We start from the raw sequence: 72,089 nt of genomic DNA, 5'->3' as shown, positions 1-72,089 counted from the left end.
TTTTTGCTCATATCAAACACACACACACACACACACACACACACACACAGCTGTCTCCACTTTCTGCGGTTAAGCTGTGCTGCACTTTGCACTTTCTGGGCTTCTTGTCCCTCCAGAAGTCAGGGTCAACCTGTGCTCACCCAGCTGTCCTCAGTGTCAGTCTCCAGGAATCAGAATCCCTATCAGAGGAAGCCCCCAGAACATCAAGTGTGACTGGGGTCCTGTCACCAGGGCGGCCAGATGTGCCCTAACACCTGCAGTCCTGGGATGAGGCTGATGCTCAAGATTCCCAGGAGGAGTCTCTGTCCCCATGGGCAACTCAGTCCCAACCATCTCTGGTCCCCAGTCACTGCCTGAGGCTGATCAGTACATTGACTCTGGGACCCCAGCCTCAGCGCTGCTCCACCGAAGCTCAAGGCTCCTGGGGATGTAGGACACCCCCTCCCTGTGCTCTCAGGGCTGCCTATCACTCCTTCAGTCACCCCAAGGACACCTCCATCCAGGCTGGACCTTGCTAAATCTTCTGTCCCAAATTAGGACCAAAGGGTCTGTGAATTCAGGGACACAGTCCCCTCATCTCCACCTCTCCACCACTCAAAGGGGACTTTTGATAGAAACTCTGGGTCCAGATGGATTTTGCCAATAGAACCTCATTGTCCTACTCATGGATGGCTGAATGAGCAATTGCTCTGTCCTGAAGATGTTGGACCCAGTCCCCTGCTGTACCCCACCCCAGGTATGAGAGGGACCCTGAATTGTTCATCCTGGAAGCTCGTCTATATTTGGGAATCCAGCATGCAGATGGCTGTGAAGTTCATACAGCAGGGTCCTCATGGGGGCTCATGGGCACCACTTCAGGCTTTCCTTCCTGCAAAACCAGACCCATGATACAGTCTTAGGAAAAACAGATAAGAAGTGATTTTATAAAATGTTCATAGGGATGCCAGGATGCCTCAGCGGTTGAGCTCTGCTTTAGGCTCAAGGCCTGATTCTGGAGTTCAGGGATTGAGGCCCATATTGAGATCACTGAGGGGAGCCTGCTTCTCCCTCTGCCCATGTCTCTGCCTCTCTCGTTTTCCTTCTCTGTCATGAATAAATAGATAAACTCTTTTAAAAATGTTTATAGATGTCTATTCAAATAATAACCAAATATGTTCTCATTCATTTGGGGGATATAAATAATAGTGAAAGGGAATATAAGGGAAGGGAGAAGAAATGTGTGGGAAATATCAGAAAGGGACACAGAACATAAAGACTCCTAACTCTGGGAAACGAACTAGGGGTAGTGGAAGGGGAGGAGGGCGGGGGGTGGGGGGGAATGGGTGACGGGCACTGAGGGGGGCACTTGACGGGATGAGCACTGGGTGTTATTCTGTATGTTGGCAAATTGAACACCAATAAAAAATAAATTTATTATAAAAAAAATAAAACCAAAGTCTTTCAATTTTCTTTGTTCTGTGCTGATGATTTTAACCACAATTTCCATGCACATTCTCCCTTCAATAGACATAGATCTGGGAACAATATACTAGTGATCCACCTGCATCTTCGCTGTGACATCATCACTGAGTGTCAATCACTGTTATTGAGAAGAGTTTCTAAAAAAAACCATTAATCCAATTTATGTGCACGGTTGGTTGGTCAAGGGGGTGATCAAATGCAATCTCTTCCTCTGGATTCTTGTCAGAAATTCTCCAGCTGTCACATCTTCCCTGCTAAAATATCCTGACATGTCTGTCCCTTGTGCTCTGAGGTCAGTGCCAACCTTACTTGGCAATGCACCTGCAAACTTGTGTCCAGGTGCTGGGAGGACAAATCCTAGGAGGGAGTCACTGCCCACAGGGTAGGGAGAACTAATATTTAAAACAGGTGAAAACAGTGAGAGATGACAACGATTTTCTGTGTGTAACCTTTCCAAGAACGCACATGAGGGCTTCCATCCACAACCTGGAGAAGCTCCCTCCATGTGTCCTCAGTATTTCAGGAAACTCAAAGATGGTGAGGGCTGCAACCAGGGGGATCATATAGGAGGAAGGTCTCAGCATAATGTATAGAAAAGGCCACGTGTAAAGGGGGACCCGTTACTCCTCTGGATGAGACAGTGATGTCAGAGGTTTTGGTGTAGAGACACAACCTCAGTCCTGAATGGCCCATGAACAGCCAACAGAGCCGTGGATATTTTCACACAGAGCAATGAGTGAAGCCTAAAATATACACTGTGTGATGGGTGGCCATTTAAAGGGACACATGTCATGCATGGTGTGGTAGTTTCTGGATATCAGAAGGAGCTTGAGGCTTATTTCTGAAGGATCAGGCTTGATTAGAGCTGAGAACACATCCTGACCCTGCCTGTGCCCTCTGATCAGGGCTCACAGTTGGGACCTCCCCACCACAGCCCCAAACAGCTCATCCCCTGCCCACCCTCCTGACATCCTCAGGCAGAGGGACCTGACCCAGAGCCAGGGAGGGTCAGAGAACTGGGGTCTCATTTGCATGGATGGCCCCTCCCTCTCTCAGAGGATGAAGAGAGGAAGGGAGAGATGAGGGAAGGTTCTGTTCAACTGTGGGACCACAGAGGCAGGATCAGTGATGACCTCCACCATGGCCTGGTCCTCTCTCCTCCTTACCCTCCTCGCTCACTTCACAGGTGACTGTATGTGGGGACAGTGAAGGGAACCTGGGAGGACACGTGCTTCCCTGCTTCCTTCTCTTATCTCCAGACCCCAGCATCACCCTCTCTGTGTCTTTCTCCCTTGCAGGTTCCTGGGCCCAGTCTGTGCTGACTCAGCCGGCCTCAGTGTCCGGGGCCCTGGGCCAGAGGGTCACCATCTCCTGCACTGGAAGCAGCTCCAACATTGGTAGAGATTATGTGGGCTGGTACCAACAGCTCCCGGGAACACACCCCAGAACCCTCATCTATGGTAAGAGTAACCGACCCTCGGGGGTCCCCGATCAATTCTCTGGCTCCAAGTCAGGCAGCACAGCCACCCTGACCATCTCTGGGCTCCAGGCTGAGGATGAGGCTGATTATTACTGCTCTACATGGGACAACAGTCTCAATGCTCCCACGGTGCTCCAGGCCTGTGGGGAAGTGAGACAAAAACCCACTTACCTGTCTGCAAAGTGAGTGAGCGCCCCAGCAGCTGCCTGCTTAGGCTCCCCCTGGGTTTCTGCTTATTTTATGCTTGATGCCCTGGACCCAGATACATCCTGGGACCCACCTGGGAATGTTGGCTCCTTTGTGCTCTGTGTCCTCAGAGTAGCCCCATTTGTACAAAACGAGTCTCAGATGAAAGAGAACGTTTTGTCCTCATGAGCTGGGACAGTTTCTTCCAGGCTAGTGAACATTTTCTTATCATCTTCTAATTTTTCAGTAAATGAAATACTCATAGCTCATGAAGCTATTATGGTACTTTAGCCTCGTCCCTGCTCTGCTGATGCACATGTCAGCTCTCTGCAGCTGAGCTCATTATTAGCTCAGCATCAAGCAGAGGACTAGTTATGTTTATTATTTGATGTTGGCGTGGAACAATAAATCAATGCAACCCTCAAAATTATGAAAGGTAAAAAAATAGCTTTCTACAGAAAAACACCCATGTGAATGTTTCTGGAAACTTTACTCATAATCACTAGCCTGAACGTAATAAAAAACCTGAACATCGGGTTTTATACCAGCTTTTTATAAAATGACCGACACTTTAGGTAAAGAAGATGTCCTCCAACATGATGTATATTCACATAGTAGAATATTAGTCAAAATTTAAGGAAATAAGCTCTCAAGTCCAAAAATATACATGAGTATTAACTACACATTTCTTGAAAGAAGAACACATCAAGACTACATTTCACGTCATTGGAATTTCATCGTATTTTGGAAGAGGCGGGAATCTAGACGTGGTAAGGAGGCCAGTGATTCACAGCAGGTGGATGAAGGAGGAGGGTGAGTGTGTGAGGGGACTGTATTCGTGGTGATGTCACTCTCCGACACGGCCCTGTGTCGGCGGCCACACCACACTGCTGTATTGTCACAGCTCAGTAAACTACCCCAGAACGACAGCTCTTACATGCAGGCTGAGAATGTCATCTAGGAGTCTGGGATCCATGACGGAGCTCACAGGGGGACATCATCCCATCCAATGTTAAGGAGGTGTGACCCCATGTCCCCAACGGGAGAAGACAGGAAGGTAGGGACCTGTGGGAGATTGAACAGGCAGTTTGAAAAGGGAGCAAAGAAACTGCACATGAGCCCCTTAGTCCAGATGACAGAGTGTGTCCCCTGGGCGGAGGGTCAGTCATTGTGATGTTCCAGAGCCGTGTCTGGAATTGAACCACAGCCTCTAATGTCACAGATGGTGGGAGCCAGCGTTGTCCCTTCTGGAACAGAAGGTCCTGTGTTGAGAGGGTCTCAGCCTCTCCATAACCAATGTCAAGGTCGGACCTGCCCTTGTGGTTTTGATGGCAACTGCAGGAGGTCCTTCAGCTACAACAGAGGAAACTTTGATAACTAAAGGTTGATTACTTATAAACCTGAAAATTGTAGCCTGAAACAGAAATCATCGTAGAGTCAGGTCTAGCCTGTGGCCTCCCCACCAAGAGTGTGGACAGAGGCTCAGCTGACAGAGGAAGGAACTGGGGTCAGAGACAGACACAAAGACAGAGAGAGACCAGACTTCAAGGACTCACCTTGGAGTCCATGGGGGCAGCATCCCTGATGTCTTTTTCCATGTGCTTCCTGCCCTGGGTATGGTGCTGACCCTTCTAATCTTGGAGAAGCAGTGCAGCAATGGGGACAATTAGAGACAGTCCCCAGGGAGGAGCCACAGCAGGGGATTCTGAGCCATTTAAGGCCATGAGGTGCAGCCTCAAGAAGGATGGGTGTGACCTGGGTGTGGCCTGTCCTCTGAGACCAATGGAAAGGGGATTCATAGCATTGGAGACAGGGGGGCTATGTTCTGGACTCCCATCCCCTCATCTCAGCTAGGGGAGACCAGGGCTGGGGCAGCAGGGGACTGGGAGCCTGTCCTGGGGTCCATAGGGTGCTGGAAGCTGGGAAGGCAGCCGCTGCCTGAGTTGGGGCCAAGGCCCACCTGCTATCAGGCCCAGACCCCCAGACTTCAGGAGGGTCCTCCCAGGCCCCTGCCCAAGAGGATACCGGGGAGAAGTTGAGGTGTGGTGCAGTGACCAGGATGATGTCCTCCTCCCTCCAGGGGTTGAAGGGATGAGGGAGAGCCCCCAAATCTGCCTCCCTGTGGCTGGAGACTTGGGAATGTGCAGGTGGGGGAAGAGGTTGGGGTTCAACTCAACCCCTACTTCTTCGTGATGCCCACTGTCCTGGGCACTGCAGCCTGACCTTGGACATTCAGCACATGCTACTCCATGACTCCTCTTCCCCGCTGGGGTGTGAAGGTCTGCAAACATCCCTCCCAACACGTGCTCACTGTCCTCAGCCTTCCCTGAACATTCCCATGGGGAGACCAATAGGGTCAGGTGTCACCTCATCTGACACCCGGCTCACCCCTGGATGTCTAGAACAGTGGGGAGGACTCACAGGGCCACAAACTGCAGGCACCCTGCAGGGATAGCCCCCGGAGCCAGCCTGAACTGAGGGATGCTGCCTCCAGGACTCCTGTCCCCCATCCTGTACCCAGGGAGGGGCCCCAGGGTTCTTTCTTAGGCTCCTGTCCCCCCTACATGGACACACCCACCCCAGGGTCTGCTCACCTGGCCTGCACACCAGCCTCATTCTGTGGGCACTGCTCCTGCCACTCAAGGTCAGGGTCTCCCATTTCTGAAATAGGAAATCAGTGTTTGTACTCCTTTCCCAGATTTTCTACTCCTTCATGCACAGAGAAACCTCTCCTTACCTGAGGCTCCCCTGCAGTGACACCAACACCCTCTGATGGGCCTGCCATTTCAGAGACCTCTGTACTCACCATCATCTTCCCCCTTCTCTCCTTCCCTTCCTCTTGTGAGTACAGCTGCCTATTTCCCTGCCTGCTGTGTTCCTGCCTCAGTTGCCCTGCCCCAATCACGTGGTTTCTGCAGTCCTTCCCTGCTCTGTGTGCCCGCCCATCTCTGGGTGACATTGTCACCAGATGATTTTCTCACCCTGTGAAATCACCATGTCCCTTCATGGTTTGAGCACCTTCATGCCCTGGTCTCATTTTCTCTTCTGTGTGCAGAACACGGTCACTCCTTTCTCAAGACAGACATGAGTTCCTTCTCCTGAGGAGTTCCTAAATGTCTCAGAGGGTGGGATGATTTCACCCTTTCATATGGCTTATATAAATTCTTATAGTACCCCAAAGATGCAGATGCAATGAAACGCCGGGACACCTGCACCCCAATGTTTATAGCAGCAATGTCCACAATAACCAAACTGTGGAAGGAGCCTCGGTGTCCATCGAAAGATGAATGGATAAAGATGTGGTCTATGTATACAATGGAATATTACTCAGAAATGACAAATACCCACCATTTGCTTTGACGTAGATGGAACTGGAGGGTATTATGCTGAGTGATGTAAGTCAATCGGAGAAGGACAAACAGTGTATGTTCTCATCCATTTGGGGAATATAAATAATAGTGAAAGGGAATATAAGGGAAGGGAGAAGAAATGTGTGGGAAATATCAGAAAGGGAGACAGAACATAAAGACTCCTAACTCTGGGAAACGAACTAGGGGTGGGGAAGGGGAGGAGGGCGAGGGGTGGGGGTGAATGGTTGATGGGCACTGAGGGGGACACTTGACGGGATGAGCACTGGGTGTTATTCTGTATGTTGGTAAATTGAACACCAATAAAAAATAAATTTATTATAAAAAAAGAAAAAAAGAAGAAATCACAACAAAAGAAAGAATCAGAAACAATACTCTCTCCTACAGAGTTACAGATTTTGGATTACAATTGGATGTCAGAAAGCCAATTTAGAAGTACAATTATAAAGCTACTGGTGGGCCTGGGTACTAGGGCCATGGGACTATCCTGGATTCTGCATCCACAGGAGTGACCAGGTGCTGGGGACCACAGCGAGGGAGGAGTCTTGTGTTGGGGTGGGTTGTTCTGGTCTTGTATTAAGATGGGTTGGTGCCTCTGTCTAGAGGAGTCAGTCTGGAGGCTAGGTCCTTGGAGTCAGCCTGAAAAGAAGGTGGGCCAGGAGACTGGGTGTATAGGAGCCCTCCTGGCCCCTGGACCACAGGGCTTGGGCTGTTCCTAGAGTGGATGGATCCTGCATTTAACGGGGTGCTCCTGGCACCTGGGTGCATGCAGCTACCCTTGAATGGGGGCTGGAATCAGTCATGGTCAAGATTCTAGGTCCCAGGGGCCTCTCTTCTGGTACCTCGACTCATGTGGGACAAAGAGAAAGGCTGAGGTCACAAAAAAGAGATGTGTCCTGGGTCTGTGGATATAGTTGTGCACTCTGTGGTCACAGGGCTTTGGCAGGCCCCCAAAGCTGGCAAGGAACAGTAGTGGGCCAGGACCTAGGACATATAGGACCTGGCAGCCATGGGAGCGGGCCTGGCTTGGGTGCAGGCAGAGGCTGTGGTCCCCAGTAAGGTCAGGGGCACACTTCATTCTGCCTCCAGGGGAAGGGATTCCCTTTGAGCTGGGCCCCCAAACTGGGCAGAGCTCACAGGCACCATGTGAAACTCTTCCCGTCCCCTTTCAGGGCACCATGCCTTCTGTCTCATTCCACCCAGGAGCCGAAACAGCTCACTGGAATCCTCAGCTCTCGTGGAGGAATTTGCCTTGTGAATCTGCTTTAAATTGATGTTTCTGGAAGAGTAAGCATGCAAGAAACTCCTGCACTGTCCTCCTGCTGATGCCACTCTGCTCCCTTCATGCAGACTCATTGCAATGGGATGTAGGGACCTTACATTCATGGCTGCTCTGGGTGTTCCTGAGGCAGGGGCCATCAAACTTCCTTTGTGCACCACCCATTTGGGAATGTCCCCTCCTCAGATCGCTGTTCATCTGATCTTAGTTGCTCATCTTGTTAGGGGACCAGACATCCCTCCCTGAGGGCCTGGGTTCTCTTGCTCTTTTTGATTTCAGGACATCATGGCTGCAATTGTGCATTAGACTCCGGTGGGCCTGGAGCTCTAGACCCACCCAGAAATGGGTCTACTCGGTGTGGGCATGGCCTTGTCTTTGGATCCAGAGAAGCAGCTGGGAACCTCAGAGACCAACTGTGTACTTGAGTCCAAGTAATAATACAGGTGATACTGGGGAGGGCTCCCTGGGTTCTGCTGGAAGCAGTTTATAACATAGCTGTCAAAACCAAATTGACTACTCAGGATGCTCGTGAGTCTGGCTGTTGTTCCCAGGGATTCAGAGAGGGAGGGTGGCTGGGTCAGCACAGGCTGGGACAGGGAACCTGAAGGCACCCACAGGTCACAATGAAGACAAGAGACAGGGTGTATATGGTTGAGGAGGTGAGCCAAAGGATCTGACTCAGGCTAGGGTCCCCCCCTTCCACTGGGGCCTGTCCCTACCTGTGCAGTGACAGAGGAGTACAAAGAGGACAGCGGTCCAGGCCATGGTGATGTAGCCCCTTCTGAAGCCACAGAGATGGGGCTGGGTTGCCCTGGCCTGTCTTATCCCCTGTCCCAGGTCCCCACAGCTGAGGGGCTACTCATGTAAATCATGCCTCTCCCTCCTGTGCACATACTGGTCTGTGGCCCTTTGACAGGGATGATTCCTGATGCACTAGCTTCCCCCTGGTGGGCCTGGAGGAAGCAGCTGCTGGGACCCACACAGTCCCATGTCCAAGGACCCATCCCGGCTCAGAGAGGACATAACTATTTAGTTCCCACTGAAAGCAAGGTACCCAGCCCCAAGACTGTGTCAGAGGAGGGATGCATAACTGGGAGCCCCTGTCCTGCAGAAACCCCCAGACTCCATCCTACTGCCCCCTGCTGGTCTCTGGGCAAATTTCCTGTCTTTTCCACCTCAGGCAAGCCACCTCTTCCCTATTTCTCTGAATCCTGTGCACCCACCATGTGAGAGTGACCCTCCAAGTGTGGATAGAGGTCCTAGCCATTTCTGATCAGGCTTCCTACATGGACTGGGTTCTATAGGGAGAGATCTATGCAGTTTTCTTCCAGGAGTGCCAGGAACTGCTGTGGAGCTGAGAACCAGACACAGGGAACAGAGAGCAGAGGGTCTCCGTCCCTGCAGGAGGGCCTCAGGAGAGGTGGGTTGGCTCCACATGCTAAGTGTGAGGAGGGGCTTGTGGCGCGGGGAACACACATCTTCACAGAGGAGCACACAGAGGTGGGAAGGCTGGGCACTTCCTGAGAAAGGTTGACAGGACACAGAGAAGTCTGATGAAGCTGCCAGGGTTTGGGGGACAGAGCAGGGCCTGGGCATCAAGCAGGGACAGTGTAGGGCCATCCTCTGACCTCCTTCCCCTTCATTTGCTGTGAGATTTTTCATCCCAGCTGTGCTTGTCCTCAATGGTGCTCATTAGAGAATTAGCTGAGCAGACATCTTAGTACAGAATGTGGGACAGAGAGACCTAGAAGGGTCATTAGGAGGAGGGAGGGGATGGAGGATCATGATCAAGGCTACAAGGAAGGGTACAGTGGCTTGTATCCCCAAGTGGGACAGTGGGAGGTGACTGACGACTCCAGGCTGTGGGAGAAGGAGGGCTGCTCCAGAGTGTCAGGTGGATGGAGGGCGATGCCCACAGAGTCAGCAGTGCCTGGAGTTACCCTGGTGACCTCAATAAGGAAAGCAGGTGGAGGGCTGCTGGTCGATCTGTTGTTCCCATGTTACATAAAAACCATATATGATTTGTGTAAGATGTGGAGATATTCACAGACAACCAGGGCTGAGGGAGGCCTTCCCTCCCCCAATGGAAGGATGTGAGTGCTACATTAACCACAAGCCTGAGGGCTTAGTCTGAGGGGTCCTGAAAGGAAAGCTGGAGGTGACAGAAGGAACAGGGTGATGACCAAACACACAACTATGGTGCGAACCAAGTAGTGCAAATGCTGCCCCCACCCCTGCATCTTTTCTATGCATCCCTGAATGGAACCCCTGGTCTATGAGGGAGGAGGGGAGGAGAGGACAGGACAGAGAAGCCCAGGGCTCTGCTGGCTGAGGCCACATGGTTGGCATTCCCATCCTCCTCTCCACAGTGGACCCTTGTCCTAGACCAGATAGCATTGCAGGTGATTCATTTCATCATGGGAACGTCTCCAGGTGTGGATTGTCTGTCGTGCTTGAACACCAGCCTGGGCAATGACTACACGGGGAGGAGGATGCAACATGAACAAGGGAGGGAGTCATTGCTGAGCACCCATGCACCTCCGGGGGTTGGATGCTGCAGAGTCACATGGCAGGGAGGACACTACCTGCCAAGTGTGCAAGAATTACTAGAGCATTTCCCTAGTTGGGCTGGACCAGAAGCCTGGCCTCAAGGAGCCTGTCCCACGGCGCCACCTGCTGCGCTGACACTGAGTCCTCCAGCCTCTCTGACCCTCCCAGCACTCCTGCAATGATGTCCAGATTTTTGCAGTTGGATGTAGATCATGTCATAGCCCAGGGCAGTGAATGGAGAGGTACCAACAGTGGAGGTTCGGGCTGACAGGTCCTTTCTTTTTTTCAACTCACTAAAGACCTCTGGGTGGTTAAATAAATGGTGTTTTGCACAGGGCTTCTGTTCCCAAGTGTTTCAGCATCCCTGGGTGTGGAGTTTACCTCTTCCTGGTGCCTGAGGTCATATCCAGTCTACCATCATCTTGAACCAGCTAAATGCCACAAAGGCCTCACCATACCCAAGTGGTTCATACCTTATAATAATTCTACATGGACCCACCTTCCACTTTGACCTTTGTTGTTGTTGTGGGTTCAGATTCTCCTGTGCGTTCCTGTCAGACTGCCCTGCACGGACCTTGATGCTTCTCTTTGCCATGAGGATAGAATGCTGCCAGGGAAAAGTGTCTTCTGCTCCTGCTGACTTTTCTGGGTTCAAAGTGTCCTTGAAATTTAGCCCGACAAAGGCTTATATATGGGACTCTCTCATATACTTAATGTATTTTTAAACCAGTTTTGTACTCAGTATGAGGATTGGTATAAACAGAATGTTATTATAAATGAAGCCCTCTTCTACTGAGCAGTCTTCCACCTCCTGCACTGAGAACCCTCATGATACATGTATTGGTCCCTAATCAAGAATTATTGCTCAGAAGTATTGTTCAAAATTCATGGGGGAAGGATGTCTGAGATCTAGGCCCAATGGACAGACATTTGTCCAAGACCTTCCCAACCAAGGTACCAGAGGGAGTGGAAGTAGGCATCGTGGAGTTGAACTGAGTGACTTTGGGACAAAATCATTAATTTTCTCCAGGTCACTAATAAGATCCAGGCTCCCACATACAGGGTTTATTTTACAGTGTTTATATTAGGTAATATATTACTGTTACCTAAACTTTGAGTTTCCTGACTGCAGAGCTCTGGAGTCCTGATCAGATTCCAGTCAAAACCAAATTCAAGGCCTATTCCCCAAGGTACACTGTTGTTTATATATATTTTTTTCATTTTTGCCAATTTTATTTTATTATTATTATTTTTAATAAATTAATTTTTTATTGGTGTTCAATTTACCAACATACATAATAACACCCAGTGTTCATCCCATCAAGTGCCCCCCTCAGGGCCCATAACCCATTCACCCCCACCCCCTGCCCTCCTCCCCTTCCACAACCCCTAGTTCTTTTCCCAGAGTTAGGAGTCTTTATGTTCTGTCTCCCTTTCTGATATTTCCTACCCATTTCTTCTCCCTTCCCCTCTATTCTCTTTCACTATTATTTATATTCCCCAAATGAATGAGAACATATAATGTTTGTCCTTCTCCAATTGTCTCATTTCACTCAGCATAATACCCTCCAGTTCCATCCACGTGGAAGCAAATGGTGGGTATTTGTCATTTCTAATGGCTGAGGAATATTCCATTGTATACATAAACCACATCTTCTTTATCCATTCATCTTTCGAGTTAAAAATAGACCTGCCTTCCAACCCAGCAATTGCACTGTTGGGTATTTACCCCAAAGATACAGATGCAATGAAACGCCAGGACACCTGCACCCTGCTGTTTCTAGCAGCAATGTCCACGATAGCCAAACTGTGGAAGGAGCCTCGGTGTCCATCGAAAGACAAGGAATTTTAGTAAACGTTTTTAAATATCTATTCAAATGAGAGCCGAAGTCATTCCATTTTCCTTTTTCTTTGCTGATGTTTTAGCCAAAACTCCCATGCATAATCTCCCTCCAATAGACACAGATCAATATACTAGTGATTCCACCTGCATCTTTACAGTGGCATCATCATTGAGTGTTAGTCAGTGTGATTGAGAAGCATTTCTAGAAAAGAACATTCATCCAAGTGCACAAATGACCAAGGAGGTGACCTATACGGAAAGTTCTCTACTGGATTCTTGTCAGACCTTCTGCAGCTGTGACACTGTCCTTCCTGGAACTGCCAGCAGGTCTGCCCCTTGTGCTCTGAGGTCAGTGGCACATACAGACTCACATGGCAGGGTTTCTGCAGACTTGTGTCCATGTGCCGGGAGGACAGATCCTAGGAAGGAGTCACTGCCCACAGGATGGGGAGAGTTATTATTTTAAATAGGTTAAAACAATGAGAGATGACAATGATGTTCAGTGTGTAATCTTTCCAGGAATGCACACAAGGCCTTCTACCCACAACCTGGAGAATCTCGCACTCTGACTCTTCAGGATTTCAGGAAACTCAGAGAAGGGGAAGGGCTGGAAGCAGGGGGATCATATAGGAGGAAGGTCTCAGCATCTCGTGCAGAAGAGGCCACGTGTACATGGGTACCAGTCACTCCTCTGGATGTGACAGTGATGTCAGAAGAGTTGGTATATAGACATACCTCTGTCCTGAATGGCCCATGATCAGCCAAGGGAACCGTGGATGGTTTCACACCGAGCAATTAGAGTGAAGCCTAAAATCAACACTGTGTGATAGGAGGCCACATGATGGGTCACATGTCCTGATCACAAAGGAGGAGGAGAGTGGATAGAGGTCTGCAGGCAGTACCTGTGTCCTCTGGCCATTTATCCCCCTGTCATGCATGCTGAAGTGGTTTCGAGATGCCACATGCAGCTTGAGGCTTATTTCTGAGGGATCAGGTTTTCTTAGAGTTGAGAACACCACATGGCATTGCCTGTGCCCTCTGATCAGGGTTCACAGCTGAGACCTCTCCAACCCCTGGTCCCACACAGCCTCTCCCCTGCCCACGCTAGGTCAGCCTCAGGCAGATGGACCTGGCGCAGAGCCAGGGAGGGTCAGAGAGTAGGGGGGGTCTCATTTTCATGGACTGCCCCTTCCTCTTCCAGAGGATGAAGAGGGGAAGGGAGAGATGAAGGGAGGCTGTGGGGCCACAGAGGCAGGATCAGTGATGACCTCCACCATGGCCTGGTGCCCTCTTCTCCTCACCCTCCTCACTCACTGCACAGGTGACTGGATGTGGGGATAGAGGAAGGGGCCCTGGGCTGCTACATGGGATCCTGCATTCTCCTCTTGTCTCCAGACCCCAGCATCACCCTCTCTGTGTCTCTCCCCCTTGCAGGGTCCTGGGCCCAGTCTGTGCTGACTCAGCCGGCCTCAGTGTCTGCGGTCCTGGGCCAGAGGGTCACCATCTCCTGCACTGGAAGCAGGTCCAACATGGGTGGAAATTACGTGAGCTGGCACCAGCAGCTCCCAGAAACAGGCCCCAGAAACATCATCTATGCTGATAACTACCAAGCCTCAGGGGTCCCTGATCGATTCTCTGGCTCCAAGTCAGGTAGCATGCCACCCTGACCATCTGTGTGCTCCAGGCTGAGGATGAGGCTGATTATTACTGCTCAGTGGGGGATGATAGTCTCAAAGCACCCATGGTGCCCCAGGCCTGTGGGGAAGTGAGACAAAAACCTATGTAGTCATCTACAAAGTGAGTGAGCACCTCAGCAGCTGCCTGCTTAGGCTACCCATGGGATTCATTTTTTAAAAGTTTTAATTAATTTATTCATGAGAGAGAGAGAGAGAGAGAGAGAGAGAGAGAGAGAGGTAGAGACTTAGGCAGAGGGAGAAGCAGGCTCCATGCAGGGAGCCCGATGAGGGACTCGATCCCAGGACCCCAGGATCATGCCCTAGCTGAAGGCAGACGCCCAACTCTTGAGCCACCAAGGCCTCCCAACCCTGTGGGATTCTATTTATTCCTTGGCTGATGCCTTAGGCCCAGATCCAGGTCAATCTTGGGGACCCTTCTGGAAATGACAGCTCCTTCATCATCTCTGAACTCAGGGTCACTCGTTGTAGCTCATTTGTATGCAGAGGGTCTCCAGGGAAAGAGAAGGTTTTGTCCTTGTGGCCTTGGAAAGTTTGTTCTAGGCCAGTGTACATTCACTTACCATCTTCTGAGTTCTCAGTAAATGAACCCCTCATAGGTCATGAAGCTGTCATGGTCCTTCAGCCTCATCCCCGCTCTGCTGATGCACATGTCAGCTCTCTATGCAGCCATGCTCATGACTGGCTTAACTTCATCCATATGACTAGTTCTCCTTACTATTTGATGATTGCAAGGAACACATAAATCAATGGCACAACAAAAGTATGAAAATTTAAAAAAAATAAATCTCTAGAGAAAACCTCCTGTGCTTCTTTATGGAATGTTATTTATAATCACCATATCTGATTGCAATAAAAAATCTGCACATGGTTATTTTTAAAAAGATTTTATTTATTTATTTCGATGTAGGTTCTGCTGCTAGTTCAGAGGGTCTATAAATCTGTGCTCATGGAACGCTGGTTGCTCACAGCTACATACAGAGCATCTCCATGGACCTTTCACTACTGTGTGGATGGTTTCTAACTCTCTTATGTGAGAGACTAGTTGAAAGCTGCAGGGGAGAAATGCTGACTACTTAGATTTCAGTACAGCGCGTTTCCCTGGCACGTCTTCACCTAGAGTGGAGTTAGGTTCAAACTCCATTGTTGAGAACCTTGCCAAAAGCTGTATTCAGGGAATGCTGCTTTCTGAGAGTTGAGCTCAGGGCCTTTCATCGGGCCTCACACCAACTGTGGACTAGGATCTAAGTTCCATATGAGAGAGGATTTTCTTTTCTTTCTTTCTTTTTTTTTTTTTTTTTGAGAGAGAAGATTTTCTGAAGCTGCCACAGATAACACTTGTTCCTCAGAGCTCAGTAGACTGCATTTACCTTGAGCCTCCTCAGCTTCTTTTGATATAGGTCCTAATGCAGACAGGTGAGAGGGTAGGGGATACCTGCACTAAAGGGACTCTGTTCAAGAATTGTCCCTCCTTATATGAGAGACTTGTCAAAAGTTGCATTCGGGGAATGCTTCTTTCTGAGCGCTGAACATAGGGCCTTTCCATGGACGGCCACATGTACTTGGATAGCTTTCCAGGTCCCTTATGTCAGATGCTTTTTTAGAACCTTCAATCAAGAAATGATGCTATCACAGAATTCAGGGTATTCCATTTCCATGGAGGCTCCACGTGTACTTTTGATATATATTCCAGGCTCATGGATTAGAAGAATTAACACTGTGAAGATGTCAAAACTACCCAAGGGCAATTTACATGTTTAATGCAAACCTTACCAAAATGCAAAGGACTTTATTCAGGGAGTTTCATCAAATCATCGTAAGATTTGTGTGGATTCAGAAAATACCCCAAATAGCCAGGGGAATATTGAAAAAGAAAACCATAGCCAGGGCCATCACAATGCCGGATTTCAGGTTGTACTACAAAGGTGTGATCATCAAGACAGTGTGGTACTGGCAAAAAAACACACATAGATCAATGGAACAGAATAGAGAACCCAGAAATGGGCCCTCAACTCTATGGTCAACGAATATTCCACAAAGCAGGAAAGACAATCCACTGGAAAAAGGACAGTCTCTTCAAGAAATGGTGCTGGGGAAATCTGGACAGCCACGTGCAGGAGAATGAAACGAGACCACTCTCTTGCACCATACACACAGATAAACTCAAAATGGATAAAAGATCTAAATGGGAGATAAGATTCCATCAAAATCCTCGAGAAGAACACAGGGAACATCCTTTTTGAACTTGGCCACAGCAACTTCTTCCAAGATACATCTATGAAGGCAAGGGAAACAAAAGCAAAAATGAACTATTGGGACTTCATCAAGGTATTTATTTCATTGTATTTTGGAAGAGGCGGGAATCTAGAGGTGGTAAGGAGGCCAGTATTGACAGCAGGTGGAGGAAGGAGGAGGGTGAGTGTGTGAGGTGACTGTATTCATGGTGATGTCACTCTCCTACTCGGCCCTGTGACGGTGGCCGCACCACACTGCTGTGTTGTCACAGCTCAGTAAACTGTACGCCAGAGCGACAACACCTTCGTGCAGGCAGATTGTCATCTAGGAGTCTGGGGTCCGTGATGTGGCGCACAGTGTGACATCATCCCGTCCACTTCTCCAAGGAGGTGTGGCCTCGTATCCTTAAATGGGGAGGAGAGGAAGGTGGAGACATGAGGGAATCTGAACAGGCAGTTTGGAAAGGGAGCAAAGAAACCGCATATGAGCCCCTTCGTCCATTGAGATGTCTCGGAGCCTTACCTGGAATTGGACCACAACCTCCATGGTCACAGATGATGGGAGCCAGCGTTGTCCCTTCAGGAACAGAAGGTCCTGTGTTGTGAAGGTCTCAGCCTCTCTTTAACCCATGTCAAGGTCGGACCTGCCCTTGTGGTTCTTGTGAAGACTGCAGGAGGTCCTTCAGCTACAACACAGTAAAATGAAAACTATAGGTTGATTATTTACCAATCTGGAAATTATAGAACACATCTGACACCACAAACAGGTCATCATAGTGACAGAGGAAGCCTATGGCCTCCCCACAAGGTGTGGATCGAGGCACATCTGACAGAGGAAGGAGCTGGGGTCAGAAGCAGACACAGAGAGAGACCAAACTTTGGGGACGCACACTGCAGTCTATGGGGACATCACTGATTTCTTTGTCTATGTGCTCCCTTCCCTGGGGATCGTGCTGACCCTGAGCCTCATTCTAATCCTGGAGAAGTAGTAGAGCAGTGGGGACAGGTGGAGACAGTCACCAGGGAGAAGCCATTGAAGGGGATTCTGAACCATTTGGGCCCATGAGGTGCAACCTCAGGAAGGCTGGGTGTGGCCTGTCCTCCATGCACAATGGGTATGGGACTCACAGCACTGGCGCAGGTGGCTCTACTCTGGGCTCCTGTCCCTTCATCTCAGTCAGGAGGGACCAAGGCTGGGGCCACAAGCGCTTGGTAGCCTGTCCCTGGGGTCCATGGGGTGCTGGCAGCTGGGAAGGCAGCCCCTGCCTGAGTCTGGGCCCATGGCCCACCTGCTGTCAGCCCCAGGCCCTCAGAATTCAGGGGGGTCCTCCCAGGCCCCTTCCCATGACAGACACCAGGAAGAGGAAGAGGGGGTGGGGAGCAGTAACCAGGTGAGGTTTTTTCCCCCTGTGGGCTGAAGGGATGAGAGAGACCCCCAGCTCTGCCTACCTGTGGCTGGGGTCCTGGGGATGTGCAGTGGCGACAGAGGTTGGGGTTCATCTCCATTCTCACTTTCATGACACCTGATGTCCAGGGCACTGCAGCCTGACCTTGAACATTCACCTCATGCTCCTCCATGAGTCCTTCTCGCTCTGCGGTGTGAAGGTCTGCAACATCCCCCCTAACAAATGCTCACTGTCCTCAGCCCTTCTGGAATATTCTCATGGGGGAGACAAGGAGGGGCAAGTGTTACATTATCAATAAGCCACTCACACCTGGGGACCCACAGCAGAGGGGAGGACTCACTAGCACACACACTGCCAGGAAGCTGCAGGGACGGCCCCAGGGAGCCAGCCTGGACTGAGGGACGCTGCCTCTAGGACCTTGTCCCCTGTCCTGCACCCAGGGAGTGGGCCTAGAGTTCAGCCCTAGGCTCCTGTCCCCCCTACATGGCCACACCCGCCGTGGGGACTGCTCACCAGGCTTGCACACCAGCCCCCGGTCATAGGCACTGCTCCTGCTGCTCAAGGTCAGTGTCCCCATTTCTGATCTAGGAATTCAGTGTTTTTGCTCCTTTCCCAGCTCTTCTACTCCTTCAAGAACAGAGAATCCTCTCCCTACCCGAGGTTCCCCTGCAGCGACACCAACACCCTCTAATGGTGGAGGTCAGAGGACAAGGGGCTGGCTGTGCTGTTGGAAGGGAGGACCATGGTGAACATTTAGGGGTGCAGAGTTTGAATTTATGCCAACAACACTGAGGAATTGCCTTATCTGATTGAGGAAGATCCCACTGACTGCCTTGTGGACAGAGTGTCTGAGGAAAGACTTTGTTCCAACTCAGATATTTAAGTAAAAAGGCTTTTGAGTCTAGAAGTGTGGGGGTTATTTGCACAGTGAAAGCTGAGGCAGATCTGTGGTGAGCGCTGAGGAAGGGAAGGTTTGTGGAAGCAAATGCTCAGACATTGAACACGTCTGGAAAATACTAAAATCTGACATTTATCTGCTACTAAACTAAGACAACATGTAAAAAAGCAGGGAGGGAATATTTTTTTATAAATTTATTTTTTAGATATTTAGTCTAATCCTCTCCCAACTGAGATATCTGGGTGGCGGGCACTGAAAGGTCACTTGACAGGGTGATCACTGGGTGTTATTCTCTATGTTGGCAAATTGAACACCTATAGAAAATAAATTTATTAAAAAAATAAAATATAATACATTTATTTTTTATTGGTGTTCAATTTGCCAACATAGAGAATAATAGCCAGTCTCATCCCATCAGGTGCCCCCCTCTGTGCCTGTCACCCAGTTACCCCCACCACTGGCCCACCTCCCTTTCTACCACCCGTAGTTCATTTCCCAGAGTCAGGAGTCTCTCATGTTCTGTCTCCCTCTCTGATATTTTCCACTCATTTTTTCTCCTTTCCTCTTTATTCCCTTTCACTTTTTTTTGTATTCCCTAAAAGAATGAGACCATATAATGTTTGTCCTTCTCAAATTGACTTATTTCACTCAGCATAATACCGTCTACATTTAATTAGGGTTCCCGAGGGCGCTGAAAGGGACAGAGGGCCAGAATATGTATTTGAACAAATCATAGCTGAAACTTTCCTAATCTGGGAAGGGAAACAGGCATTCGGATCCAGGAAATAGAGAGATTCCCCCCTAAAATCAATAAAAACCGCTCAACACCTCGACGTCTAATAGTGAAGCTTGCAAATTCCAAAGATAAAGAGAAGATCCTTAAAGTAGCAAGAGACAATAAATCTCTAACTTTTATGGGAAGAAATATTAGATTAACAGCAGACCTCTCCACAGAGACCTGGCAGGCCAGAAAGGGATGGCAGGATATATTCAGGGTCCTAAATGAGAAGAACACGCAACCAAGAATACTTTATCCAGCAAGGGTCTCATTCAAAATGAAAGGAGAGATAAAGAGCTTCCAAGACAGGCAGGAACTGAAAGAATATGTGACCTCCAAACCAGCTTTGCAGGAAATTTTAAAGGGGACTCTTAAAATTCTCCTTTAAGAAGAAGTTCAGTGGAACAATCCACAAAAGCAAGGACTGAATAGATATCATGATGACACTAAACTCATATCTTTTGATAGTAACTCTGAATGTAAATGGGCTTAATGACCCAATCAAAAGGTGCAGGGTTTCAGACTGGATAAAAAAGCAAGACCCAATTATTTGCTGTCTACAAGAGACTCATTTTAGACAGAAGGACACCTACAGCCTGAAAATAAAAGGTTGGAGAACCATTTACGATTCAAATGGTCCTCAAAAGAAAGCAGGGGTAGCCATCCTTATATCAGATAAACTAAAATTTACCCCAAAGACTGTAGTGAGAGATCAAGAGGGACATTGTATCATACTTAAAGGATCTATCCAACAAGAGGACTTAACAATCCTCAATATATATGCCCCGAACGTGGGAGCTGCCAAATATATCAATCAATTAATAATCAAAGTGAAGAAATACTTAGATAATAATACACTTATACTTGGTGACTTCAATCTAGCGCTTTGTATACTTGATAGGTCTCTAAACACAACATCTCCAAAGAACCGAGAGCTTTAAATGATACACTGGACCAGATGGATTTCACATATATCTACAGAACTTTACATCCAAACTCAACTGAATTCTTCTCAAGCGCACATGTAACTTTCTCCAGAATAGACCACATACTGGGTCACAATTCGGGTCTGAACTGATACCAAAACATTGGGATCGTCCCCTGCATATTCTCAGACCATAATGCCTTGAAATTAGAACTAAATCAAAACAAGAAGTTTGGAAGGACTTCAAACACATGGAGGTTAAGGACCATCCTGCTAAAAGAAGAAAGGGTCAACCAGGAAAATAAGGAAGAATTAAAAAGATTCATGGAAACTAATGAGAATGAAGATACAACCATTCAAAATCTTTGGGATGCAGCAAAAGCAGTCCTAAGGGGGAAATACATGGCAATACAAGCATCCATTCAAAAACTGGAAAGAACTCAAACACAAAAGCTAACCTTACACATAAAGGAGCTAGAGAAAAAAATAGCAAATAGATCCTACACTCAGCAGAACAAGAGAGTTAATAAAGATTCGAGCAGAACTCAATGAAATTGAGACCAGAAGAACTGTGGAACAGATTAACAAAACCAGGTGTTGGTTCTTTGAAAGAATTAATAAGATAGATGAACCAATCACCAGCCTTATTAAAAAGAAGAGAGAGAAGACTCAAATTAATAAAATTATGAATGAGAGAGGAGAGATCACTACCAACACCAAGGAAATACAAACAATTTTAAAAACATATTATGAACAGCTATACACCAATAAATTAGGCAATCTAGAAGAAATGGACACTTTTCTGGAAAGCCACAAACTACCAAAACTGGAATAGGAAGAAATAGAAAACCTGAACAGGCCAATAACCAGGGAGGGAATTGAAGCAGTCATCCAAAACCTCCCAAGACACAAGATTCCAGGGCCAGATGGCTTCCCAGGGGAATTCTATCAAACGTTTAAAGGAGAAACCATACCTATTCTACTAAAGCTGTTTGGAAAATAGAAAGAGATGGAGTACTTGAAAGTCGTTCTATGAGAGCAGCATCACCTTAATTCCAAAACCAAAGACCCCACCAAAAAGGAGAATTACAGACCAATATCCCTGATGAACATGGATGAAAAAATTCTCAACAAGCTACTAGCCAATAGGATCCAACAGCACATTAAGAAAATTATTCACCATGACCAAGTAGGATTTATCCCCGCAATACAAAGCTGGTTCAACACTTCTAAAATGATCAATTTGATTCATCATATCAGCAAGAGAAAAACCAAGAACCATATGATCCTCTCATTAGATGCAGAGAAGGCATTTGACAACATACAGCATCCATTCCTGATCAAAACTCTTCAGAGTGTAGAGATAGAGGGAACATTCCTCAACATCTTAAAATCATCTACGAAAAGCCCACAGCAAATATCATTCTCAATGGGGAAGCACTGGGAGCCTTTCCCCTAAGACCAGGAACAAGACAGGGATGTCCACTCTCACCACTGCTATTCAACATAGTACTGGAAGTCCTAGCTTCAGCAATCAGACAACAAAAAGACATTAAAGGCATTCAAATTGGCAAAGAAGAAGTCAAACTCTCCCTCTTCGCCGATGACATGATACTCTACATAGAAAACCCAAAAGCCTCCACCCCAAGATTGCTAGAACTCATACAGCAATTTGGTAGCGTGGCAAGATACAAAATAAATTACCAGAAATCAGTGGCTTTTACATACACTAACAATCAGACTAAAGAAAGAGAAATCAAGGAGTCAGTCCCATTTACAATTGCACCCAAAAGCATAAGATACCGGGGAATAAACCTAACCAAAGAGGTAAAGGATCTATACCCTAAAAACTATAGAACACTTCTGAAAGAAATTGAGGAAGACACAAAGAGATGGAAAAATATTCCATACTCATGGATTGGCAGAATTAATATTGTGAAAATGTCAATGTTACCCAGGGCAATTTACACATTTAATGCAATCCCTATCAAAGTACCATGGACTTTCTTCAGAGAGTTAGAACAAATTATGTTAAGATTTGTGTGGAATCAGAAAACACCCCGAATAGCCAGGGGTATTTTAAAAAAGAAAATCATAGCAGGGGCATCAGAATGCCAGATTTCAGGTTCTACTACAAAGCTGTGGTCATCAAGACAGTGTGGTACTGGCACAAAAACAGACACATAGATCAATGGAACAGAATAGAGAACCCAGAAGTGGACCCTGAACTTTATGGTCAACTAATATTCGATAATAGATGGAAGACTATCCATTGGAAGAAAGACAGTCTCTTCAATAAATGGTGCTGGGAAAAATGGACATCCACATGCAGAAGAATGAAACTAGACCACTCTCTTGCACCATACACAAAGATAAACTCAAAATGGATGAAAGATCTAAATGTGAGACAAGATTCCATCAAAATCCTAGAGGATAACACAGGCAACACCCTTTTTGAACTTGGCCACAGTAACTTCTTGCAAGATACATCCACCAAGGCAAAAGAAACAAAAGCAAAAATGAACTATTGGGACTTCATCAAGATAAGAAGCTTTTGCACAGCAAAGGATACAGTCAACAAAACTCAAAGACAACCTACAGAATGGGAGAAGATATTTGCAAATAACATATCAGATAAAGGGCTAGTTTCCAAAATCTGTAAAGAACTTATTAAACTCAACAGCAAAGAAACAATCATGAAATGGGCAAAAGACTTGAAGAGAAATCTCACAGAGGAAGACATAGACATGGCCAACACGCACATGAGAAAATGCTCTGCATCCCTTGCCATCAGGGAAATACAAATCAAAACCACCATGAGATACCACCTCACACCAATGAGAATGGGGAAAATTAACAAGGCAGGAATCCACAAATGTTGGAGAGGATGCGGAGAAAAGGGAACCCTCTTACACTGTTGGTGGGAATGTGAACTGGTGCAGCCACTCTGGATAACTGTGTGGGGGTTCCTCAAAGTGTTAAAAATAGACCTGCCCTACGACCCAGCAGTTGCACTGTTGAGGATTTACCCCAAAGATACAGATGCAATGAAACGCTGGGACACCTGCACCCCAATGATTCTAGCAGCCATGTCCACAATAGCCAAACTGTGGAAGGAGCCTTGGTGTCCATCAAAAGATGAATGGATAAAGAAGATGTCCTTTATGTATACAATGGAATATTACTCAGCTATTAGGAATGACAAATACCCACCATTTGCTTTGACGTGGATGGAACTGGAGGGCATTATGCAGAGTGAAGTAAGTCAGTCGGAGAAGGACAAATATTATATGTTCTCATTCATTTGGGGAATATAAATAATAGTGAAAGGGAATATAAGGGAAGGGAGAAGAAGTGTGTGGGTAATATCAGAGAGGAAGACAGAACATAAAGACTCCTAACTCTGGGAAATAAACTAGGGATGGTGGAAGGGGAGGAGGGTGGGGGTGGGGGTGATTGGGTGATGGTCACTGAGGGGGGCACTTGATGGGATGAGCACTGGGTGTTATTTTGTATGTTGGCAAATTGAACACCAATAAAAAATAAATTTATTATAAAAAAAAACAAATTCTGTAACTCCGTGGTATAGAGGACTGTTTCTGATTCTCTCTTTTGTGGTGAGTTTTTCTTCTTGTCATTTTGCTCAGTGCAGAGGGCCTAAAAGCAACTTGTATTGGAAAATGGAATGAAAAAGAAGAAAAATAAGGTATAACAAACAAAGAACAAGAAACCAAACCAATCCAAACAAAATAAACAAACCAAAAAACAAGGAGGAGTATCCCCTGTTCTCTATACTGTAAGTCCCTCAATTTCCCCTGGAGTTTTCCAGCACTGCTTGGTCAAGAACTTGCTCCTCCGCTTTTGGCTTAGGCTTGGAGGAGGCAAAGGTGCAACTGTCTTTGGTCCTCCCGAATCCGGGTTCATCCAGCAACAACTGCCTCCACCATGCAGCCTAAGTTCGATCCGAACGAGATCAAAGTCGTGTTTTTGAGGTGCACTGATGGCGAGGTTGGTGCCACGTCTGCCCTGGCCCCATAGATCAGCTGCCAGGTCTGTCTCCAAAAAGGTTGGTTATGACATCGCCAAGGCAACTGATTATTGGAAGGGTGTAAGGATTACAGTGAAACTGGTCATTCAGAACAGACAGGCCCAGATTGAAGTGGTACCTTCTGCCTCTGCCGTGATTATAAAAGCCCTCAAGGAACCACCAAGAGACAGAAAGAAGCAGAAAAACATTAAGCACAGTGGAAATATCACTTTTGATGAGCTTGTCAATATTGCCTGACAGACGCAACACTGATCTCTAGCCAGAGAACTCTCTGGAACCATTAAAGAGATCCTGGGGACTGCCCAGTCTGTGGGCTGGAATGTTGGTGGCCGTAACCCTCATGACATCATAGATGACATCAATAGTTATGCAGTTGAATGCCCAGAGAGTTGACTACAAAGGAAAATATTTTAAGAAAGGATCATTTGTCAAAAAAAAAAAATAAAAGAACTTGCTCTTCCCCTGCCCTTGCAGCTGGTTCTAGGGGAGGGGCCTGTTGTGCTATCAGGTGTGTGCACTTGGGGAACTGTCCTGCCCCCTGCCAGGTCATGTCTCAGTGGGACCTGTTTATCCAGTGAGGTCCCTGTTCCCTGGCAGCCCTGCTCTGTCCGTGGCACAAGGTGACACCAGGAACAACAGCAGGGGCGGCAGCCAGCTCCCCAGCCCTGGAGTCAGCTCCCACAGTAACTACCGCAGCTCCCAATCCGCAGGGGCCTCCCGGGCGGGGCCACTGACCTGCTCAGCTAGGGGGCCACCGGTGGCAGTGTCCTTGCTGTCCTGGGCCCTCCCGCCCCCGCCTGTCCGGGGGGAGGCCGGATCCTGGGCTGTGTCCCCGGCGCCCTGGGCTCCCGGCCTGCGCTGCTGGAATCCCCGCTCCCGGCGGCACAGCCCCCTCCGCGGAGCCTCCATCCGAGCCCCCCGGAGCAGCTCCCTGACCGCGGGGTGCGTTGCAGCCCTTTAGGGAGCTCGGCCGCGGGGTGTGGGGCTCTCCCCGGGGGCAGGGGCTCTGTTAGTGCCCCCGGGAGCCTGAGGGCATCCCCGCCCTCCTGGGGTCCTGCTCTGACTCCCTGCGGGCGCCTGTCCATCTGGGAAGGTTGGCGCAGCTCCTGCTCCTCCGGGCAGGGTTCTCCTGACCTGGGGGCGCTTGCCGTGGCCTCAGCCCGGCTCCTCGGGGCCCCTCCCCATCAGATGATTTTTGTTTCTTTATTTCTTTTTTCCGTCTTCCTACCTTGATAGAAGCATGTACTCTTCTCACCGTAGCATTCCAGCTGGTGTCTCTTTAAATCTCAGGCTGAATTCGTAGATTTTCAGGATGAATTGAAGGTTTTCTAGGTAAGTTGGTGGGAACAGGTGACTTGGGGACCCTACTCTTCCACCACCTTCGGTAGTCTATATAATTTCCATGTTTCAACACAATCCTAATAAGGGGATACCACAGCAAAATATGTGAAAAAAATGAGGTTTGTCCATAAAAGAAAAGAATCTGTATAGGGAGACATGAATGATGGAGACAATGAATGAGGGTCTGAATATGTCCCTAAAGTGTAGACTATTCTAATACAATATGGCCTGATGTGAGCCACACTAGTGCTCATCTGTGAACACACTGTGATTCACGGATTTGTCACTGATACACCAAATATGTTGGTACAAAACAAACAAGGAGTAATGGAAGGGGAGGTGGCTGGGGTAATTGGGTGACTGGGTGACAGGCAATGAGGGGGTACTTGACTGATGAGCACTCGGTGTCATACAATATGTTGGCAAATCAAACTCCAACAAAAAATACACAAAAATAAACAAAAACAGGAGTTTGAACACAAATATATTTCTGTGAGAACATGTGGAACTCATGCTTCTAATGCCCAAGAGATGGAACCCATTCTGAGAGTCAGACGTGGACATGCCAATGGGGAGGGAACTGGTGAGCCCTGGAAACCAGCTGGGCTCTCAGGGCTTTGGGCCTTGCCAAGGTGTGTGCCCTGTGACCAGGAGGGGGCGCTGAGGGACTGCCCTGTGGTCCCTACAGGGCTGCTCAGTGAGGACACTTCACTCAGGGTGCCTGGGCCTGAGAACTGGGTTCTGAGCTCCCTGATGGGGACTCAGCATCTGTGTCCCCTCTTGCCTGGCAGTCTCCCCTGGGGACCTTTGTGTGTAGTCTCAGCAGGTGGTTCCCCTGAGGGCTCTTCCAGGGCTGAAGCCACCCCCATCCTCCTCAGTTTGTGGTGTCAGCAGAGCTCCAGGATCAGGGCCCAGGGAGGGGCTGGGCAGTCAGTGGGTGAAGCCCATGAGCATGGACAGCCCCTCCTGTGGCCAGGGGTGGGGGGAGAAGAGGAGGCTCAGGGCAGCCCAGCCCACGGAAGGGACCAGGGACTGTGTCACCCTGCCCTGAATCTTTAATGTTCATTCTACTCTGTCAGTGCACAGGTCAGGACTGACCTCAGGGACACAGAGCCACTGTCAGCCTACATCAGCTGGTCTAGCTTAGAGGTTTGAGGAAATTCAGTTTGGCCTCTGGTCCATCACCCGTGAATGTGTCTGCAGGTTCCTCGTCCCAGCCTGTGCTGACCCAGCCGCCCTCCCTCTCTGCATCCCTGGGAACAGCAGCCAGACTCACCTGCACCCTGAGCAGCGGCTGCAGCGGTGGCCATATGCTGGTTCCAGCAGCCAGGAGGCCTCCGGAGTACCTGCTGACAGTCTACTGAGACTCACCAGGGCCCCGGGTTCCCCAGCTGCTACTCTGGCTTCAAAGACACCTCGACCCATGCAGGGAACTCAGATGGCTGCAAAATTCATAAAACAGGGTCCTCATGGGGACTCATGGGCACCCCTTCAGGTTTTCCTGCCTGCATGATCAGACCCATGATATAATCATAAGGTTAAAAAAACAGACAAATGATTCTATAAAATGTTTTTAAATGTCTATTTAAATGAGAGTCAAAGTCATTCTTTTTTTTAAAAAGCGTTTTATTTATTTATTCATTAGACACATAGAGAGGCGGAGACACAGTCAGAGGGTGAAGCAGGGTCCTCACAGGGAGCCTGATGCAGGTCTCGATCCCAGGACCCTGGAATCATGACCTAAGCCAACGGCAGATGCTCAATTCCTGAGCCACCAGGTGCAACTGCACTGAGATTTTCAATGCCACTTCCATCATTATTCTCCATGCAGTCCACACAGATCTGTGAACAATATACTAGTAATTCACCTGCGTCTTCACAGTGACATAATCATTGAGTCTTAGTCAATGCATACTGAGAAGATTTTCTTAAAAAGAACATTCAGGACTGTGGGCCACCGGGGTCGGTGAAGGATCTCAAGATGGCTGGGCGAAAACTTGCTCTAAAAACCATTGACTGGGTAGCTTTTGTGGAGATCGTACCCCGAAACCAGAAGGCCATTGCCAACTCTCTGAAATCCTGAAATGAGATGCTTGCCTCCAGGTTGGCTACTCTTCCTGAGAAACCACCTGCTACTGACTGGGCTTACTACAAGGCCAATGTGGCAAAGGCTGGCTTGGTAGGAGACTTTGAGAAGAAGTTTAATGCCCTGAGGTTCCTGTGCCAGAGGATAAATACACTGTCCAGGTGGATGCTGAGGATAAAGAAGATGTGAAAAGCTGTGCTGAGTTTTTGTCCCTCTCAAAGGTCGAGGATTGAAGAATATGAAAAAGAGCTGGAGACGATGAAGAACATAATTACATTTAATCAGATGACCATTGAGGACCTGAATGAAGTCTTCCTGGAAACCAAATTAGACAAGAGGAAGTATCCCTTTTGGCCTCAGAAGCCAATTGAGAATTTATAAACTTGAGTTGAGGAGAAAGCCCTGGTCCTCATATTATAGATGTTGGACATTAAAAATAATGATATGGAAAAAAAAGAACATTCATCCAATTTATGTGCACAGTTGGTCTAGGGGGTGACCAATACGCAATCTCTTCCTCTGGATTCTTGGCAGAAATTCTCCAGGTGTCACATCTTCCTGCTAAAACACCCTGCAGGTCTGCCCCTTGTGCTCTGAGGTCAGTGGCACACACACAACCTCACATGTGCAGGGCTCCTGCGGACCTGTGTCAATATGGGGGAGGACAGACCCTAGGAGGGAGTCACTGCCCACAGGGTGGGGAGAACTAAAGTTTAAAACAGGTGAAAAGAGTGAAAGATGACAACGACGTTCAGTGTGTAACCTTTCCAGGAAAGCACACGAGGGCTTCCACCCACAACCTGGAAAATCTCGCTCCCTGGGTCTTCAGTCTTTCAGGAAAATCAGAGAAGGAGAGGGCTGCAACCAGGGTCATCATATAGGAGGAAGGTCTCAGCACCTTGCGCAGAAGAGGCCTCTTGTACACGGGGACACTTCACTCCTCTGGATGTGACAGTGATGTCAGACGAATTGGTGTAGAGACACCACCTCAGTCCTGAGTGGCCCATGAAAAACCAAGGGATCTGTGGCAGAGACACACAGAGAGAGAGGCAGAGACATAGGCAGAGGGAGAAACAGGCTCCCTGCACAGAGCCGGATGGGGGGCTTGATCCCAGGACTCCAGGATCATGCCCTGAGCCAAAGACAGACGCTTAACCTCTGAGCCACCCAGGAGTCCCTCACACTGAGACATTAGAGTGTAGCCTAAAATCTATGCCACAGTCATGGGAGACCACATGCGGGGAGACTTGTCCAGATCATAGGAGGAGAGTGGATAGAGCTCTGGAGACAGGACCTGTGTCCTATGGCCAACTGATCCCCATGTCATGCAGGGTGAGGTGGTGTCAGGCTGCCAGAAGGCAGTTGAGGCTTATTTCTGAGGGCTCAGTCTTGATCACAGCTGGGAACACCTCCTGGCACTGACTGTGGCCTCTGCTCAGGACTCACAGCTGGAACTTCCCGAACCACACCTCAGCCCCAAACAGCCACTCCCCTGCCCACCCCCCTGACATCCTCAGGCAGAAGGACCTGACTCAGGACCAGGGAGGTGTCAGAGAGCTGAGGTCTCATTTGCATGCAAGGGCCCCTCCCTCTCTCAGAGGATGAAGAGAGGAAGGGAGAGATGAGGGGAGGCTCTGCTCAGCTGAGGGGTCACTGAAGACAGGATCAGTGATGACCTCCACCATGGGCTGGTCCCCTCTTCTCCTCACCCTCCTCGCTCACTGCACAGGTGACTGGATGTGGAGACAGGGGAAAGGGTCTGGGAGGCATGTGGGGTCCAGACTCCTGCATCACCCTATCTGTTTCTCTCTTTCTTTCAGGTTCCTGGACCCAGTGTGTGCTGACTCAGCCGGCCTCAGTGTCTGGGTCCCTGGGCCAGAGGGTCACCATCTCCTGCACTGGAAGCAGCTCCAACATCGGTGGATATAGTGTAGGCTGGTACCAACAGCTCCCTGGAACAGGTCCCAGAACCCTCATCTATTATGATAGTAACCGACCCTTGGGGGTTCCCGATTGATGCTCTGGCTCCAGGTCAGGCAACTCCGCCACCCTGACCATCTCTGGGCTCCCCGCTGAGGACGAGGCTGATTATTACTGTTCAACATACAACAGCAGTCTCAATGCTCACACGGTGCTCCAGGCCTGTGGGAAACTGAGACAAAAACCTACTTATCTGTCTGCAAAGTGAGTGAGCGCCCCAGCAGCTGCCTGCTTAGTCTCCCCCTGGGTTTCTGCTGATTCTTCAGTCGATGCCCTGAGCCCACGTGCATCTTGGGGACCTCCTGGGAATGGCACTTGCTTCATCATCTCTGACCTCAGAGTCACTCAGAGTAGCCCATTGTACACAGAGTGTGTCAAAGGAAAGAGACAGTTTTGTCCTCGTGATCAGGGACAGGTTCTTTCTTTTTTTTATATAATAAATTTATTTTTTATTGGTGTTCAATTTGCCAACATACAGAATAACACCCAGTGCTCATCCCGTGAAGTGCCCCCCTCAGTGCCCGTACCCAGTCACCCCCCCCCGCCCTCCTCCCTTTCCACCAGCCCTAGTTTGTTTCCCAGAGTTAGGAGTCTTTATGTTCTGTCCAGGGACAGGTTCTTTTAGGCTAGTGAACATTCACTTGTCATTGTCTGATTTCTCAGCAAAAGAAATACTCTCAGGTCACGAAGCTATCATGGTCCTTCAGCCTCATCCCTGCTCTGCTGATGCACATGTCAGCTCTTTTTGCACCTGGTAACATTGTTGTCTTACCTTCAACCAGAGGATGAGTTCTCTCACAGGAGTGCTTATTTTGTGATGACTCTTCCCTCCATGTGGGAAGCTCTCAAATCACAGACCCTGTATCCATGTTTTTTAAAGCAGACCATGCAGCGTGCTTCACCCAGACTTTCAGGTCAATAGTGAGTGCTGGGGTCACAGTTCTGGATGTTACCTTCAGGACACTGAGGACCCTGAAAGGGACATGTAATCAGCAGGGGGCACTGTGCATCCCCTGGGCCTGGCATGGGGAACCTCACACCTGGGGGAACCCCCCCTGTCCTCAGAGCTGGGCAGAGGCTGAGCTGCCCCCTGTGCCCCTGGTGAGACCCAGCAGCCTAGTGCCCTCAGGGCCTGGCAGAGGCTCCTTGGCAGGGTCCTAAGGGGTTCTCACAGATGTTCCCTCCACCCTTCCTATGTCCACTCTGAGCAGTCCCTGCCTTCAGCATCCTCTGTCCCCTGTTTTTCTGAATCACTGACCAGATGGAGTCGGAGAGAGACTGGAAGGGGTGACAGTTTGCAAAAAGAGCACTGTCATTTGCCTGGAGACTGTAGGGAGAATTAGACAAGCTTAGCAGAGTGCAGCTCCATTCTTGGGACAAGGGATTTGTCAACATGGCCTGGACTCCTCTCCTCCTCCTCTTGTCTTTCTGCCCAGGTAGGGACATCATCTGTCTTCTGGGAGACCTTACCCAATATTATCATCCCCTGGAAACTCCCACCAAAAATGCCCCACCTCCTGGGAGTTTCCGTATCTACAGTTTCCCTGTCCCAGCCAGGGCTGGCCAGGCTGCCCCCCCCCGCCCCCGCCACCTCCCTCTGCATCTCCAGGAACAACAGCCAGATTCACATGAACCATGAGCAGTGGCTTCATTGATGGCGGCTGCTACATAAACTGTTTCCAACAGAAGCCAGGAAGCCCCCTCCCCCAGTATCTCCTGAGGTTCTACTCAGACTCAGATAAGCACCAGGGCTCAACGTCCCCAACCCTGCTCTGGATCTGAAGACATCTCAGCCGAAGCAGGGCCTCTGCTCATCTCTGGGCTTCAGCGTGAGGACAAGGCTGACTCTTACTGTACAATCTGGCACAGTGGTCCTGGTCACAGGGACACACACAGAGGAGGACATGGGGCAAAACCTCAGCCTGCCTATGGCCTTGGACTCTGTCTCCCATTTTTTTTTTCTGTCTCCCATTTTAAGAGAACTTGAATATACACTAATTTTACTGGAAGTAGATTCTGGGTCACAATATCCTTCCTCCTAGTTTTCTATTTACACATTTCTGAAGACACAGAGGACATAAAAGCTGAGACGAAATAGATACAGAAATACTGTTAGTGATCCAAATTGAAAAAATTAGCCTCAGTGTCCATTGAAAGATGAATGGATAAAGAAGATGTCTTCTATGTATACAATGGAATATTCTTCAGCCATTTAGAAATATAAACACCCAGGGATCCCTGGGTGGCTCAGCGGTTTGGCACCTGCCTTTGGCCCAGGGCGCGATCCTGGAGACCCGGGATCGAATCCCACATCGGGCTCCCGGTGCATGGAGCCTGCTTCTCCCTCTGCCTGTGTCTCTGCCCTCTCTCTCTCTCTCTGTGACTATCATAAATAAAAATTTTTTTTTTGAAAAAAAAAGAAAGAAATATAAACACCCATCTTTTGCACCGACGTGGAGGGACCAGGAGGGTATCACACTGAGTGAAACAAGTCAACTGGAGAAGGACAAACATCATATGGTCTCATTCATCTGGGGAATATAAAATAATAAAGGAGATTATAGGGGACAGGAGAGAATATGAGTGGGAAATATCAGAGATGGAGACAGAACATGAGAGACTCCTAACTATGGGAAACGAACAAGGTGTGGTGGAAAGGGAGGCTGGCAGGTGGTGGAGGTGACTGACTGGGTGATGGGCACTGAGGGGGGCAGTTGACGGGATGAGCACTGGGTGTTATGGTATATGTTGGCAAATTGAACTCCAATAAAAATATACAAATAAAAGAAAAATTAGATCCTGTTGTCACGGTGGTCCTTTTCTCTTCCCATAGAACATCTACTTTTATAAATTTAATGTTCATAACAAAGGGACAATCCCAGCAGTTTGAAAGTCCTACTCAGGGTGGACTCTGCCCTTCCAGCTGTCAGAGCAGAAACCTTCTCTTCTCTCCCAGGCCTCTGCTCTCAGGACAGGCCAAGGCTCACTGCATCCCAGGTATGAGGCACTTAACTGTGGGGATGCTGGTTGAGAACCAGGCCCAAAAGGAATTCCTGGCCCATAGCTGTGGACTTGACCCTCAGTTGTGACATCAGGGTTGTGGTTAGGAATGGGGGATTTGGGGTCCTGAAATGTTGTAAAAACCCTGACCTGCTCCAGGGACACTAGGTGAAGTAGTTCTGTGGATGTGACTTCCGTGGCTGACACCACTCAGGACAATTTGCATCCTCGGAGGGCCTGTTCCTGATCCCCCAGTGCCTCCTTGTGGCCTCCTCTCCTTGGGTACCCAGTGAAGCTTTGCAATAGTCCTGGGTGGAGGAGGATGGCTTGGATGTCTAGGGAGGAGGAATCTGAGTATTTACTGCTAATCCCTTTGCCTATGAAGCTGTTGTGAAGCCTCAAATGTAGAATTCACCTTTTGTGGAGGGAAGAGCAGCAAAATGTGAGTTAATATAGGAGGAGCTCTCTGGTAGAAGCCCTGAGTTGTGAGCTAGCACAGCCTTGACTGAGCTTCCAGGCTACAGCCTGACTTTCCTCCACAGACTATGTCAGCTTGTCCTCCTTGACAAGATAGTCACAGGGTCTCAGATAAGGAAGGAGCGAGACAAATCTCTGGACCCAAGGATCTTGTCTCTGAACCCCCATTCAGGAAGAAACTTTTCTGGAGAGACTGAGCAGTGTGGTCTCTGCTGCATGATGATCTATGCTTCCACAGGAAACAAACATTCCAGTAATGGGCATTGACTGAGAGAAAATGGAACATTCCAGAAGACACAGACATATAACATAACAGCCCAAGGCACCTCGCCACTCAATGTGGAGAAGATGAACAGGAAGAAACACCGTGATCCAGCTGAACATGCAGATTCCAAACATTCTTCCACACTCACTTCTATCATCTCATTCCATGGAGTGTGACCTTGTGTCACCACTGTTATATCCACAGGGGATACACTGACCATAACCCTGGTCACAGACACAGTCTCCTCTCTCTGAGTCATTTCCACGGGAACTCGGACCAGATCCTGCAGGCTCTCCCCGACAACACCCCCTCTCTTCTCTTCTCCCTTCTGTTCTTCTGTCCTTTGATTTTGGTCTCTCCCTCTGGCTCTTCAGGTCTGAGCTATGTCTCCACATCAGGATTTCAGAGAAAACCAGAAATGTTTTTGCTGGGGAGAGTGATAAATAAACGGAGTTGCAAGAAGCCCCTCACATTCTCCTTCCTGCTCTAGGACCTAGGCTCCATTTTTTTTTTACCCAGCACTAACATTCAGTCTTAATATTTTTAGAGGTTTCTTTATTTTTATATATAGAGAGAGCATGCAGTGGGGAGTTGCGGGCGGGCAGAGGAGGAGGGAGGCTCAAGCAGACTCTGGGCTCAGTGCAGAGCTCTGTGCAGAGCTTGAGCTCACTATCCTGGGATTAGGACATCAGCAAAAACAAGAGTTGATGTTCAACAACCTACACCTCATAGATGAACCCCCTACACCATTCTATTTAATATGAAAGTAAAATTATTACATTTCCAGAAAAGAATGTGTTTATCTACTTTTAGGTATTTGCACGTGGGATGTAATGATTTTTACCTACTTCAGAATTATCCGATACCCTCACTAATGGGGAATCCTGGAGGAATCCATAGAAGAAGGTTTGCCTGCATATTTTAAGATAAGTCATTATTTTTCTTATGCTCCAGATTTTCATTCTGAAGAATTCTGTGGACAGTAGATCCACCACAGAAACATTTTCTACCATAGAAATCATCCAGGCAGTAGTGTTTTTCCACACACACAGACACAAAACTCTCAGCAGTATGTTTTCTCACTCGTGGTAGACACCAGGAGAACTCAGGGCACTTTGGGTGAGGCTGGGTTGAGGGGTAAGAAGGAGGAGGTTGGGTCTCACCCCTGCCCTGAGATCCATGACACCTGGAAACCATAGAGATGTAGGTGTAGTGTCTACAGAGATAAGGAATGGACAGATTTCTTGTCACTCAACAGGTCCTAGACTCCTGATTCAGTGGATTGTTAACATATTTGCTCTCACTGCAGTCCTCTTGGCTAACAATCTTTTCAGGGCAGCCTGTGGCTCAGCAGTTTAGTGCCACGTTCAGCCCAAGGTGGGACCCTAGAATCCCGGGATCCAGTCAGGCTCCCTGCATGGAGCCTGCTTCTCTCTCTCTCTCTCTCATGATAATAAATAAATAAAATCTTTTGAAAAATAATCTTTTCAGATAAAAAATCTTGGATATTTAGAAGAGCGGTTCCATGGAGAACAATCCCTTAGCATGTTTCAAAGTCATTAGAGAGAGATAAGTCACATAGCCTCATTCTTCATCTTGCGTCCCCCCCCCACACACACACAGAGTTCTTTCCTCTGCCTGAGTGAATAGCATCCTGGATGCTGCAGTTTCCAGTCTTCGCAATCCCTCCAGAGCCAACCTGTCCTCAGTCAGCCATTCTCAGAGCCTCAATCTCTGGGAGCCAGAAGCTTCCTCAACAGGAAACACTGGTGACATCTAGTGTGCCTGGGGTCCTGTCACCAGGGCAGCCTGGATGTGCACAGAGCCTGTTCCTCTGGGGTGAGGCTGATACTCAGGATACCCAGGGGGAGTCTCCGTGCCCATGAGCAGCTCAGTCTCTGAGCATCTCTTGGAACCAGTCAGTGTCTGATCCTGATCTTTCCATTGATTCTGGGACCTCAGCCTCAGGGCTGCTCCCACGGAACACCAGGCCCCTGGGACATGGGACACCCATCCCTGTGCTGTCTGCCTGGGCTGTCACTCCCTCAGTCACCCAACTGCCACCTCCAATCAGGCCGCACTCTGATGGAAAGTCTTGTGACCCATCCCAGGGCCACAGGTCCTGTGAGCTCAGGGGCATCATTCCCCTCAGCACCAACTATCCTCCAATCACATGTGGGAAGTTTGACAGAATCTTCTGGGTCCAGGGGGCCTTGGGTAGGAGACATCCATGGCTGTAGTCATGTGGGGTTCATGACTAATGTTCTATCCTGAACATGCTGGACACAAGTTGCAGAGACTCGAGCTGTGCTCAACCCAGAGAGTGGTCTGTCTCCAAATCACTTTATCCAAGAAACTGTGTCTCTTTGGTAATTTTGTTCCCATGTCCTCAGTGCTGTGCAGAATTCAGGGGAAGATAACTCTGGAAATCAGAGAAGCCTCATTAAGGAAAGTAACAGAATCCTGCATAGTAGGGGCCATGTGTCCATGGGGATGTGTCACTGCTCTGGACTGGATCCTGAACTCTAAGAGGAATTTGTATAAGAGATACCACCTTTGCCCTGTCCAGGATTGGTCAAAGGAGATGTGGACAAACTCTCTCTGAAAATTCCCAGTGGAGCAATAGTGAGCTCTGAAGTAATGTGAGCTGGCATACGGGGACTGGCCTGGCCCTACTGCAGGGAACAGTGAGTAAAAAGTTGGGGAAGCAGGAGATGTGGGCCGGGTCACCTTGTTGCACAGTGGTGCCTCTGGGTCTGGACACCAGGAGGCATTCTGGTTCCATTTCTGAGGAGTCAGGGTGATCAGAGTTGAGACCTGCCACCTGGCACTGCTCCTGCCCTCTGCTCAGAGATCACAGCTGGAACCTCCCCACCCCCTGGCCTTACACAGCCCCTCCCTTGCCCATGCCCCTGTCATCTCAGGCAAAGGGACCTCACCCAAGGCCAGGTGGGTGTCAAAAGCTTGTTTTCATTTGCATGGATGAGCCCTCCCTCTCAGAGAAGATGAAGAGGGGAAGAGAGAGATGAGAGGAGGCTGTGCTCAGCTGTGGGACCACTGAAGGCAGGGTCAGTGATGACTTCCACCATGCCCTGGTCCCCTCTCCTCCTCACCCTCCTCGCTCACTGTACAGGTGACTGGATGTGGGGACGGGGGAAGGGACCCTGGGAGGACATGTGGAGTTCTGCTTCCTCCTTTTGTCTCCAGACTCCAACATAATCCTCCCTGTGTCTCTCCCTGTTGCAGCGTCCTGGGCCCAGGCTGTGCTGACTCAGCCGCCCTCAGTGTCTGTGGCCCTGGGACAGAGGGTCACCATCTCCTGCACTGGAAGCAGCACCAACATCGGCAGTGGTTATGATGTACAATGGTACTAGCAGCTCCCAGGAAAGTCCCCTAAAACAATCATCTATGGTGATAACAATCGACCCTCAGGGATCCCGGTTCGATTCTCTGGCTCCAAGTCAGGCAGCACAGCCACCCTGACCATCACTGGGCTCCAGGCTGAGGACGAGGCTGATTATTACTGCCAGTCCTATGATGACAACCTCGATGGTCACACAGTGCTCTGGGCCTGGGAGGAAGTGAGACACAAACCTGCTCTCCCCCCAGAAATGAGTTTTGCTTTGTAACACCCACTGTTTGGCCAAGTCAGCTTCCTCCTTTGTTTGGTGTAAACTGCAGTCTGTGGTCAACCTGATGGAACTTTTGCTCCAAAATGATCCTGATTCTCTCCAATCCAGCCCCTGCACCCTGTCCTTAGCTCAAAATATTCTATGGTTTTCTCGTATTGAGGAGAAATTCCTTGTTGTCAGTAGCATGATGCTCTGTTCACAGTCTGTCGATGAAGAAAGAAAGACAAGAAAATATAGATTAAATTAAACGTCCTTACAGCCTGCAGCCCACTGTTAGAGACCTGACATATACGCAGAGAGTGAGTTGCGCAAGGAACTCATGGCTGCTTAGTGCCTTAATGTTTATCATTATTAAAGATTGAGAATAACCTCACCTTACCAGCAGCTAGATCATGAAGGTCCTGAAAGCCTTGCTTCCAAATTCCTTAGGGTTTTACACTATCCCCAACCTTCACTTATTAAAAAGCATATCATCAGTCCCTCCTCACAATCCCAGTGCAGCTTTCTGCCCACAGGACCTGTTACCCCTATAATAAAACCACAATGTTACCAACATTATATATCTCGAGAATTCATTCTTGACCATTGGGATCGGCAATCCTGTATCACTGTGACAAGTTAGGACAGAACAGGAGACAGAGTTCACCTGCGTCTGCCTGAGGATAGAGCACTGTCCTTACAGTGTGCTTTCACACCACCTACTGAACACCTAGTATGTGCCCCATGTGAGCCTAGAGATGTGGGACACAAGTGGACATGGAAGAGTCCCCATGATCAAGGAGCTGACAGTGTCTGGGGGAAGAGAGAGGACACAGAATATGTAAAATGAGGAAAGCTTGTCCCTGGATACTGAGGAGGGGTGAGCTTGGTGGGTTGAAGCTGGAACATTGGAGGTGTACCCAGGGAACCCCAGAATGTGATGTCCCACAATGACATCCCAGTCTGCACAGATCCTGATGGAGCATGGTATGAACATGTAGGGGGGCGTGGCAGGGGTGTGGACACTGTCCCTGTCAGACTAGGAGTTCTGGACAAGAGGATGATGATGAGGAAAGTCAGAGTCCTCATGACATAGAGGAAGCCGGGACTGGGATGAGAGTTGGAAGGAGGGGAAGGAGGTTGGATTCTTGGAACAGTGTGGGGAGGGACTCCACCAGCTAGGACAGTGTGAGGATCCATTTCTGAAGCAGAATGACGTCTACATCATGTTTACAGGATATAGGATCAGTCCCTGATCCAGGGGACTGTTGATCAGGAGTCCTAGCGATGCACATCTCTGCTTACTCTTGACTGTACTTGATGAAACTTCACCAGTGCCTGTTGCTGTGGAGTTAAGTATTTCCTGTGCTCTTCAGGTCCCTTGTTTTCATAAGAATTTAATTCTTATTAAAGAATTAATAAAGAATTAATAAATCTAATTTGGCAGATTAACAGGAGAAAATCATGTTTCATAGCCTACATAGTGGGTATCCACACAGACGTGGAGAATTCCAAAGACAGTCAGGCACCATGAAACTTATGTGAGTGAAGGAGAGGGGCAGGAGTCCCATGACCAAAGAGGAGAAAGTGCATTAGAGCAAAGAAGAAAGGAGTTGTTTGCAAAAGAGCGGTTGTCCTGTGTAGACACATGACTTAGGTAAAGAGGGAGCCTGGTAATAGCTCTTTTCCTGGTACAAGCTGGCAGTTTTGGGGGATTATAGAGCTTTTCCTAAATCTGCTGAGTTTCATTTGTTTAAGTGAAACTATGGCTCATGTCAATGGGGTCCAATTTGGGGCAGCCTATGTTTATCCAGTTTGCTCCCTTCTCTGAAATTTCCCAAAGATACATGTGTTAAAACTTGTGCTAGCAGATTGTTGTTTGGTTGACCCTCTCCAGACAATAGGCCAGTTTATTTAAACCCATTTCAGGAGGGGTTGATGGAGGTGCATTCTCAAAGTAAGGCTTGTGGTTCAAGAAATCATTTATTAAACAAGAGGCAGTTGTATGGGGAAAAAAGGATGGTAAATGATCGAATAAAATTGTAAGTAGTTTCTGAGTTCTGAGGGTAACCAGTGGAGAAGATTTCTTGATGTCAAGCTCATGTCGTCTTCAGGTAGAGTGACAGAAGGCTGTGACAATCTGACAGACTTTCCTGGTTTGTAGTTCAAATGTGTCTGGTGATCTCTGACTGTCCCAGAGAGCCACTGGCATGAAGACCACCTCTACATGAGCTGCTGTGGTGACTTCTCTGAAGGTTCTATTGGATTCGCAGTTAGCTTTCAGGACCTCAGGATATAGGGCAGTTTGAATGCACTTCCAAAAGTGGGATAAAAATCAACATGCTAGTTTTCAGACTTGTATCCAGAGATTTTAGGAAGCTAGAGAAAATCAGAATCAAGTTCAGATTATAATGAACAGGAATCAACTCAAGTATTTTCTCAGATGTGTCATTGAAATACATGTTTTCTCAACAACCAGCCTCATTTCTACTAAATATAGTTGCAGCAAGCATGGCACTTGAACATATAGGCTCTTGTTAAAATGTGATTGGCTGCAAATTTTGTGAAAAACCTCTGGATGAAATGTTTAACAGCTCCTCCAGTATAGACGCCCAGCCAAAACTTGTGCCAAACCTTTTCATCAGACTTAGCCTGCAACACGTATACACTTGGGTGCATTGTCTGTTCTTGAGGTACCCAAATAACCCAAGGTTCCCGCCCTGCCAGGACATGACCTCCTGACTAGCCTGATAAAGCTGTTGGAAACTCTGTAAGAAGGTGGTAGGATGATATTTCCAAGAGGTTTTACTGGATCCATAAAGTCAGTGCTACTTCCCTAAATCTGACTGGTCATATCTGATTATGTGTGTATAGATGTATACAGATGCATATGTCTCATTCAAATATGACATTCTACCCCTTGTTCACTTCCTAGAGTTAGGAGTCTCTCATTTTTGTTACTGTCTCTAATTTATCCGACTTATATTCTCTCATTTTCCCCTAAGGGGTCGTGGAAGGGGAGATGGGGTGACTGGGTAATGGGCACTGAGGGGGGCACTTGATGGGATGAGCACTAGTTGGTATAGTATATGTTGGCAATTGAAACTCCAATAAAATATATTATAAATAAAAGAAAAAAATATATATATATATATAAAACCAGTATGACATTCTAATCAAGCCATGGCCAAGACACACATGAGAAAATGCTCCGCATCACTTGCCATCAGGGAAATACAAATCAAAACCACAATGAGATATCTCATTGAGGTATCTCACTTCACACCAGTGAGAATGGGGAAAATTAACAAGGCAGGAAACCACAAATGTTGGAGAGGATGCGGAGAAAGGGGAATCCTCTTGCACTGTTGGTGGGACTGTGAAATGGTGCAGCCACTCTGGAAAACTGTGTGGAGGTTCCTCAAAGAGTTAAAAATAGATCTGCCCTATGACCCAGCAATCGCAACTGCTGGGGATTTACCCCAAAGATACAGATGCAATGAAACACCGGGACACCTGCACCCCGATGTTTCTAGCAGCAATGTCCACAATAGCCAAACTGTGGAAGGAGCCTCGGTGTCCATCGAAAGATGATTGGATAAAGAAGATGTGGTTTATGTATACAATGGAATATTACTCAGCCATTAGAAACGACAAATACCCACCATTTGCTTCAACGTGGATGGACCTGGAGGGTATTATGCTGAGTGAAATAAGTCAATCAGAGAAGGACAAACAGTGTATGTTCTCATTCATTTGGGGAATATAAAAAATAGTGAAAGGGAATAAAGGGGAAAGAGAAAAAATGAGTGTGAAATATCAGAAAGGGAGACAGAACATGAGAGACCCCTAACTCTGGGAGAAGATCTAGGGGTGGTGGAAAGGGAGGAGGGCAGGGGGTGGGGGTGAATGGGTGATGGGCACTGAGGAGAACACTTGACGGGATAAGCACTGGGTGTTATTTTGTATGTTGACCAATTGAATACCAATAAAAAATACATTTATTATTAAAAAATATTGTCAAAACTTGAAAGTAACCAAGATGTCCTTTAGTAGATGAATGGATAAATGAACTTTGGTACATCCAGATAATGGAATATTATTTGGTACTAAAATAAAATGAGCTATGAAGCCATGAAAAGATATGAAGAAAGCTTAAAGGCATATTACTAAGTGAAAGAAGCCAATCTGAGAAGGCTACATAATATGTGATTCCAACTATATGACATTTAATAAAGGCAAAACTATGGAGATAATAAAAAGATCAGTGGTGGCCAAAGTAAGAGGGGGGAGGGTATAGAGTATTTCTAGGGTAATGAAAATGCTTTGTAGGATAAAATAATGATGGGTACCTGTCATTCTACATTTGTCCAAATTCATGGAATGTTCGCTCATGAAGAGTCAGCCCTAATGTAAACTATGGGCTTTGGGTGATAATAATGTGTTAGTGTAGGTTCATCAATTGTAACAAATGTACCATTTATATGGGGAATGTCAATGGCAAGGAGGGGTTATGCATGTGTGAGACAGGGAGAATATGGGAAATCTTGATGCCTTTTACTCAGTATTTCTGTGAAAATAAAACTGTTCTAAAAATAGTCTATTAAAAATTAAATTAAAAAAAAACATCTTGGTAATATAACTGATGTTTCCAGTTATATCTTCTTATAAAAAAACAGAATCTTAAAACCTTGTGCTAATAAATATATTGTCATAAAAGTATAAGGGTGCTCAATGACAGATTGTGAGTTTTGCAGGGATCAGGTATGGAGAAAAGTTAGTTTCTTTTTTTAAAAAAAGATTTTGTTTATTTATTCATGAGAGACAGACAGAGAGAGAGAGACAGAGAGAGGCAGAGACACAGGGAGAGGGAGAAGCAGGCTCCATGCAGGGACCAGACTTGGAACTCCATCCTGGGGTCCCGGATCATGCCCCAGGCTGCAGGCAGTGTTAAACAGCTGAGCCACCCAGGGCTGCCCAAATAGTTTCTTTTGTTCAGGAGTGAAGCAGAGGTCACTGTCCCACAGAGGGAAGGCGCTGAGGACCTGCTCCAGAGCCAGTGTAAACCAGAAAGGGTTTGGGCTCCTCATTTGGGGTAAGGAGTGCAGGGCCTGGCTTCCTTTGAATCAGCACTGGCGGGTTCAACAGTGATTTGTGTTCTCTGATGTGGTCAGGTTCTCTCCTGGCCTGGTAGAGACTGTCAGGTCTCCATTCTCTTCGTCCTGTTAAAATCCTCAAGTACTGATTGGGTTTTGTGTTGTTTGTTTGATTTGTATTTCTTTTTAAATCTTAGGTAGATCTGCAAGATGTGTGCTGGGAACAGAGAGACACTAGTACAGAGATCCCAGAATATAGCTGGGGACTAAAATGACTTCTCTTGTGTCAGGAAAGCTATATCTCACTGTTTTTGTTGTTGTTGTTTACATCCTGGGCACCCTGTAGCTTTATCTGCTCACACTTCGTCCCACTGATGGAACTCCTGGGTACCATAGACCCTCATGAATGGAGTGCATCAGCATGGTCCTTTCGAGATGAGCAGCACAGCCCAAAGACAGGGCTCCCTGGGGACAGCCTGCATCACCCTAGAGCCAGCGGGGGACAGGGTTTCTGTCTGCATCTTCCAACTTTGGGAGGGGCTCCTGGGCCCTGGGTTCTCCACACCCAGTCTCCAATCCTTGTGCTCACCAGTGGCTCCAGACCTTTTCAGTAGGAAAGGATTCATTTGACCTGGGAAGCCTTGAGGATGCCGGAGACAGGTTCTACATGTGGCTCAGGGCTCCCTTCAAGGTGAGGGAGGCTGGCTGATTACCTTGACTCCCCAGCTAATTCAAGATGAACTATATTTCATGCCCTGTGGGAAAGAACAGTGATGTGACAGGATGCACCACAGGGACACAGTGATCTCTAGAGCGCCCTGGTAGGCCTGCATCAGTATGTCCTCTCAGAGGTACAAGACAGCCCAGAGGAAGCTCCTGCCTGACTCATGTAGGATCACTCAGGACCCCCGGGGGCGCTGCTCTATCACCTTCATGCCTGTGAGGACTCCTGGGGACTTGGGTGATTCTGTCTCCAGTCTATCAATCCCTCCATTCTTTATTTATATTTATATTCCCCAAATGAATGAGAACATATAATGTTTGTCCTTCTCTGATTGACTCATTTCACTCAGCATAATATAATAATGAAAGGAAATAGAAGGGAAGGGAGAGGAAATGGGTGGAAAATGTCAGAAAGGGAGATAGAACATAAAGACTCCTAACTCTGGGAAACGAACTAGGGGTGGTGGAATGGGAGGAGGGTGGGGGGGTGAATGGGTGACGGGCCCTGAGGGGGCCACTTGATGGGATGAGCACTGGGTGTTGTTCTGTATGTTGGCAAAGTGAACACCAATAAAAAATAAATTTATTATTAAAAAAAATCCCTCTATTCTGCTCTGGCTGCAGATCCCCACCCAGATATGCCCCACTGTAAAGTCAATAGGATGCTGGTGTCTGGGGAAGACCAGGGGCAATGTGTCCAGGTGGACATCCTCAGGGACCCTTGCTCGAACTATGACTTCCAATTGTGCTCTTGATGAAATAGGCAGTAAGTGCCTGAGTCCTTTGTCTGCCATCATTTCGGTTGTTATTCCTTACTGAACTTTCTAGTTTATGTCACTACTTTATAGTTATATATGGAAATAGATAGAGTTTGTGTTTTTAGATTTCCCCATTCTTTCTTTTTTCTTTGTATGAATATCATTCCTCATCTCAAAATTTGATAGTTGTGAAATTACCTATTGTTTTCTAAAGTGTCAGGGACGCCTTAGTTTAACTGGAAGATCATGAGTATGATTGCTTTTCTCTGATATGAGATCAGGCTTTCAAACATGAAGAGAAAGGAAAAAGGAACATGCATGATTTATCATACCAACAATTTGCAAGTGGTTGCAAAATGAATGGCAGGCATTTTGGTATCTAACACTTGGGCAAACACAAGGTCTGAGCTTCATCTTCCCCTATTCCTGGAGACTCCTTATGCTCCTGCCAGTCCTCCTTCTCCAGGTTCCTTCCCCAGCCTTCAGGACCCTCTGATCCTCAGCAGAACATAATGGGAAATGGAGTTCAAAATGGTACATGAGGATCACTTGTTCACAGATTTTTGGGTTCATTTCTGATAAAGAGACATCCTTGGTCAGCTCGCCCTGGACTACTGCAGACATGGTCCCTGATTAACGAAGAGGAGAGCACCATCGTTACATCTGTCATATGGACTCTGAGATTCCCAGTGTCCTCATGGCTGGAGGAGTGACTGCTAGGATCCTCCAAAGAGACAAGGAGCAATGTCCCTGGGGAGGGAAGAAAATGTTCCAGACAGGGGTTAGAGTTGAGGTGATTTAGAGGCTGGGTCAGGAGTTGGAGAATGTATCCATATCCTCATACAGCTGTCAGGATTCTCAGAGAGGAACTTTGGGGTGGAGGTCACCAGGGTCATAGGTCATTGATTTGGAGATAGATGTCTTCCTGCCAGTCTGTGTCCCAGGTCACCCTGCAGACATTTGTGTGTGTGAGGTCCCAGTATCTGTCCCTTTCAAGATCTCCCAGGTGACTTGTGGGTGACTTTGGGGCAGGGAGAGAGAGGAAGCTGATTTGCATAAAGCACTTGCTTATTCTCATACGTCTGGAGTCATGGAAAGGTCCTGGGACAGCCTTCTCCAGCCAAAGAGCCTGTGGAGCCCACCTCCGGTGAGGGTTCCCACCATGGCCTGGATGGTGCTTCTTCTTGGGCTCCTTGCTTATGGTTCAGGTCAGGGAAATGGACTCTGCATCTGTTGAGAGATGCAGAGAAGCAGGGATTCATGTGACTCTTGTCTCCCATAACAACACCTTTCTCTCTTTTTGGTTTTAGGAGCTGATTCTCAGATTCTGGTGACCCAGGAGCCATCACTGTCAGTGTCTAGAGGAGGGACAGTCACACTCACTTGTGGCCTCAGCTCTGAGTCAGTCACTACAATAACTACCCAGCTGGTCCCAGCAGACCCCAGGGCAGGGTCCTCGCACGATTATCTATGACACAAACAGCCGCCCCTCTGGGGTCCCTGATCGATTCTCTGGATCCATCTGTGGGAACAAAGCCCATCACAGGAGCCCAGCCTGAGGACGAGGCTGACTACTACTGTGGTATACAACATGTTAGTGGGAGCAGCCTCACTTACCCACAACATCTCAGATAAGGAGGAAGTGACACAAAATCCCCTGGGTCCTTTTATCTGGTCCTCTTCATTGAGAAGCTTCTGTTGGGCTTACAGTCAGGTGTATGACAGTGATGCTAAGCACAGTGACAGACACAGATGAGGGGGTGGGCCACAGTCCTGGGGCCATAGCTCCCAAGCAGGGACACAGGTTCTAAGGTAGTGAATCCCTTTACTGGTGACCACAGTAGAGCATATTCCTCGGGGATGCTGGCATGAAAAGGTGCCTCCGTGTAACTCTTTGCTTTCTTAAAGACAACATCCATGGGCCCTCTAAACTGTTAGATAAAATGTTTATTAATACTAAAATCTTAACATCACTAATACTTTCTTGCTCATAAAATGTGTACAATAGATGAAATCCCTACAGATGACAGCACACACCAGCATACTATGTTTTAGGATATATTACACTTCTATTTATATTTTTTCTTTTTCTAAGATTTTATTTTTCAGGAACCTCTACATCCAGCATCGGACTCAAACTTACAATCGAGATCAAGAATCCCACCCTCCAGTGAGTAAGCTAGCAAGGAGCCCCTATAGTTGCATATTTATTTTTTCAAAAATTTTATTTATTTATTCATGAGTGCTGCACAGAGAGAGGCAGAGACATAGGCAGAAGGAGAAGCAAACCCACTGTCGGGAGCCTGATGTGGGACTCCATCTCGGGATTCTAGGATCATGCCCTGAGCCAAAGGCAGACGCTCAAACTATGAACCACCTAGGCATCCCTAAATGTGTACTTTCAACACAGAAAATATTTTATGTATTTATCTGAAAGAGAGAGATGGCATGAGATAAGGGGGAGCTGAGGGAGAGGGACAAAGGATTCCTTGCTCAGCAGGTAGCCCTATGCTGGGCTAGATATCAGGACCCCAGCATCATGTCTTGACCTGAAAGCAGATCATTTACAACCTGAGCCACCCAGGCATAATAATTTTTTAAAAATTATTTATTTAAACTCAATTTGTCAACATATAACACCAGTGCCCAACCCATCAATGCCCTCCTTAGTGCCTGTCACCCAGTCACCCTGTCTCCTACTCTCCTCCCCTTCTGCAACCCTTTGTTTGTTTCCCAGAGTCAGGAATCTCTTACGGTTTGTCTTCCTCCCAAACTTCCCACCACCCAGTTTTGCTCCTTTCCCTTATAGTCCTTTTCGCTATTTCTTATATTCCACATATGAGTTAAACCATTTGATGATTGTCTTTCTCCAATCGACTTATTTCACTCAGAAAAATACCTTCCAGTTCCATCAGGTCAACATAAATTGTAGGTAATTCATCCTTTCTGACGGCTGAGTAATATTGCATTGTATATATCCCCTTATCCATTCATCATCTGTCAAAGGATATGGTGGCTCCTTCCACAGTTTGGCTATTGTGGACATTGCTACTATGAACAATGGGGTGCAGGCGTCCAATCAATCCACTACTTTTGGATCTCTGGGTTGCCCCCAGTGGTTGCCCCCAATACCCAGTACTGTAATTACTGGGATGTAGGGTAGCTCTATTTTTACCTTCTTGAGAATATTCTGGACTGTTTCCCAGAGTGGTTGTAACAACTTGAATTCCTACCAATAGTGCAAGAGAGTTCTCCTTTCTCCACATTCTTTCCAATATTTGTTGCTTCCTGTCTTGTTAATGTTAGCCATTCTCACTGGTGTAAAGTGGTATCTCATTGTGATTTGGATTTGTGTTTCCTTGCCGACAAGTGTTGTGGAGCATTTTCTCATGTGCTTGTTGGGTCACATGCAGGTCTTTGGAGAAAAGTCTGTTCATGGCTTCTGTCCATTTCATGATGGATTATTTTTTTGGGGGGTGTTGACTTTAAGTTCTTTATAGATCTTGGATATTAGCTCTTTATCTTATATGTCATTGGCAAATATCTTCCCACATTCTGTAGGCTGTCTTTTAGTTTTGTTTACTGTTAATGTTGCTGCACTGAAGCTTTTTATCTTGATGAAGTCCCAATAATTCATTTTTGCTTTTGTTTCCCTTGCTTTCTTATATGTATCTTGCGATAAGTTGCTGTGGCCAAGTCCAAAAAGCATGTTAACTGTGTTCTCCTCTAGGATTTTGATGGAATCTTGACTCATTTTTAGATCTTTCATATCTTTCATTCATTTTGAGTTTATCTTTGTGTGTGGTGTAAGAGAGTGGTCCAGTTTCATTCTTCTGCATGTGGAGGTCCAATTTTCCCAGCACCATTTATTTTATTTATTTTTTAAAAATATTTTATTTATTTATTCATAGAGTCAGAGAGAGAGAGAGAGAGGCAGAGACACAGGCAGAGGGAGAAGCAGGCATCATACAGAGAGCCTGATGTGGGACTCGATCCAGGGTCTCCAGGATCATGCCCTGGGCTGCAGGCGGCGCCAAACCGCTGCGCCACCGGGGCTGCCCCCCAGCACCATTTATTGAGGAGACTGTCTTTGTTCCAGTGAATAGTCTTTGCTTTGTCAAATATTAGCTGACCATAGAGTTGAGGGGCCATTTCTGGATTCTCTATTCTTTTCCATTGATCTATGTGTCTGTTTTTGTGCCAGTACTACACTGTCTTGATGATCACAGCCTTGAATTACAACCTGAAATCTGGCATTGTGAGGCCCTCCGCTATGGTTTTCTTTTTTAAAATTCCCCTGGCTATTTGGGGTCTTTTCTGATTCCACAAAAATCTTAAGATTTTTTTTTCCAACTCTCTGAAGAGAATGACTCCTTAATTTCTCTTTCTTCAGTCTCATTGTTAGTGTATAGAAATGCCACTGATTTCTGGGCAATGATTTTGTATCCTGCCACATTGCCAAATTGCTGTATGAGTTTCACAATCTTGGGGTGGAATCATTTGGGTTTTTATGTACAGTATTACGTCATCTGCAAAGAGGGAGTGTTTGACATACTCTTTGCCAATTTTAGTGCGTTTTATTTCTTTTTGTTGCTTGATTGCTGAGTCTAGGACTTCTAGTACTATCTGAAAGAGCAGTGGTGAGAGCGGACATCCCTGTCTTGTTCCTAATCTTAGGGGAAAGGCTCCCAGTGTTTTCCCACTGAGAATGATATGTGCTGTGGGCTTTTCGTAGATGGCTTTTAAGATGTTGAGGAATGTTCCCTCCATCCCTACACTCTGACGAGTTTGGATCAGGAATGGATGCTGTATTTTGTCAAATGCTTTCTCTGCATCTATTGAGAGGATCATATGATACTTGATGTTTCTTCTGTTGATGTGATGTATCACGTTTATTGTTGTATGGGTGTTGAGCCAACCTTGGATTCCCCGATTAAATCCCACTTGGTCATGGTGAATAATCTTAATGTACTATTGGATGCTATTGGCGAATATCTTGTTAAGAATTTTTGCATCTGTGTTCATCAGGGATATTGATGTATACTTCTCCTTTTTTTGTGGAGTTTCTTTGGTTTTGGAATTAAGGTGATGCTGGCCTAATAGAATGAGTTTGGCAGTATCCCATCCCTTTCTATTCTTTGGAACATTGTTAGTAAAAATGGCATTATTTCTTCTTTAAACGTTTGATAGAATTCCCTTGGGTAGCCATCTGGCTCTGGACTCTTGTGTCTTGGGAGGTTTTTGATGACTGCTTCAATTTCCCCCCTGGATATTGGCCTGTTCAGGTTTTCTATTTCTTCCTGTTATAGTTTTGCATTTTTATAAAATATTTGCATTTTTCCAGAAATGTGTCCATTTCTTCTAGATTGCCTAATTTATTGGCGTACAGCTGCTCATAATATGTTTTGAAAATCATTCGTATTTCCTTGGTATTGGTTGTGATCTCTCGTTTTTCATTCATGATTTTATTAATTCGAGTCATTTCTCTCTTCTTTTAAATAAGGATGGCTAATGGTTTATGTTTCTTATTAATTCTTTCAAAGAACCAACACCTCGTTTTGTTGATCTGTTCTACAGTTCTTCTGGTCTCTACTTCATTGAGTTTTGCTTTCTTCTTCTTCTTGGTGTATGTTTTATTTGCTGTTCTCCAGTTTTTTAGGTGTGAGGTTATCTTGTGTATTTGGGTTTTTTCAAAATTTTTGAGGGATATTTCTATTGAGATGCATTTCCCTCTTAGGACTGCTATGCCATTTCCCAAATATTTGAATGGTTGTATCTGCACACAGGAGCTCCAGGAACTACAAAGTCAGCATGATTAAGGTCCTTGTTCAGGTGACCAGATCTCAGAGATGGCAACTGAGGATAGGACCCTTGTGATGGGAAGAATAACTGGGGGGTGTCCTGAGAAGAGTGCGGGGGAGTTCCCTCAAACTGGAAGATTAGGGTGAGTGGCAGATGACAAGTTGTTCTGTTCACAGGGGCTTCTCTGATGTGACAGTAGCCTGAGCTTTGAAAAGATCAATCTTCTCCCTGGTTTTCTTATCCATCTAGCTTCCTCATGCCCTCAGCCATTCACTCCAACACATTCCACAGGTTCCTCAGATAGCTCTCCTTTGGAGGGGTGGGGACTCTATGCTGGAGAACCCGCAATGATACAGGCAGAGGAGGTCCATTCCCTTTGCCTTAGATGGTCCTCCCTCACCCTGCACTTTTTCTTAACCTTCTCTCCTCTCCTGGACATCTTGTAACATTTGACTTCCTATCCCTCTGTTATTGATTTGGTTCTCCAAACACGAATCACCTCCATTTTCAGAATACAGGGTGAGAATCTCCCCTGCATCTGGGATTCCATGGAAAACGAGTCTCTCATTCTTCAACAGGCCCAGAGAGGGCCTTTCCCTGAACCACGATTTTCTATGACAGAGTTTCCTAATTCTGTCTCCAACTTCTCCTTCTTACACTTGCCTTTGTCTAAGACCAGAAGCAGAGACGGGCAAACATGTGGAGTAGATGTATGTGGATAGGCCACTGCTTTATATAGAGAATATGCATCTTTGCAAAAGGGAACCTTAATTTTCTGAAGGTCCATGAATCTTCCCTAGAATCCTCATTCAGATCCTTCCTCACTTGGAGAGTTCAGAGGTGGGCAGACCCACACATCTCAGGGGAGAACTGCTGGTCTGTGACAACCTCCTCCCCTAAGGACTCACTTAGATGGTCCCCGTCCTCCTCAAAGCGAATTACCCTTATTTTCACAATATGACATTTTTGTTATTCATATGTCATATCCAATCTATATCTATGTATTTTAGATATTCATATACATTTCAGATATTAGAGCGTATTTTAAAATTATGTACTTTATGAATATCTGGGTCTTCAAGATTCAATACTGAATAATTTCTGTAACTTCTTTATTTGTAACTGAAGATGTCTCAGTAGTGGAACATATGAATCAATTAAACAAGGTATCATTATCTGGGAAATAATTTAAAACCAGAAACTTATAGTTACTCCCTGCACGATTCCAGTGTAAAAAGACAATAAGGATGCTTAATTGGAATGAAATATCCTTTTTTTAAGTCAACCTTCAAATAATCCAGCAGTCATAGGTGTGCGTCAAATCTTGAGGGTTACTCCTTAGATATCATTGTTCTCAGAGAATGGGAATCATGGTCCAGTGAGGAGATGGGGGAGATGTTAGAGCTTGGAGGAGGGAGTGGAAGCTGGGGACCCAGCAGAGAAAGGCTGCTTGTAGGGAGGAGGGTGCCCTCTCCCAGGGGCCACATCCTAAGGAAGCAAAGAGCTGGAAGCATATCTCTCCTCTCCTTCCTGCCAAAATCACTGGGTCAGGAACAAAGAGGGAAGCTCCTTCCTCACCCTACCTATTACTACTTCGACTGCATCAACTGGAGAATTCTTGGTGCTTGTGAAATATATGTTTCACAAATGATTACATAGGTTCCAGAAAACATAAATCAGGTGTATGTCAAACTGGAAAAGAAGAAAAGCTTTAGGGTTTTCTATTTTCCACATAAGGGGTCGAGGCAACAGCCATTTTATTTAGTCATCTACTTTCTCCTGTGCATACAGTCAATCATGTGAGATTGCTTATTTTAAGGTCACAGATGCAGAGCTTCCTTCTCATGTTCTTTCGGGTTTCGTTACTTGTTCCTACTCTTCCAAGATAGGGAACAAACTCTATCATCAATCCTCAATGAGATCTATCTAGTATCTCCCACAGGAGTTCAAGTGGTAATGCCCTATCACAATCAGGTAGTGTTGTCTATATCCAAAATGAAGAAGCCCAAAAAATTACGAATAAAGAATTCTATTTAGGATACCATCAAAAAGAATAAAACATTTAGGAGGTTATATAACGAGTAGGAAAAAATTGTAACTGAAAACTGCAAAAGATTGCAAAAAATTAAACAGATTTAAGTAAGTGAGAAGACATGGTGGCAATGGATTACATGACTATATATAGTGAAGCTTCAACCACCATCATCCAAAACATCTACACACTTGGTGTCATCCTGCCATTTGGACAATGCCCCGGTTTAATCCTTCACTGTCTCCTGCTCATCCCCTCTGGTTCCCTGTTAGGCAAGATGTTAGACAATAGCTGTTTATTGGACTCAGATCTTAGACACACAACTCCAGTGAATTCCATGGAACTCTGAACAATATTTCTAGGTTAGGGTCCAATGTAATTAGAGTGCAGGACCATGAGGGTTTCAGTGCAGGGGTGGTTCAAGAACCCATCCGAAGTGAGGAGAGGTCCATTTATAGTAAGGTTCTCTTAATAGGAATCATCATGCTGAGTAAATAACAGAATGAGCCTAGAAATACAAAGTATATCAGAGGGACAAACAAATTAGAATTTCTGGCTAACATTCAAGGGAAATATTGATCTCAGACAAATCAGTAGGAGTGGAAGACACATTTCCCCTGATGGCATTATATTGTCATAGCAAATATAGGCTGAAAAGCTTTAGCAGTGAGGGATGTGGAACTGACAGGAAATCTATATAGCAACAAGAAAACAACAACAACAACAGCAACAACAACAACGTTCAAACGAAAGAAGAATTCACATAAAATTATTACAGGGTGTGAAGCACCATGGTACACTGAGAACCTTATGACCTTTACTTGTTTCAAGATGATGATAGAGTGGTAAGGACCTGAGGCACCAGTAAGAAGCAAACTCAATGACAGATAATTCTGAAATATCTGGTAATATGAGCACAATGCAATTTATCATGTATTTAACTGTCTGGATACCATTAGTTTTTTGAAAATAAGTGTCAGGGCCAAAGGTGACGGGGGCAACTCCTCATTCTCCTTTCCTGGGCAGTGACATTAAAATGATTGAGTTGCACAGTCTGGACACCATTCCAGGAGTGTTGGGTGGAGTCAGAGGGGATGGTGGGATAAGCATGTTAGCGCAGCAGGGGGCGCTGTCGCATGGGTCCTGTGAGAACAAACTTCTGGGCCAGATGTCTAAGAAAATACACAAATTCTTGCAAACTGGGCAGGCAGTGTCCTCAGTGAAGTGTTGTGCTGTACAGGAGCCCTGGAGTCTCATGAGTTCTCAGTTCTGACTCACGTTCTCCAGGCACATTTCATCCTCAATCCCCATGGAGTCATTTTCAGAGCAGATGTTCAGGCAGGGGGAGACAATCCCATAACTGGTAAAATTTGCACGTTAAAAAAATCACCAGTATTGCTACCTGTGTCTAAGGTGAGAGACCTTTGATGAGGGGCAGATGGGAATGCTAACAGTGAGTCCTCAGGGATCAGACTGCTGGGGCTTCTCAGTACTGTCCTGATTCTTCCCTTTACCTCCTCCCTCGTCAACAAGGAGTTCCTTTCAGTGATGAGGGAAAAGATGCAGAGGGCGGTCATTTGTATTCCCTTTCTCTCATTATTTGCACAGGATGGTCATCACCCCAGTCATCCTGTTGCCTTATGGTTCAAGCTCTTCTTCAGGGAGCTAAACTGGAATAGCTATGCTGTCATCTGTGGTAACTGATTTTCTCTTAGAGAAAAAATATTCATATTTGCATCTAATTTCTAATCAATATATATACATATTATATACTTGAAATTATATTGCATAGAATATGTAAGCATTAAATATATGATAAATATATAATATATTATTTTTCAAGACTATTATTGGAGCGAGACAGAGCGAATGTGTGGCAATGGCAGAGCGAGAGGCAAGAGCAATTTTAGCAGATTCCACTGTACAGTTGACAAGCAGATGTGGGGAATTGAGACCGGACGAACCTCCTGAGTTCTGTCCTCAATCCATTGGGCCTGAACAAAATGGCTTGTTGTTTGGAAGCTCATTTGTAGCATGTATGGATTCAGACTGTGTGTTCTCTAGGCCTTGAGATGGGATCATCCTGAGGACTTTTACTACCATCCCTGGTGTCACCCCAGAGCAGAGTTATTTCCTCTTCACCAAGTCATTAGAAACACTGGCACATTTGGCCAACCTCATAGGCAAAGATTATAGGAGCAGAACACAGACACTTGGGGTTTCAGGAACACGGGAGCTGATGGAGAGCAGCTGGTGCCATGACTGGTATGGATCCACTTCTAGTGTGATCTGGATGACTGGAAAATGTGATGTGAAATGTCTCTTAGAGAAGATGTGCCCCATTTCCCCTGAATAATGACAAAAATAAAACCTAACAGAGAAAATCAATAAACCAGAGACAGAATATATTTCAGATAAATTGCCAAACTTCTGGAGAGTTGAGCAGTCATAAATATACAGGTACAGATATATATGAGAAGGAAAGAAAGAAGGGATATAAAGAGAAAGAAAGAAAAAATGGAAGAAAGAAAAAGGAAGGAAGGAAAGAAAGACACTATGCAATGTATTTCTCAAACAAAGCACAAGAAAAAAGAAAACGTGGCTAAAAAGTAAGTTAAAGACATTACCAGATATTTCACAGAAGGAGATAGGGAGATTTCATATAAACATGTGATATTCTGTTCCATATTATATATCATTAGGGAAAAGCAAAGGCAAATATTAATGAGCTACCATTGCACACTTATCAGAATGGCCAAAATCCAGTAGACTGATATCAGATAGATTATGAACAGAAAAAGAATCATTAAAAATAGCACCAAATGGGGCAGCTCCAGTGGTTCAGCAGTTTAACAGCTCTTTCAGCCCAGGGTGTGATTGTGGAGACCAGGGATGGAGTCCCATGTCAGGCACCCTGCGTGGAACCTCCTTCTCCCTCTCCCTCTGGCTGTGTCTCTGCCTCTCTCTCTCTCTCTCTCTGTCTCATGAATAAAAATAAAATCTTCAAAAAAATAAAACAAATAAATAAAATGAAATAGCACGGAATGTGCACTCTCCCCACACATACTCTCAATGATATGTCATGTTAGTATGACACATCTTCCCAATGATGCTTTAAGAACATGAATTCACCTCTGTGCTATTTTTCCCAGATCCATAATATTAATGTAATCATGAGAAAAAATCAGATAAACCCATGTTCTTGGACATTCTACAATATACCACACCAGCTGTCTCCAAATTCCCAAAATCAAGAACAGAGAAAGCCTGCAAACTCATACATTGGAGGATTTTAGTATGTCCTTATGAATAAATGCAATGTTATTACTTGGATTGATTTTAGGCAAAACAGTGATAAATAAGTAAATAAAGAAATAAACAAACAAATTTTGAAATCCAGATTGAGTCTGAAATTTTTTCAGGATTATCAGACCACTGGTAAATACTTGTTTTTATAAACATATCATAACAACACAAAAAGTTACCATTAGAAAAAGCTGGGTGAAACATAGAGATCCCTATCCCGTATTTGTATTTCTCTCTGTAAATATAAATTGATTACAGAATAAAATTTCTACACACAAACAAATAAAAGAAAAAAAGGAATAAAAATTTCTTCTCTCCACTCCTCTGCATTTAAGAACAGAAAGACAGACATTTGTGCTCCACTGGTTTCCAGCCGGCCTGTAAAACTTTTCACATTGAGTTCTTGGTTATGGAATGTATTTGCTTTTCTTTACACTGTAAAGAGTAATGTAAAAATAACAATCAGGTTCTTTGTCTTTTATTTACACAGCTTGAGAGTCAAGATAAATCTCCTCCCTTCCAGCAGTTCAGCAGGTTCCCCGCCATTCTAGCCCTGGAAGAAAGAATTCAGAACAGGCACCATGAGATTCCCCAGCACTGGACAGTAGGAAGTGCTCCCGTTCATGCAGGTCCTCTGTCTTACAACTGAAATGTCCTGACACACTACAGCAAACAAGTATAGGAAGACTTTTGAAGGTAGAAAGAGGTAGAAGGAAGACTTCAAACAAATTGAGGAAAATGCAACAGTGCGTACCCCGGTTCCTTTTCTTGTATTAGGTCCTCCACATGTAAGACAAGATCCTGTAGGTTCCTCCAACCAAGAAACATTCAAAGGCTGAGATCCAGAAAATCAAACCAGAAAACACTAAAACTCCAAAAGCACCAACTCCTCAGGTCAGAGGATATGGAGAAAAGTTGGCCTGAGTGGAGGAAATATTTGGAGAAACCTGCCCACGACTTGCACACACTAATGAATCCAAAACTGTGCCCTCATGCAGGGTTCACATTATTGCTCAGCAGAGACATGGTGTCCATATCCTCCTGTCAGAAGCAGGCAGTGTCCCAATACCCACCCGTCATGGTGTCAGTTACTCAGGAGATAGCTGAGCCCCCATCGCATGGGAACATCAACAATTCTGGACAAGGCAGGCCTAGGTGACTAGCTTGCATTCCAGGTTTTCTCACCCATTAATTTGGCAGATACTGGGGAAATCATATGAACTCCATCGCTCAACAGGGAGAATGAATGCAGTGGTACATGGCAAAGCGGATTTGTTGCCATATACCTATTGTTGGTGGCGGTCTGAACACTGGGGAACTGATCCTGGGCTCTCCCTGGGCCTGAAAACACTGAAGTATGATGCAGGAGGCAAGGGAGCTGGTGCTGCATTTGACCCTCCACTCCCTGGTGTCCATGAGGACAAGGAGTGCAGTGGGGAGCAGAAGATCCACTCTCAGAAGGAAAGCAGCTCCATTCAGTCCTGTGCATCCCACCATGGTGTTGGCAGGGCCCAGCAAAGAGCTTTTCCCACATCCCCCACATGATGGGACCTGGGAAGTGGCAATCACTGCCCCACCTTCTCCAGCAGAGAGTAAGCATCAGAGTGGTAAACATTTTCACTTGAGCCACCTGGAAGCTGAGACAAACACCCTTCCCCTTGCTGCTGCACCTCAGCGGGAGGATCACTTGTTTGAAGAAAAAATAACTGAGGACCAAGCATCTCATTATATAATAGCCATAATACCCAGGATTCAATAAAAAAAATATGACATGCCAAGAACCAGGAAAATAAAATCCTGAATAAGAAAGGAGAATCGACTGACACCAACACTGAGATCACTCACATGCTGTAATTATTGGACAGGTAGTTTTAGGTAACTCTCATAAAATCCATGTGGTGTAAAATTACAAACACTCTTCAAACAAATGGAAAAAATAGAAATGCAGAAATTAAAGAGAAATCATCAAAACAAACCAAATGGTAATTTTGCAACTGAAAAAGGTCCAGAAGTCACTGACAGAAAGGAAATTCTGCAGAGGGACTCAAGAGTAGGTGACACTTCTTATTTGTTTGTTTTCTGGCTTATTTGTTGAAACCAAAAACGGGCTCCATTCCTTCTGCGCAGTTCCCACCACCTTGACCGATCTCCTGAGGCTGTCAGCAGGGGGCGCTGTGCACCTGCTCAGAGCTGGCCAGGCCTGAAACCCACTGAAATGGTTCCACCTGCCTGGGCCCTGCACTGGTGCTCACTGCCAGAGGAAGAGATGACAGCAGCTGTCTCCTCCCAGGGGACAAACCCATAGCTCTCACCCACCCCAGAACTCCTCCCTGGATGGAAGCTACTAGTTGGACTGAGGATCCAGAATCAGATAGAATTGTGGGCTCCTATTTGCACAATATACCAGCAAGCATGCCCTTCATCCCTGGAGCCAAGGAGGAGATCAAAGAAACGTCCCAAATACAAATAAAAACTAAACTGAGATATGACCTCCCAGCAGTCATAACAGCTAACAGACACAACATAGAAAACAGCAGGTGTGGGCAATGATGTGGAGAAAGGGGAAACGCCTTGCACTGTTGATGGGTGTGCAAACTTATGTAGATCCTTTGGAACACAGTTTGAAGGATACTCAAGGCGTTAAAAGTAGAAATACTCTGTGATTCAGCTATTGCCCTCCTGGTATTTACCCAAAGAATACAAAAATACTAACTCAAAGGAATACATGCTCCCAGAAGTTCATAGTGGCATTTTGAGCAATACCAGAGTGAGCCCAACTGATAAATGGTTATGATGGACTATTACTGAATCATAAAAAGAATCACATTTTATCATTTGCAAAGATGTGGATGGAGCTAGGGAGTATAATGCTAAGTGAAATAAGTCAATCAGAGAAAGACAAATACCATATAATTTCACTCATGGAGAATTTAAGAAATGAAACAATGCATCATAGGGGAAAAAGAGAGGAAAACAAGAACAAACCCTTAACTCTAGAGAACTAACTAATGCTTACTAAATGGAAGGTGGGTGGAGGGACAGGTTACAAAGGTGGTGGGGATGAAGGAGTGCACTTGTGATGAGCACTGGCTCATTTATTTAAGTCTTGAATTACTAAATTGTACTCCTATTACACATTGTGTTAATAATTGAAATGTAAAGAGAAATTTAAATAAAAAAGAGACATCCCAGAGTCCAAAGCCAGTTTTAAGGCCAGGGAATCTGTGGAAATTCCACAGCATGATCTTGACTCCTCTCCTTCTTCTCCCCCTCCTCAGGCACTTCCCCTGTTCATGGGGATCTCAGAGGCATCCTTAGGAGGGATCCATCTCCCTTTCTTCTCCATTTCTAACATGTGTCTATTTTCATTTCAGGGATTAATTTTAGATTGTGGTGACTCAGGAGACTTCATGGCAGTGTCCCCAGGAGGGACAGTCACTTTCAGGAATGCCTCCAGCCCAGGACTCTATCCATACTTGATCTAGGAAAAGATTTTCCACGTCTGGAGCATTTATTTATAATAAAAACAATAAATACTCATTTCTCAGGCTCCCTTCTTGGGAACAAATCTGACTTGACCATCTCCTAGTGCCCAGCCTGAGGCCCAGGATGAGTACCCCTGGGGGCTACACTATAGTGGTGCTGGGCCCAGTGAAAAACCAAGATGAGGAAGGGACACATACATTTTGTTTCATCAAGTGTGGATACAAATACCATGTGATTACTGACATCTCATGGCCAAACAGCTGAGCCCAGAGCAGTATAAATGCTGACCTGCCATGGAGAAATGGGCATTGGGAAGGGTCTGGACTGATTTCCATCCCTGGGTGAATCCTAACCTCGAAAAGTATATGAGTGACTCAGGAGGCATTAGTTCACAAAAACCCAAAATCAGATATTTCATATTACAAAACGTCTGTTGGATCAGGACTATAGATTGAAGTTAAATACATTTCCTGTAGAAAAAAAGAAACAGGAACATTAAAAGTCTTCCTTTACAGATAAAAAACGAAAAATGGAGGAAGTGTTCATTTAGTATTTTCTTGATGTTTACTTTATTAGGTTGCATTTCAGTGCAAAGAAACTGTGTTGCATACTTAAAAAGAGTAATAATAATTTTTTAAAGGGAGGCCTGCATAGTCCAGGGGTTAAACTCCTGTCTTCAGCCCTGGCCTAGATCCTGGAGTACTGGGATTGAGTCCCATGTCGGGCTGCCTGCATGGAGCCTGTTTCTCCCTCTACCTGTGTCCCTGCCTATGTGTGTGTGTGTCTTTCTTGAATGAATAAATAAAAATTTAAAATAATAAATAAATAAATAATAAATAAATAAATAAATAAATAAATAAATAGTGACACTTATAAACCTTTTGGGAAAGGATTCTTCTTTCCTAACATCTCATTTAAATTCTATCCTACCAAAGAAAATATGTTGAAATCATAGATCTCAGGACTTCAAATGTGACCTTATATGGAAAAGGGGTACTGCAGATGTAATTAGTACAGATGCAGTGATTAAGGGGGTGGGGTGGCCTCCTAATTCAATTGATTCCTTTGATTGTACCATGACAGTCAGATGGAGACAAAGAGGGATCTGTGGGAGGGTGGAGGCAGAGAATGTGGTTGCAGCTGCAGACAGGGAACCCCAATATTTGTTCTTGAGTTTCTTATAGTCATGGAGAGGCAAGAGGGACTCCTCTGCAGGTTCCAGACAAATCATGGCCACTCTCTACAAAGCGTGGAGCTGTGTATGAACAGCAGAAATGCATAGACATGGCCAAAAAGCACATGAGGAAATGCTCTGCATCACTTGCCATCAGGGAAATACAAATCAAAACCACAATGAGATCCCAACTCACACCAGTGAGATTGGGAAAAATTAACAAGGCAGGAAATAACAATGGTAGAGAGGATGTGGAGAAAGGGGAACCCTCCTGCACTGTTGGTGGGAATGGGAACTGGTGCAGCCACTCTGGAAAACTGTGTGGAGGTTCCTCAAAGAGTTACAAATAGACCTGCCCTATGACCCAGCAATTGAACTGCTGGGGATTTACCCCAAAGATACAGAAGCAGTGAAACGCTGAGACACCTGCACGCTGATGTTTACAGCAGCAATGTCCACAATAGCCAAACTGTGGAAGGAGCCTCGGTGTCCATCGAAAGATGAATGGATAAAGAAGATGTGGTCTATGTATACAATGGAATATTCCTCAGCTATTAGAAATGACAAATACCCACCATTTGCTTCAACGTGGAGGGACCTGGAGGGTACTATGCTGAGTGAAATAAGTCAATCGGAGAAGGACAAACATTATATGGTCTCATTCATTTGGGGAATATAAAAATTAGTGAAAGGGAATAAAGGGGAAAGCAGTGAAAATATCACTGAGGGTGACAAAACATGAGAGACACCTAACTCTGGGAAATGAACAAGGGGTAGTGGAAGGGGAAGTGAGTGGGGGGTTGGGGTGACTGGGTGATGGACACTGAGCGGGGCATATGGCGATATGAGCACAAGGTGTTATGCTATATGTTGGCAAACTGAACTCCAATAAAAAATTTTTTAAACAATTTAAAAATACAGTAATAGATGCTTCTTAAACACTAACTTCCATAAATATCTCTTGGAATTCTTGTTGAATATTCATCTATGAATGTGTCCTGTGCACCTACCAGCCCTTCAAACCAGCTCCACTGTCCTCTGATCAGTGATGCTTGACATGATACACACTTAATTTCCACCTTTTGTGGTAACTTCTCTGGTGACACATTAATTGGCTATTTGTGCACATGGTTGTCCTTTAGATAGGGAAGCATCACCTCAGAGAATGAGACCAGAGTAATCGTGTGCAGTGTATACGAATCATGGTATCTAGAGATCAGACATGGGGGTGTGGACAGGGCCCTGGTGAGCTGGTGAAAGCCCCTGGGCTCCCATGTCTTTGGTCCCAGATGGGGTGAGTGCCTGTGACGAACAGGGGCGGTGTGGGCCTGTGGGCTCCTACATAACTGTTCAGTGAGGACCCTTCACTCAAGGAAGCCTGGGTCTGTGTGCTGAGCCCTCTGCTCACTGATGGGGACTCAGCAGTTGTGTCCTCTCAGGCCTGGAGAAGTCCCCTGAGCAGGGACTGCGTGTGGTCTCAGCAAATGTTTCCTCCAGGGCTCTCCCCAGGGGGGACGCCAACTCCCAACCTCCACAATGTGGTGTGAGCTGAGCTCCAGCACCAAGGCTCAAGGAGGGGCTGGGAAATCACTAGATGGAATTCATTAGCATGGACACCCTCTGGTAGAAAATATTGGGGGTAAACAGAGGCATCTGCGGATGCCCACCTGGTGTGGGGACGGTCACCAAGTCCTGGACTCCTGTCTCCTGATGTACTTCTCTCAGTGCACAAGTACAGACAGGCCTCACATACCAGGTCCCAGTTCCTAGGCTCCATCAGCCCCTCTGGCTCAGCTACTGGGAAGCTTTTCTCTGGTCTTCTGCTCCTTTACCCATCAGTGTCTGTGTTTTTGCAGGTCCCTGTCCCAGCCTTTGCGGACCCAGTGCCCTCCCTCTCTGCATCTCCTGGAACAACAGTCAGACTCACCTGCACCCAGAGCAGTTGCCCCAGTGTTGGGAGCTACTACATACACCGGTTCCAGCAGAAACCACGGAGCTCTCCCCAGTATCTCCTGTACTACTACTCAGACTCAGATGAGCACTAGGCCTATAGGGTCCCCAGCTTCTTCTCCTGATCCAAGGATGCCTCAGCCAGTGCAGTGCTCCCTCATCTCTAGGCTACAGCCTGAAGACTAGACTGACCTTCACTGTCTAATCGGAAACAATAATGCTTCTCACAGTGACACTGGCAGATCAGGAAATGGGAAAAAATCCTTCATCTCTTCAAATTCTTCTTCTATGAAAATTTAAACTTGTAAAATAAGTTTTATATATATATACTGTATACTTACTAGTGCCACCTGGTTCATAATGGGTTTTTTTCTCAATTATCTCATCAGTGTCTCTATGTCCTCAGAAAAAAAACCAAAAATAAAACAAAACATTTCAATGTTGTAGCATTCATGTTACCTGGGTTTCCAAATGGCATAAAAATCAAAGTTTCTGCTGGTAAGTGTTTTTCTCCTGAAATGAGGACAAAGAGACTTTCTTTGACTTTATCCCCCTCAGAGGTCTAAGACCATCTAAGCAGAAGGTGCAGTCCTCCCTCCTTCACTGCTGGGGGGGGGGGATGCCAAATGCCCCAGCCACTTTGGAACATGCCTGGGCAGTTTCTTACAGAACTTAACAAAATCTTAGAGATATAACACGAAATCCATGCTCCTAGGTAATTTTATAAATGAATACTTGTGTTCACCCAAAATATGTCCCTAAATATTTATTCCTGTTTTGTTGATGACTGCCAAGACTAGAAAACAACAAATATGTCCTGCAAATAGTAAATGGGTAAAGAAGTTCAAGTATATCCATACATGGAATGTGATTCAACAATTCAAATACATAAATTTTCAGGGCAGTGGGAGACATGCGGGAGACTTCCATGTATATTCCTCAATAAAAGAAGCCAATCTGAAGAAACTAGATCAGTGAACCTGGAGGAATGGGGGACAGGAGCCCTGGGCTCCAGCTCAGCCCAAGGTCCACATGTCTCTTGCAACCACCAGAGAGCAGCGGTGCTCCCTTGTACATCCCCGGGAGTGTCTGTCTCTGGGCCTTTTGCAGGTGCTTCTGTGTCACTCCTGGGTGAAGCCCTACCCCTGACTCCTATATTTTCTTATGCTCAGCTGGAGCCTGGCTTAAGTCAAAGGAGGAGTTTGTATAACCTTAGGAAAGAGGAAAGTTTGCATGAGAAACCTCCCCCAAAATGTGAGTATCAGGAGAGCACAGAGAATGGGTTGGTAGGCCCAGGCTTGGACGTGGGGCTCAGGATCCAGAGTCTGCCCTGTCTCTGCCCTGTTCCTCTCACTCCTCCCTCACTGCATAGGTAATTTCCAGATACCCTGGGCGACAATATAAAACCATCTGGAGATCCACTGGGTGGAATAACAAAGTCTCCATTACTAGGATTTTGCTCTAAGTCCTTCTTATGGCATTCCCAGGATAGAGGACAGATGAGATAACGACAGATTCATGTCACGCAACAAAACCTGGGCTTTGGATTGTTGCAAGGTCTCCTCTCATGTGAGTCCTCACCGCCAGAAACAAATTCCCTTCCAGGAAACGATCTTTCAGACACCTGCCTTTTATTTGTAGAATCAGCTCCAGGGAGAACCATCCACCAGAAGTCACAACTAGAAAAGAGGGCACAGTGTCCTCATCTCTCTTCCCTGTACTATATCCTTGGCTCTGCAGTTTCTGGATTTCTCTGTGCTTCCAGAATTCAGAGTAAGCCTGTGCTCACCCACCATCCTCAGTGTCACAATCTCGGAATGCAGATTCCCAGTCACCAGGAAACACCAGCAACATCCTGTATGACTCAGGTCCTGTCAGCGGGGCAGCCAGGACGTGCCCTGAACACCTGCTCTCCTGGGACAAGGCTGATTCTCAGGAATCCCAAAGGCATCTCTGTCCCTATGGGCAGATCATCCCCTGACCATCCCTGGGCTCAGTCAGCACCTGAGGCTGATCAATACATTGATTCTGGGAGCCCAGCATCAGTACTATTCTCAGGTTCTCAGAGTCCATGGTGACGTGGAACACACCCTCCCTGTACTCTCAGGACTGGACTGTCACACCCTGAGTCACCCTCCCTGACACCTTCAAAGAGGCTGGACCTCTGTGGAGAAAGCTTCTTTCCCAGCTCTGGACCACATGGTCTCTTCTCCACGTCTCCAAGACTCACATGTGGTACCTTTGACAGAAACTTCGGGTGCAGCTGGCCTTGGGTATTAGAAATCCCTTGTTGTAGTCACGGGTGGCTGAATGAGCAAGAAATCTGTCCTGGACATGCTGGGTACCAGGCAGAGGGACTACAGCTGTGTCCACCCCAGAGTCAAGTCTGACCTCAGATTGCTCTGCCCTGGAAGCTCTGTGTGTGTTTGGTGATTCCTTTGCTGACACGGCTCTGAACTTTGTAGCCATAGGCTCTCCTTGAGTTTCATTAGCAATAATTTTTGACTTTCCTGCTTATAGAATAAAACTCATAATACTAAACCTATGACCAAAAATATAAAGTCAATTTCATAAAGTTTGTAGACTCCGTTTCAACCAAGAACAGAAGGCATCCTTTTACAGTTGTTTTTGCATCCAATTTCTTGGCCAGAGTTTCTATCCATATTCTCTCTCACTAAGCACAGATCTGGGTCAGGTATACAGTGTGTCCACCTGTAGCCTCACAATGACTTTGTCACTGAGTTTAAATAAATCTTACTGAGAGGAATGTTGTGAAAAAGGCCACATCCATTTTAAATGCACAGTTGACTAACTGGTGACTCACACATCACTCTGTCCCTTGGTCTCTGTCAGAGCAACTTCAGCAGTCACTCCTGTCCGACAAGACCTTCCAGCAGTTTTTCCCCCTGTGCTCTGATGTCAGTGGCACACACAACCTCACCTGGCTGGGCTCCTGCAGTCTTGTGACCATGTGCTGGAAAAGAGTCCTTAGGAGGGAGTCCCTGCCCACAGTGTGTGGGAAACTATTGTGACAACCAAGTGTAAGTAGATTCAGGTGAAAAAGATTCTTAGTATATTATCTACTAGGAAAGAATTCAAGGGCTTCTACCCAAAACGTGGACAGATTTCTTCCTGTCTCTTCATTGATGTACAAACCTCCGAGGAAGGAATCCTCTAGAACTCAGGGAGGAGACACATAACAGGAGAGAACACAGCATCTCACACTGAGGGTTCCAAATGTCCATAGAGACCCGTCACTGCTGTGGACTTGATCCTGATCCAAGAAGAGTTTGTATAGAGACACCACCTCAGTTCTGAGTGAAAAACACCCAAGAAGCTATGGACACATTTACCCATGAGAAGTCTAAGTAAAGCAGAAAGTTTGTCCTCTGGAAATGGGAGGTTACATAAGGGGACTCCTGACCTGGCCCTAAAGCAGTGGACAGAGTAGTGGGGAGGCACCCTTTGTTTTAGATGGGCTCCGATCACCAAGTCACACAATAGTGTATCTGGGATTGGACACCAGGGTGTGATGGGGTCCATTTCTGAGGAATCAGGGGTGATTATAGCTGGGACCTGCCACCAGGCACTGCCTGTGCCCTCTGCTCAGGGCTCACAGCTGGGACCCTCAGGTTTCTACACAGCCCCTCCCCTCCCCTGCCCACACCCTTCACATCCCCAGGCAGAGGGACTTGACCCAGGGACACTGAGGGACCAGACAACTGGGGTCTCATTTGCATGGGAGGGCCACTCCCTCTCTCAGAAGATGAAAAGAGGAAGGGAGAGATGAGGGGAGGCTCCGCTCAGCTGTGGGTCCACAGAAGGCAGGATAAGTGATGACCTCCACCATGGGCTGGTCCCCTCTCCTCCTCACCCTCCTCGCTCACTGCACGGGTGACTGGATATGGGACAGGGGGAAGGGCCTGGGAGGACATGTGGGGTCCTGCATCCTCATATTGTATACAGCATCACCCTCTCTGTGTCTCTCCCCTTGCAGGGTCCTGGGCCCAGTCTGTGCTGACTCAGCCTCCCTCAGTGTCTGGGTCCCTGGGCCAGAGGGTCACCATCTCCTGCACTGGAAGCAGCTCCAACATTGGTAGAGGTTATGTGGGCTGGTACCAACAGCTCCCAGGAACAGACCCCAGAACCCTCATCTATGGTATTAGTAACCGACCCTCGGGGGTCCCCGATCGATTCTCTGGCTCGAGGTCAGGCAACACAGCCACTCTGACCATCACTGGGCTCCAGGCTGAGGACGAGGCTGATTATTACTGCTCATCATGGGACAGAAGTCTCAGTGCTCCCACGGTGCTCCAGCCCTGTGGAGAAGTGAAACAAAAACCCACTTGCCCATCTGCAAAGTGAGTGAACACCCCAGCAGCTGCCTGCTTAGGCTCCCCCTGGGTTTCTGCTGATTCTTCAGTTGATGCCCTGAGCCCAGGTGTATCTTGGGGACCCTCCTGGGAATGGAGACTCCTTCACATCTCTGAATCAGAGTGACTCTCAGTAGCCCCATTTTACACAGAGGGTCTCAAAGGAAAGAGAAAATTTTGTCCTCGTGTGCTGGGACAGGTTCTTCTAGGCAGTGTACATTCACTCATCTTGTTCTGATTTCTCAGTAAATGAAACACCCTTAGGTCATGAAGCTATCATGGTCCTTCAACCTGGTCCCTGCTCTGTTGATGCACATGTCAGCCCTCTTTGCAACTGGGATCATTATTCCCTCACCCTCTACCAAATGACTAGTTTTCCTTATCAATTGATGATTGCATGGAACACATAAATCAATGCCACAATCAAAATTATAAAAGGTAAAAAAAAAAGCTTTCCAGAGAAAAACCTCCATGTACTTGCTTATGGAAACTTTATTCATAATCAGCACCCCTGAAAGCAATAAAAAAATTTACACACTGATTTTTATACCAGCTGTTTATAAAATGATCACACTTGATGTAATGAAGACGTCCTCAAACATGATGTATATTCGTAGAGGGTGATATTAGTCAATATTTAAAGAAAATAAGTTATCAAGTCCAAAAATATGCATGAGTATTAACTGCACATTTCTTCGGGAAGAACATACCACAGGCTACACTCCACATCACTGGAATCTCATTGTATTTTGGAAGAGGCGGGAATCTAGAGGTAGTGAGAGGGCAGAGATTGACAGCTGGGGGAGGAAAGAGGGGGGTGAGTGTGTGAGGTGACTGTATTCGTGGTGATGTCACTCTCCTACACGGCCCTGTGATGGTGGCCACACCACTGCTGTGTTGTCACAGCTCAGTAAACTGTAACCCAGAGCCACAGTTCCTTTGTACAGGCAGAGAATGTCATCTAGGAGTCTGGGATCCATGACGGAACTGACAGGGTGACATCATCCCATCACTGCTCCAGGGGGTGTGACCCTGTGTCCTTGAAAGGGGGAGGACAGGAAGGAGGGGACCTGAGGGAGTTTGAACAGGCAGTTAGAAAAGGAAGCAAAGAAACTTCACATGAGCCCCTTCGTCCAGATGACAGAGTGTGTCCCCAGGGCAGAGGGGTCAGTCTTTGTGATGTGTCAGAGCTGTGCCTTGAATTGAACCTTGACGTCCATGGGTGCAGATGGTGGGAGCCAGCGTTGTCCCTTCAGGAAGAGAACGTCCTGTGTTGTGAGGGTCTCAGACTCTCCATAACCAATGTCAAGGTCAGACCTGTCCTTGTGGATCTGTGTTAGAACAATCACTTTCATTTCTCTGGGTCAGCAGTGAGATAAGACACTCCTGGGACAGGCCAGTCCCACTGTGGTGGCAGGGTCTTCAGCAACATGGCCTAGATACCTGTCTTCCTGTTCCTGTCCCTTTGGTCAGGTAGGGACAAAATCTGACTTCCACGGAAGCTTCCAAGATGTTAATATCCCCAAAGACTGAGAAGCTTCTAACACAAATGCCCTACCACTCATGCATGTCTGTGTTTGTAGGTACCCTGTCCCAGCCTCTGGTACCCAGCCACCCTCCTCTCTGCATCTCCAGGTACTACAGCCAGACCCACCGGCACCCTGAACAGTGGCATCAGTGTTGGCAGCTGTTCCTTATAATGGCTCCCGCAAAGGCAGGGAGCCCTGCCTGGTATCTGCTGAGGTTCTACTCTAATAAATACCATGGCTCTAGTGTCCCAAGCCACATCTCTGGATCCAAAGAAACCTCGGCCAATGAAGGGCTCCTGCTCATCACTGTGCTGCCACCTGATGACTAGTCTATCAGTGGGGGTGGAGGACTAGGACTATTACTGGGATGCTCTGCTTTGGATGCCAAATGGAGAATATTTTTTTGAGGAGGAAACTGTCTTTTTCAAATGCTGTGGATACAGCTCATGGCATCATGACTTTTAGTTTCTCACATAGTGAGGATGTGAGACAATAAACCTTGGGCCCACAGGCCTTGTATCTGAGCCTCTTTTGTTGAGAAGCTTCTGTGAGTGTCCTTTCACGAAGAGTACTGTGTTGGGACACCTGTCCCTGAGGAGGGAGGAGTGACGCACAGATTCTGATGTTGACTGAGGCACCACAGGTATCCTGGGTGCACAATCAGGTGAAGGAAGAGAGCCCAGCTACAAGTACTCCAGGGTCTGCATAAAATTAGAAAAAATACTTTGGGAAAATATTTTATTTATGTATTCATAAGAAACGTGGAAAGAGAGGCAGGACACAGGCAGAGGGAGAAGCAGGGTCCCAGCAGGGAGCCCGATGTGGGACTGGGTCCAAGGACCCAAGGATCATGCCCTGAGCCAAAGGCAGATGCTCAACTACTGAGCCACCCAGGCGTCCCAACAAAGACTTTTAATACAAAAATCTTGGACTTCCTCCTCTTGTCTCTCCTTTACTACACACACTAAATGTTTTACATATCATACTATTGTCTTAAATCCTATGTTTTTTAGGCTTTTGTTTTGTTTTGTTTCCTCTTCTTTTCTTCTTTTCCCTGAAACAAGCAATTCTGTGAGATGTGTTCCCTACTGGGTGTTCTACAACGTATGTCAATGTAACACTTAATTTCTCTGTCAGGAGACTGTGTCAAAAGCACAGGATCAGAGCTCAGTCCCTGGACATAGCTACCTTCTTTGATGCCAACAGGAAGGAATAGCATACCCATACCTTCTGTCCAGCTTGGGTAGGAATCAGGAGTTCTGAATATTCCCTCCTCAGATATGATTAACATGCTAGAGCAGCTCACAGAACTCTGGGAAATTCTTCATTCTGTTTTCTAGTCTATTAAACGACCTGATAAATGAGATAGGTGAGCTGCCAGGTGAAGAGACACCTAGGAAAAAATAAAAATAAAAAAAGAGACACCTAGGGCTAAATCTGCGAGTGACTTATGTGTAGGAGCTTCTCTGCCTGTGAAGTTGTGATGCATCATGCTCCTGTCATGGATGTGTTCACCCTGCTGGAGCTCATTTCCTCTCTCTCAAGGATGGGGCTAGGCAAGTGAATTTTGCCAGCCTCTGACCAGCTCTTGATCTCTCTAGGGACCAGCCCCATCTGGAAGCCACCCAGGAAACCATACAGAGTACCCTCATTCAAATAAAGATGCTCCCAGTGCTCTTGTCACTTAGGAATTGATGAGGGTTTCAGGAGCCAGGAACCAGGGCCAGAGCTGACTGTAGTTTCTAAGAACTCACAATAATGTATCTCAACTAAAAAATAGGGCCAAGACAGTCATGCTCATACCCACATCTCATGCCATAAAATGTGACTCTTGTGTGACTGAGGACACAACCATAGACCGTATGTTAACACCCACTTTGATCACAGACACAATTTCCCCTCCCTCTGAAACAACTGACAAATAGGCACAACTTCTTTAGACTCCCTGACAACACCTCCACCTCCATACTCCTCTTTTCTCCATCCCCTTGTTCCTCATGCTCCAGTGTCTCTGGCTCCTCAGTTCTGAACTCTGTGTCCACGTGAAGATTTCAGAAAAAAATGACAATGCTCTGGGTGTCATTTCTGGTTTCCAGGGTCCATCTCTAGGCAGAAGTAGCAGAACTTGGACCAACATGGAATCCCGTCATCATCTGATTCCTCATCTCATCCCCAGATGTAGTTCGCACACCCCACCAGCCTGGGGCAATCTCTGTAATATGGCAATGATATTATTTTATTTCCCACACATGGAGGTTCTTTCAGGTGTTGAGGGTTGGCACATAGGAACTATTGGTGTATTTAATTTTTCATCTTCAGCATCACTGGGGCCCCAAAGGAGGTCAGTGTTGATATAATTGGCACAGGAGAGTGGATTTTTATTTTCACACACATCAACTATTTTTTTTAAATTTTATCTATTTCTTCGAGAGGGAGAGAGAGAGAGAGAGAGAGAGAGAGAGAGAGAGAGAGAGAGAGAGAGAAGCAGAAGGAGAAGCAGGCTCCATGCAGGCAGCTGGATGTGGGACTGGATCCCAGCCTCCAGGTTCAGGCCATGGGCTGAAGGCAGCAGTAAACCACTGATCCACCTGGGCTTCCCAACACCAACTATTTTTCTTGTTTTTGAGAATGTTTGTTTCTAAACCCATCAGGACATTGACTCAGCCACACACTTTCCCTATATCCATGAAGTCACACTCATTAGCTCTTTTACAACTGGTCCCTCAAGGGCACCCCAGGAAGGCCCCAGGGGACCCTGGGCACAGTGAGATATGTCTGTTAAGTGGAGGGGCAGGAAAAGTGACTATGGGGTCCCCTCTGTGCTGTGCTTCCTGAAACCCGAAGACCCTTCAGCTGTGAGACTTGTGTCTTCACGGTGAAAATGGACAGACATCTCCCACTGCACAAGACTCAATCTTCCTTTTCACAGAGTGTATTATCAGAGTTGATCTGCAAAATAATCGTCCTTGTGTCAATTCCATCCTGCTTTTGGAAGTGACATTCCAGAACTGGCCTTCTTTGGCTCCAGACTCCAGGACATGGAGTCTTACAGGAAGGCTGCTGTGAGGATGGGTTTGGAAGGAAATAACCCAAGAGGGTGGAGAAGGCATAAGAGGGACAGTGGACCTGTGTCCTCATGCTTGGCCTCTGAAAGATAGGTATAGTGAGTGTACATGGAGATTTTTCTCATTCTAGGTGTGTGTGTGTGTGTGTGTGCACGTTTTTCTGACACCCCTCTCTCCTATTCTCTCATAGAGTGTGTCTCTGCAGTTTCCAGGCTTCCCTCTCACTCCAGAAATCAGGGTCCTCCCTATTACAATCTCCAAGAAGCATAATCCCCATCAACAAGTAATATGAGTGACACTCAGTATAACAGTGCAGGAACCCAAAAGCAAGTCTGTCCTTGTAGGCAGCTCAATTCCAGAGGATCTTTGGGCTCTAGTGTGGGCCTGAGGGTGATCAGTACATTGATTCTATGAAAACAGGGTTGGTGATGCTGTCATGCTGCTCAAGGCCCATGGGGACCCTCAGAGCAAGGAGAGATCTGCAAAACAGAGAGATGTCACAGAAAAAAAAATACCCCGAGTCCTTCACAGAAGGGGTCTAGGGGCACCCATAACTGCTCTGGGCATTTAAAAAAAATTTTAATTGAAGTTCAATTTGCCAACGTATAGCATAACACCCAGTGCTCATCCCACCAAGTGCCCCCCTCAGTGCCCATCACCCAGTCACCCCCAACCCCCTCCCACCTCCTCTTCCACCACACCTAGTTCGTTTCCCAGAGTTAGGAGACTTCCATGGTCTGCCTCCCTTTCTGATATTTCCCCCTCAGTTTTTCTCCATTCCCCTTTATTCCCATCCACTATTTTTTATATTCTCCAAATGAATGAGACCATATAATGTTTGTCCTTCTCCAATTGACTTATTTCACTCAGCATAATAGCCTCTAGTTCCATCCACCTCAAAGCAAATGGTGGTTATTTGTCATTTCTAATGGCTAATATTCCATTGTATACATAGACCACATCTTGTTTATCCATTCATCTTTCGATGGACACCGAGGCTCCTTCCACAGTTTGGCTATTGTGGACATTACTGCTAGAAACATCAGGGTGCAGGTGTCCTGGCATTTCACTCCATCTGTATCTTTGGGGTAAATCCCCAGCAGTGCAACTGCTGGGTCATAGGGCAGATCTATTTGTAACTCTTTGAGGAACCTCCACACAGTTTTCCAGAGTGGCTGCACCGGTTCACATTCCCACCAACAGTGCAAGAGGGCTCCCCTTTCTCCGCATGCTCTCCAACATTTGTGGTTTCCTGCCTTGTTAATTTTCCCCATTCTCACTGGTGTGAGGTAGTATCTCCTTGTGGTTTCTATTTGTATTTCCCTGATGGCCAGTGATGCGGGGCATTTTCTCATGTGCTTGTTGGCCATGTCTGTGTCTTCCTCTGTGAGATTTCTGTTCATGTGTTTTGCCCATTTCATAATTGGATTGCTTGTTTCTTTGCTGTTGATTTTATTTTATTTTTAAAGCTTTTTTTATTAATTTTTAAAAATTATTTATGATAGTCACAGAGAGAGAGAAAGAGAGAGGGGGGGCAGAGACATAGGCAGAGGGAGAAGCAGGATTCATGCACCGGGAGCCCGACGTGGGATTCGATCCCGGGTCTCCAGGATCGCGCCCTGGGCCAAAGGCAGGCGCTAAACCACTGCACCACCCAGGGATCCCTGCTGTTGATTTTAACACGTTCTTTATAGATCTTGGAAACTAGCCCTTTATCTGATATGTCATTTGCAAATATCTTCTCCCATTCTGTAGGTTGTCTATTAGTTTTGTGGACTGTTTCTTTTGCTGTGCAGAAGCTTCTTATCTTGATGAAGTCCCAGTAGTTTATTTTTGCTTTTGTTTCCCGTGCCTTCATGGATGTATCTTGCAAGAAGTTGCCGTG

General features: G+C 46.5%; 3 pseudogenes and 1 gene segment (V, D, J or C); all 4 read left to right on the top strand.

Annotated features, from left to right (window-relative positions):
* The first annotated feature begins 2,589 nt into the window (after positions 1 to 2,589).
* On the top strand, positions 2,590 to 3,127 carry LOC129508291 (probable non-functional immunoglobulin lambda variable 1-50). The segment is given in 2 exon segments: positions 2,590 to 2,647; positions 2,760 to 3,127. Coding segments are annotated over 2 exon segments (426 nt in total).
* A 10,315-nt stretch (positions 3,128 to 13,442) lies between these two features.
* On the top strand, positions 13,443 to 18,192 carry LOC129508289 (immunoglobulin lambda variable 1-47-like; annotated as a pseudogene).
* Positions 18,193 to 24,032: 5,840 nt separating this feature from the next.
* On the top strand, positions 24,033 to 24,543 carry LOC129507685 (60S ribosomal protein L12-like; annotated as a pseudogene).
* An 11,843-nt stretch (positions 24,544 to 36,386) lies between these two features.
* LOC129508288 (immunoglobulin lambda variable 1-40-like) lies at positions 36,387 to 61,332 on the top strand (annotated as a pseudogene).
* Positions 61,333 to 72,089: the final 10,757 nt, after the last annotated feature.

This window comes from Nyctereutes procyonoides, unplaced genomic scaffold (genome assembly GCF_905146905.1).
Source record: "Nyctereutes procyonoides isolate TBG_1078 unplaced genomic scaffold, NYPRO_anot_genome, whole genome shotgun sequence".
Lineage (NCBI taxonomy): Eukaryota > Metazoa > Chordata > Mammalia > Carnivora > Canidae > Nyctereutes > Nyctereutes procyonoides.
The sequence above is the reverse complement of the archived record's forward strand: the minus strand, read 5'-3'. Positions and strand labels throughout refer to the sequence as shown.